Source organism: Nelumbo nucifera, chromosome 4, assembly GCF_055504915.1.
Source record: "Nelumbo nucifera cultivar China Antique chromosome 4, China Antique-T2T, whole genome shotgun sequence".
NCBI lineage: Eukaryota > Viridiplantae > Streptophyta > Magnoliopsida > Proteales > Nelumbonaceae > Nelumbo > Nelumbo nucifera.
Window position 1 is genome coordinate 93,793,472 of NC_142652.1, and position 72,089 is coordinate 93,865,560.

The following is a 72,089-nucleotide window of genomic DNA, read 5'->3' on the forward strand; positions in this document are numbered from 1 at the left end:
CCATGAATTTTGATGAATACTAGCTTATCAATTACTACTTGTACTATATAGGTAGATTGGTTAAGTTTCAAGTAAAATGCCTTTTTTTTATATTATTATTGGATTCTTTTATCATTAAAATAAACTAAGGGTTTATTTAGTTCATATGAATAGGGGTTTAGAATTGGAATCAGAATGGATAACGCTATTTGGTTAGGCAAAACCAAAGTTTGATTCCCATTCTAGTTAGAATGGCATTCCTCCATTTGAGGGAATGGGAATCCCATTCTAGCTAACTAAAAAAAGATAAGTGGCACCCCCAAATCCTATTGTTCTTTAATCTGATTCCAAACTTCCTTCTATCTTTATCAATGGGAATAATCCATTTGGGTTTTATTTTCCATTTAAACCAAACAAATGAGGGAATAGGCAATTGTAAATGAAGAGTGGAGGAGGAAGAATATAAAGGGAGAAAAAAAATATTACTTTTAACATAATAATGAAAAAAAGTACATGTATGCCCATAAATGAGCACCCAAATACAAATAAAAGGGAAGGACAATAATGCCCTTATCCACAATACAAATCTTGGTACTCCCCTTTAAGTTGAGCATAGATATCCATCATGCCTAACTTTCTTAGGTTTTATCAAGCTCCGGGTTGTAAAGACGCTTGGACAATCAACAATTTAATCTTTTGACTTGACAAAAGGCACACATATTTCTCCACTAGTTATCATTTCTTCAATGAAGTGTTTGTTGAGCTCAATGTATTTTGTGCAATCATGTTGGATTGGATTATGGGCAATGTTTATAGCATCTTGATTATCACAATATAGTCTCATTAAAATTTCATCTTCGATTCCAATATCATATAACAAGGTCTTCAGCCATAGTAATTCTGATACACTATGAGCCATAACTCTATATTCTCTTTCTTCATTAGATCGAGCTACAATTGATTGCTTTTTACTTTTCGAATATACAACATTACCTCCCACCAAATGCACAATAATCAAAAGTAGATTTCTTATCATCCATAAAACTTACCCAATCAGCAACAGTATAAGCCTTAACCTTGAAATGCCCATGGTTGGAATACAATATTTCTTAGCCTAAGCACCCCTTTAAGTAGGCAAGGATCATATTGACTATCTTAATATATGAAGTTTCGGGATTATGCATATAATGACTCATCACACTTACGGCATAGGATATATTAGGCTTAATCAGGCACAAGTAGAGAAGCTAACAAACTAATCTCTAATAAACACCTTTGTTTGGAAAAATGTCTCCATCATCAACACTTAGTTTATGATTGGAGTTAATGAGAGTTTCAACTGGCTTGCACCCCAACTTGCAAACCTCATGAAGGAGGTCAAACACATACTTTCGTTATGAGATGAAGATCCCTTCGTTTAATCTTGCCACTTCAATTCCAAAAAAGTATATGAGACTTTTGAGATTTTTTATCTCAAATTTAAAAGCAATAAATGACTTTAGTTAGACAATTCTAGAGTTATCATCTTTAGTAACAATATCATCAACATATACTATCAGTAGAGCCACTAGGCCATTAACCGTATGAAAAGAATATGATATGCTTGTGATTAAGTGAACCCACTTTTAAGAACATGAATCTATTAAACCAAGCTTTAGGAGATTGCTTAAGTCGATAAAGAGATTTTCTTTAGACAACAAACCTTCCTCTAATTGTTAGAGAGTCTTACTCTTAGGAAAAGATCCATGTATAGCTTTTCTTGAAGATCCCCATTGAGGAAGCCATTCTCCACATCCTTTGGTATAGAGGTCATGAATGGTAAGCAACAAGAGACATAACCATTCGGGTAGAGTTCATTTTGGCTACAAGTGCAAAGATTTCGTAATAATAAATCCCATACTTTGGGTGTACTTGGGGGTGAGCATTATTCGGTTAAAATTGAATACCGAACTGAAAATTTTGATTTTGGTTTTTTCGATTTTTAGGTAATTCGGTTAACCAAAAAAACCGAATTAGCTAAAATTCATTATATAATATATAATATGCTATATATTTTTATATTAATATATTATATATAATGTAATATAATGAAATTAAATTTCATAATATATATTATAGGTTATAATATATAATAACTAAATTCGGTTTTTAACCGAAAATCGAGCCGAAAATTTCGGTTTGATTATTTTGGTTTTATTGAAAATTGGTTTCGGTTTCCATTTTCATTTTATTATTTCGGTTTTAAAAGTTTTGATTTATTCGATTACTGAATAAACCGAATGCTCACCCCTAGGTGTACCTTTTTGCTACCAACCTAGCTTTATATCTTTTAATTGATCCATTAATCCAATGTTTAACTGTATAAACCCACTTGCAACCTTTTGGGACCTTACCCTTAGGAAGAGAAACAATATCTCAGATTTAGTTCTTTATGAGAGCTTTCATCTTTTGGTTCATAGCATCATTTCACTAAGGTAACTGCGCAACATCTGTAATATTATAGGAAATAGAAACAAAGAAAATGGCAAGAATATAGGCATAGTAGGAAGGTGAAAGGGAATCATAAAAAACATAGTTAATGATGGGATAGGTAGTGTATTTTCTTTTTCCTTTTCGAATTGCAATGAAAAGATCAATGTTAGACTATAAGATATAAGGCTAAGTATAAGTAGAAAAAAGAAGCTTAGAATCAACAAGAGTTTCAGGTTCAAGATTGCTTTTAAAATTGCCTAGAACTGAGTGATCAAGTTGTTGTAAACATTTAAACCTCACAAGTAACATTCCTTTTGTGTCTTATTAACCACTACTACCAAGGCTACTACTATGAAATAGGAGGAGGAGAAGGAGCAAGAAGACTATCACTAAAAGTGGGAAAAGAGGAAGATGAACCAAGAATACCAATAGAGAAAGAACAAGGAGACAAAGAGGAATCCAATCTTCACTAACACTCTCCCCTAAAGAGGATAAGGTAATTGAAAAAAAAAGTAGTAGACTTAAGAAAAATAACATTCTTAAAAACATACTATTGGTTGAAATGGGGATCAAAGCAATTACATTCTTTTTGGATAGGAGAATAATAAAAAAAAAACATGTTTAATGAACTTATGACAAGTTTAAGGTGAAAATGGCTCAAATAATGAACAAAGCAGTTACAGACAAAGACTTTAAGAGGAAGACAAATAGGATCATCAGAAAAAAAAAGTTGATGAGGAGATTAAAGGGTCCATGAAGAAAGTCTATTAATGAGATATATCACTGCTTCAACTGCATTTATCCCCACGAAGAAAGTTTGAAAAGTAGCCCCTAACAACTTTAACCACATGTCTATTTTTCTTCTTTGCTATACCATTCTGTTGTGGAGTATGGAGACAAGAACACTAATGAATTGCCCTTTTTGTTCAAGGAAGAATTGTATATTCTTTTCAAAATACTCCTTAGCATTGTCAGACCTTATTATCTTTATGTTCTTCTCAAATTGAATTCCACCATTCTAAAGAAGTTTTACATAATGGAGGGAACTTATCTATACTCTTCATTAGATATAGTATCAAGAATAATCATTAATGAATAAGATAAAATATTTATAGCTCCCTTATTTGTTGTTTTAAACTTCTTAGACTTCAAATATGGATTCAGCTTCCAACATCAATCCTTAGTGTGTTTTGGCTTCTTGTAGCATTCACATACCTCCCCATTAGTCTTCTCATTAACACTCTATCTATTTAGACTTTGCTTAAGTTTGGAGGACATGTAAACCGAATGTTCAACTATTGAAGTTTAGATGCAGCCCTCTACTCTCTTCTCTTTGTACCAAGGAGTATGTAGTGGTAATGGAAAGAATATTTGCACTCAAGATGTGTTGCTAGGTAAAATCATACTTGGCATTCAAACCCACTAAGAAATCAAACATTTGGTCCTCAACATATTTTCAATATTGTTCACAATCCTCTAAATTTTCCATTACAAGGCTTATAAATGGTCCATCTATCAATAGAAAGATTGTATGGAAGAGAAGTGCATAGCTACAATCCTTTCCCCATGATGCATATACAAGCTTCCCTTTGTGGTTGGTAGATATGACATGTATTTTTAACCTAGGAGCACGTGGCAATATGTGGTTGCATCGAGCAGACTGACCATATGGCATAACCAATGAATTATCCTGTTCTCATTTGGTAAACTTGGGGTCATCAAATTTTGGTAAACACTTTGCTCGTAATCCTATGATATTTCTTCCTTCGATGGTAAGCTTGCCTTATTGAGACTACTTTAGAAAAATTGTTTCATCAAGTTTTATAATGGTTGTCATAACATAACTCAGGAGCACTTTAGAAATGGTTTGTACTTCTTTAAGCAATTCCATCTCGGTAGCTCTACATTACTCCAACAACCAACCAACACACAATAAACCCACTAGAATCGAGCAGGTCAACACCCGATTGAGGGCCAAAAGGAGGCTAAAACAAGGTTGACAGTAATATAGGAAGAGAATAAAAGCCTCCAAAAAGATAGCTAGGGTTCAGAAAAATGTGAAATCACTTCCCGTATCTCCATAAAAGCAAAATGACTTAAAAAAAAAAACATGTCTCAAAGAAGAACCAACCTTAGATTGAGAGAGAAAATCCCAAGTATCAAACCTATAATTTTCTATAATTTTTTTTGAAAATATGATAAAAGCATGGAAGCATCAAATAAAGATGAGACCCATACCAAAACCTTTTTAAAATTCAGGTTTGCACTAATTTGAATTAGATTCAAGGGTTACCATCAGCACATGTATAAACTGTTGACGACATTTGGTAGTAGTTTGACATCGGTAGGTCTTCTTGGGTTCAAGGGTTAGTAGAGAAAACTCTTTTAATGTCTTCCTAGGCTTTGATACCAAGTTGTAAATGAAGAATGGAGGAAGAGTAGAAAGGAAGAAGACGAAGAAGAAGCAGAAGAAGAAGAATAGCCATTTCGAGAGAATATGATGTGATACTATTCACCTAACAATATTACTTTATTAATAATAAAAAATTACATGTATGCCCCTAAATGAGCACCCAAATACAAATAAAAGAGAAGGGCAATAATGTCCCTATCCACTATACATAATCTCAACATAAGTCATTCCAACTCCAACCATGAACCAAACGGACCCTAACTTATTTTTTCTTTTCGAAACAAAAAATACATTTCAATAACATGTTTTATTTTCTTGCTAATGTAGGAATTTCAAAAACAAAAGAAACTAAAAACATTCATATTGGAAAACATCCCCTTAGAAAAAGGTAGGGAAACTTGTACAAACCTTGTGTAGGTTTCCATTTCCCTACCTTTCCCTTCTCCTAGTTTTTCTTTCAAACCGAACACATAATTAGTGCTTTGGAACTTCTCTTTTTGTTTTCTTCATTAGAATCAAAATACGCCAATCAACTGAATTAGGCAAGTTCAAACGAAAATGGTCCTTAGACCAATCAAGAGTGAATATTGCCAAAATTGAGTTTGGATTTCCTCCTAACAAAATTAGTCCTCACACCTACCTCATAGCCCTTGTATCCATACATCAAGAACATCTCTATATTTGTATGTTTTCAGTCATGGGGAGATGTTCCCAATGTACGATTATAAGGGTTATGAGGACCGATTTTGTGAGGAGGAAATTTGATTTCATAAAGAATGGATTGATTGAATTTGATGGCTATATTATGGGATGTGGAACCAATAATAGCATTGTGTCCCATGCACATCTATGACCGGCTTGGGGGTGTCAACATGTTATTATTTACCCCATAGCCCACAAAAATAGTCATCAAGTTCAGTTAATCCGCTTTTAAAAATGTCAATTTAACGTAAATGGTATGTGTATAGGTCCGTGTGCATGAAACACACCTAACATTAACACCGTACGCCTATGTATTAACTTATCATGTTGTAGATTTGGTAGGTATTTGGTATTACTGCCATTTATTTTTATAAATGCACGACATTAGTGCCATATAGTCATGATTGTTTCAACTTTTTTTTTTTTTTTTTTGAGAAAAGGTAAAGGTCTTGTGTACATCAAGAACACCTCAATATATCGTCAATGGGAAAAACTCGTGGATACGTCCCACGCGTCCAGGGTTTATTTTTGATCCTATGTTTCAAGGAGCAGGGGTTAGAGGCTGTGTGATTTAAGACAAACTATAGATACATAAAGATACACCTTCGGTTTTTATCTTTGAAATTCTTACAAATGCATTTCGGTTGTATGATCTAAAATATTAATTAATTTACTTAATTTTTTTATTTTTATAAAGTTTTAATGCTTTTATCAATAAAATAATATTTTTAAATATTTAAAATATATTTTTAAATTTTTAATTATTCTACTATTGTTTTATGAAAAAATAATATTTATTATTTTATCGGTTAATATTAATTCATTGATACATTTTTTAAAATATTTATCATATAAAATGCAAAAATTAGATATTTATGATTAACTGTGTACATCATTCATATAATGTATATGAGATACATGAAATAAAAAAAGTATGGTGCAGATTGGTCCACACCACGCTACAGAATGCCACTGTGGGTGTGAACTGGTTCAGTCCACATAATTTGTCCACATTTCAGAATAGTTGTGGACTTTGGTGTCATGTGGATTGGTCCTTGTCATAGGGTGTGGTGTGGATCAGTCCACACCCACCAATTTCTCATTCACACTAGAAAACACCCCCAAGTTAAAAGAAAAATCTGAAGTTACCATTGTGAAAGTTATAAAAAAAAGTTACCATTAAAGTCTTGTAATGGTGCCAACATTTTTTTTTTTACTTTTTTGATTTATATAGTATCTAATGACACCTAATTGGTTTAAATAATAATAAAAAATATGCATAGAATTTTTAAGACAAATATATTTATTACATGAAAAAACAACTATGGTGCCAATTACCAAACATGCCCTAGGTTTTTCAATTTTAACCTTATTTATTTTTATTTGTAAGAAGGAAGTGACTACACAAATGCAAAGAGCAAGGGCTAAGATATCTTGGTAACATAAAAGTAATACAAGGACCAAGCTTATCGCTCTACATGTCAGTACGCTAAGATATCTTGTTAACATAAAAGTAATACAAGGACCAAGCTTATCGCTCTGCATGTCAGTACGCCTACCTCATACTTCGCTGTTCTTCTCTTTTTGTTCTTTTCCACATTTAAATCACTTTAAGTAATTATTTTGCACGGGGCACAACCTCAGCCGTCCAACGGAAGACGCCCTTGAGAGAGATTTCCTCTCCAACATGGATAGATGACTCCCTCGACTCTTGTACTTGAGGTAATGCATTTAGCCACGTCAGATCACTGGTGACTCACTGGCGGGTGATCCAATCATTGATCTTCTTTTGGTAAGTCAATATTATCCCAACCCTACCCTATTTACTATTTTTCTTTTATTTTCTGCGTCTTCAAAATGATAAAGAAAAATTCTTGCAGTCACAACTGTACATGTGGACCTCATGGATCCACTTAAAATCTCTCTCAACCAACATCTACTCAATAAGCTTCTCTCATCCTCTAGCCGACAACTGACACGGTTTTGCTTCCCCTGTTAAGAAACACATTTAACTACAAAACTCATTTAGAATCTACTGAATTCTGACTGGCCTATTTAACATCTTCTGGATTCTTTCAAGGATTCTCTAAATTCTCTCTGCTTTTATTAGTTATTTGAGTGTTGGTCTTTTGGGTGTTTCGTATATTTGAATATTAGTATGTTATTGAACTGGGTTTTGATTGAGAAGTGGGGTGTTCTTCTTTAGAAAGTTTTTTTAGTGTTTCTGGGTTCTGGGTGTTGCTGAGAATGGTATCCTTGACATGCCGGAACTTCGATGTCGGCCGGTCAAGGTTGGATTTGGTAACTACTTGTGGGTGCAATTCCAATCGGTGTGGGATGTCACTTAACGGATTTCCCGTCAGGAACTATGCAAGGGGAATAGCAACTGGTACCCGGAAATTGATCTGGGGTCGGCCGGACATTGCTCGGTTCAGAGTTTCTTCCGTTCAGAGAGATCGGCCAGTGCTGAATGGTATTGTTTGTTTCTTTTTCCCAGACAAGTTTCAACAGCTGTAGAGACAACTTCTTTTCCTTATGAATCCAATTACTTTTTTTCTAGTGGTTGCTCAAGAATCTGCGTCAACATTGGATGTCAGTTCAAAGCCTAGAGGCCCTGTTTCAGTATCGAATTTATTGGAAGTGGTTGCTGATGACCTCCAAACTTTGAACAAAAATCTCAAATCGGTGAGCACCCACCTGAAAATTCCGAAATTTGGCTACTGTTTCGCAAATTACCCACTGTATGCTTACTTTACCTCCATCTTTCGGTATTTCTTTTTACTGGAGATATGAAATATGACGTTGAAATTATGGTTCTTATCGTATTTAGTGTATAGCAATTCTCGGATTCTTCGCTGCCTATTCAGGTTGTCAATATTGTCAACATCTATATCTATTCAATTTGTTGGGTTGATCTACCAGTCCTTTTGTGGTGTCAAGTTATGTGATTCGGTCAATTTGTTGCCAATGGCTAAAGATGCTAAAGCTTTACACTTCACCTAAAGCACGATGATTAGCTTTCCTGGATCCAGCTTTTTCGTGGATGAATAAATACATTGGATTAAGCAGCTATTTTTTCGGTTGTTTGTTCTATTTGCCTTTGTTTTATCTTTGGCCAACCAGTGTTAACTTTTACTAACAATAGTTGGATTTCAAAACCACAATCTCTCTCTGGATTTTCTTATTGTGCTCAAAGATATGTGAGATGTACATGAGACATATTCCTTTGTTTTGGGCTCAGTTGTAATTTTCTCTCATTGCTTATTAGAGGTTGCACCTTGCACCCCTCTGTGGTTCCTTGTAATCTTCTTAATTTTCATTAATAAAACCTTTCTCTTTATCTATATAAAAAAGACACCACTCCTTGAGCTTGGGGTTCCAAAAAAAGGCATATGCCTCATACGGGGTGCTTGCTTCATTCTTGAAATTATGCCTGTTTCACCTTTTGTCAGCAAATCGTACCTATACCTGTCTTACAGAACTTTTGGCTAAGCCTCACATACCTCAATTTATATGACTGAGGCACCTTAACAAAACCTTGTTCTGAATTATCCAAATTGAATGTCCGGATTTCTATTAACATTGCTTTAACTTCTTTACTTTTGTGTGTGTTTGGGAGGTAGATATTCCATATGCTTGATGCCATGATAACTTGAACACTGGCTTTCTAGTTCTTATGGTTTTCTGAAAGATGTAAAGATGCAATTTCATCATCTACATCCAACCCTGGTCCCAAAAATATGGGGTTGACAACATAAATCCTGTTTTTCCATTCACTTCTGTTTGGTGCTAAATCCTTCAACTCATGTCCTTGGTCTGCCCCTAGCTCTCCTAGTCCCTTCAACTTGTAATAGATCATTTCTTCTTACAGGTGTTGTAGATGGTCTTCTCTACACATGACTAACCTATCTCAGAGTCCTTTCCTCATTTTTTTACCTATTGGAGTTACTCCTAGGTTCCTACGAGTGAGTTCTCTTCTGACTGTCTTTTTTGGTTTTTCCACTCATCCATCTCAACACAATGAAGCAATTTGATGGGACAAAATCTTAGAAAATTTTCATTGTGAAAGTTTATCAAGATCAATTTGAATATAGTAGAATGGGCTATGCTTTTATAAGACCTATTAGGAATCTATGCTTCAAAAAAGATCTATGTTTCAAGCAATTGTTAGCATAAGGACTCTCCAAACCTGTTAAAATTAATAAACTATGCTATTCAAGAAAGAAAATGTACACGGGCAGCATTGGTGTGGGCTGCTTGGGAGGAAAGGAATGCTAGGTTGTTTGAAGATAAGGAGAGAATAAAGAGGCAATTATTGAATGTATTTCACTGAGGGTGGTTCTTTGGGTGAAGACTTTAGAGTTATTCTCATCTTTACCCTTCAATGATATCATGAGGAAGTGGGCAGCAGTAGCAGCCTAGCAGGATCCTCATCTATGAAGGAAAAGGTGGTGAAATTTTGGCCAACACTGTAAAGGGGTTTTATAAAGATGAACTTCAATGCAAGCAGCTTTTGGAATCCTGGACCATTGGGAATAGGAGGAGCATTTAAATATGAAAAAGGTAATATAATTGCAATTTACTCGGGGCGAATTGGGTAGGGGACTCAACTAGAGCCGAAATATTGGCTGCAAGTTCAGAATAGAGAAAGCAGTGGTAATGAATGCAAAGAAATTCATGGTTGAAGGAAATTCAAAGAGTGTGATAAGTTGGTTGCAGGATGAGAGGAAGGTCCCATGGAGTTACAGATATGAGATAAAGAAATTCAAATGGCTGTCAAAAGACATGCAACTAAAGATTTTATGGGTTCAAAGGTCTGCAAATAGTCTGGGTGATTTGCTTGCAAGACAAGGGTTAAATAGAAATCAAATGTTTTGGGCTTAGTCGTAAATTGACACAAGTGGGGAGAGATAGCTAGGGTTATGCTCTCGGTGTTTCTTTGTATTTGTAGGGGTGTAACCATACTCGTAAACTTCTATTTATAAGTTCTCAATAAATTTTTTCTGTTTCTTATCAAAAACAAAATGATCTGTTTTACTGATCACTGTTTAACAGCGTAATAAACACCATTAAGAGAATAAAGGTGTATATTGCATGCTGTACACTTTTGGATGATTAGAAACATTAGAACCAAGTGGGATGTTTACCTTGTAAATGTATATTCTCCTTCTTTTCTTTCTTTCTTTATTTTCTTTTTTAAAAAAATGATGTCGTTATAAATTCTAATATAATGCTGATCTTCAAGGGTCTTTCATTCCTGTATCTTGATTTAAAATATGTTTTATATGATTGATGCACTCATACACATATAGACAATCCCTTGAACTATTCAGAATCTCAGATTTTAAAAGCGTTTAGGCAACCGGTTCATTTGAAAAGTCTATTGATGTGGTATTTCGTCACTGACTGTCTGAAGGACTCTGACCTTTTAGCTTGAGTACCCACCAAGATATGGCCTGGGCTGTGTGGTATCTATAATCATTGCTTCTCAGCCTTGGGTTGTATATTTGTCCTTGACTTTGAGGCAGTGTTGCATGGACTCTCCTAAATGGATGATGTATCCATTGTCAAACATGCATTGGACTCCAACCATGGATTCTTAAAAAGACACTTCTATGTGGCAGTCGTCTTTTTTTTCTCTACTTATTTACATAAACAAACAGCTAATGCACACAATGAATGCTGTTTTTCATATAAAATGTTATTAAATAACAAAGATAATCTTCTAAACATTTTCTTATAGTCTTTAAAATGTTAGTATTCAACAAAATTTGACCTATTTTAATAGTTTTTACTTTCCATAGATGTGTCCACAAATACTTGTTTCTTCATGTTGCCTAGTCAGACTCCCAGACACAGATTGAACTCTGGTTCTTGTGTTTGTGTCCATGTAAGACAGCTTTAAGGCCTGCGGGCCTACAACATAATATCATCCATGTATGGTATGTCATTTTTGGTTGTCTCTAGCTCCAGTTCCATATGTTCCTTCTTCCTTCCTAGTTTCAATGCTATGATTTACCTTATTTTATCTATCTATCTATCTATCTAATATATGTATATATATATATATATACACACACACACACACACACACACACAAAATTGTGAGTAAATTTCACTTTGGGAAACCCCTCAGTATTGGTCAATATCTAGGTTAGCTGAACAGAAGAAACCCTTTATTGGCCCAAATCTGTCCATCTTAGTGAGTTCAGATTTTGTATGGTTCATGTATTTTGCAATTTACTTTTTTTTTTCTAGTGCTTATTAATTCCAATTTCTAAACCCATACAAGTTGCTCTTAGTCATACTATCTTGTGACTAGGAGTATTTTCTACAAAAATTCAGAATACATTGTGCGCCCTATCTTCCATTCCCAAATAATTTAGATTAAGGCCGAGTTTGGTTGAGTGGAGATTGTGTATTTTATTTCCCCTGTTTATTGGAAAGTGACTTAGTTCAGCGGGTGTTCACATGAGGAACACATTAGCAACAAGTCATCTGAGGTCGTTACAGACCTGGATCCGATCAGTTATAATGACAGCTATGTGAATTCATGCCTCTTACATGAGAGAGCTCCTATATATTTGGCTTGTCTCATCCTTGAGAATAACAAGTGAATTAGCCTAATTTCCTTCTTCCCTCTTTTCTTCTCATGAGGTTGAGCTTCCCTTGAAGAAGCTCCTGAGTTGGGCAGTATCCCAACAGAGATCTTATAATCATTAGTGTACAAGTGAGATCATATCTTTAATGACTTGGAAGTGGTGTGTGGTGCCCTTTTTCCATTTTACTTGTTTCCTATTATCATCTTCAGGTGTCCATATATTTTTGTCTATGTGAATATAACACATTTAGGGTTATACAAAAATGGGCTATCTGACTTGAAAACCATGAACAATTGATTGCACTTGGGAACACGAGTCTTCTTTCTTCTTCTTCATGATAAGAAATTCAGCAAATCAATGTCTATGGTGGAATTTTGACGTTTTATTCTATTTCTATTGTGCAATGTCAACCTTTGTAAATTTACATGTAACGTTGTAACAATCCTTTTAGCATCATCCCATTTTTTTATCTGATTAAGATGTTATGCTAGATTGTTGGTGCAGAAAACCCAGTTTTAGTGTCTGCAGCAGAGCAGATTTTCGGTGCTGGTGGGAAGAGACTCAGACCAGCTTTAGTATTCCTTGTGTCAAGAGCTACAACAGAAATAGCAGGCATAAAGTATGCTTTCTCCAGTTTCTCAAGCATTGGCTATCTGTGCTGCCAAAATAATTGAAAATTTCCTGCTGAAATAGTCCAAATTTCCATTTATTTATTTATTATTTTAATCCAGGGAACTTACCCCACAACATCGGCGCTTGGCAGAGATAATTGAGATGATTCATACTGCAAGCTTGATACATGATGATGTGTTAGATGACAGTAACATACGAAGAGGTACATCTTAATATCTTTCCACAAAATTTTTTTCTACAATTTTCTCTGTATGTGTTTTATCCTATCAAATACCTCTGAAAAAGGCACTTATTGCCATATTTTAAATGCAATGAGACTACTAGAGTATGTATTTTAGATAAGACGCAGTTGATATTGATCTTCAGAGTAATGTATTTCAGAACTCTTCTTAAGGCTAATTTTCTTCCACATTATGAATTACTTGTTTTATGCTGTTGTAAAAGGAGTAGTTCATTGGCACCGGGTTTATTTAGTTAGATAAATAGTTTTGACCCCTCCCAAGACCTCAAATAGTTGGGACTAGCAAAGTGTGTATCTCTAGGAGCATGCATATACTGACCAATAACACTCATAGTATCAGATATGTGAGGATATTTCATGCAAGTACAATAGCCTTCCTACCAAACGCCGAAACACTTCTGTCTTTAAGTTCTCTGTCTGATTTTATGATGAGAGACCAAAAAAAAAAAAAACAAACTCATGATTTGACTGAGCTACTTCAGTTCGTAAGAAATATAGAACCTCTCTAAGATCTTTAGGCTCAGTTTGGAAAGAGTACAAATACAAATATGTACAGTAAAAATACATACAAAACAGTACAAAATAGAAGATTTACACAATACATATTTGTATTTATACTCCTTCCAAACTGAGCCTTAGTTTCAAATTCAACTTTGAGAAACTGTTTGAGTTTCCCTATCTCTGGAAGATCATTTCCAATGACTACTATATTATCAACATATACAATGAGAACTATAAGGAAAGGTGCCTTTCCTTCTAGTAAATAAGGTGTGATTGGTTAAGCTTGTACAAACCTAACTCTTAGAAGAGATCCTTTGAATCAACCAACCGAACCCATACCCTAGGAGACTATTTAAGTCCATGCTTTCCCTTTTACCTTAATATCATAAAAACCAAGCAAGAGAACCATGTAAACTTTTTCACAGAGATAACCAAGAATGGGAAACTGCAAGAGATAGAAGAACTCTAACTAAGTTTTGCCACCGATGCAAAGGTCTATAAATAATCCACCCCATACATTAGAGTGTAACCTTTAGCACAACCTTGCCTTACATCTCATAATAGATCCATCTACTATGTACTTTATTGTGTAGACTCTTTCATAGGCAATTGGTTCTTTCCCTTTAGGCAACTCGACAATGTCCAACATCTCATTTTTCAGTAGCGGTACATCCATCTTTGCTTTCCTAGCATCCTTCCATTCAAGTTTAGTTGGTGCTTCTAAAACATTCCTAGGAACAAACTTAGACTGAACAGATGCAAGGAAGGATTTGGAGGAAGGTGAAGTAGAAATCACTGTTTGTAAATCATGATGAATTCCTTGTGAAGAGAAAGAAGAAGAAGATGAAGAGTTTCAGCAGTAGAGAAGAAAAGAGAAAGGATGAATTCCTAACTTAACAACTTAAAATAAGAACAAAAACAACTGGGCCCAATAACTAGAAATCGTCTCAACTCAACACTCCCCCTCAAGTTGGGAGTAAATGTCACACATTCCCAACTTGCGTAGATCATGCTCCAGCTTGTTCCTTGCAACACTTTTTGTGAGAACATCAGCAAGATGTAGATCAGAAGCAATGTATGGGAGACAAACTTCCCCAGAAGTCACCCTTTCTCTGATGAAATGTCTATCCACTTCAATGTGCTTAGTTCGGTCATGCTGAACTGGGTTATGGGAAAATGTTAATTGCTGCCTGGTTATCACAGTACAACATCATAGGTTCTTTTGCCTCTACACCAATCACTCCCAATAGGGAACGGATCCAGAGAAGTTTTGAAACTCCATGTGCCATGGCCTTGTATTCAGCTTTAGCACTTGATCTTGCCACCACTGTTTGTTTCTTATTCTTCCACGAGACAAGGTTACCCCCAACAAGGGTGCATACTCCTAAAGTAGATCTCCTGTCATCAAGGCATCCTACCCAATCTGCATCTGTATAAGCCTCTAGTTTCAACTGTTCATGATCAGCAAACAATATGCCTCTGCCTGGGTGTCCATTCAGATAAGTAAGAATCCTGTCAACAGCCTCCTAATGCTGGACTCGTGGAGCATGCATGTATTGACTTACCACACTTACTGCATAGGAAATGTCTGGTCTTGTCATACACAAGTATAGCAGGCGACCCACAAGTCTCTGATATCTCCCAATGTCCTTTACTGGCTCACCTTCTGATGCATTAATTCTGTGATTCTGATCAATAGGAGTACTGATTGCCTTTGTTCCAAGTTTCCCTATTCTTGAAGAAGATCTAAGACATACTTCCTCTGAGAGATAAAAATTTCATGTTTTGATCTTGCAACTTCAATGCCTAAGAAGTATCTAAGTTCTCCAAGATCCTTAATTTCAAATTCTTTGTGTAGATTCTTCTTCAGACAATCAATCTCACTTAGGTCATTCCCTGTGACAACAATATCATCCACATAAACAATTAGGACTGACACCAAGGATCCAAATGTAAATCAGTCCTCAGATATTAGGTGTAAATTTGAAGATTATAAGAAAAAGGAAGAAGAAAAGTAAGAGCAGCAACACAAGAGAAGAAGATGACGAAAAGAGGAGGAAGAAGAAGAAGAATCGAATTATCTTCCCTTTCTCTTTTAATCCTTTTTTTATTAAGAATTAAAGTTAGAGTAATGACAAGTATGCCCTTAAGTGGGCGGCCAACTAGGCAGTAACATAAAGAGATTAAACAAAAAGAAATAACAGGCCCATTAGCCAACAATAAAAGAAAAGATATTACAAGAGAAGATACTAGGACCCATTCGGCCCAGTCTCTTTACACTCCCCCACAAGCTGAGCATAGATGTCAATCATGCCCAGCTTGCTTATATAGTGTGTCATTTTCCCTCTTGGAACTACCTTGGTCAAGATATCAGCCAATTGCTCGTCTGATGTGATGAATGGAAAACAAACTTCTCCCGAGGAAACTCTTTCCCTTATAAAATGTCTATCAACCTCAATGTGCTTAGTTCTATCATGTTGAACAGGATTATGTGCAGTGTTGATAGCTGCTTAGTTGTCATAGTAGAGCATCATTGGCTTCTCGTAGTCAACCCCCAATTCTTCTAGAAGGGATCATAGCCACAGTAATTCTGACACACCATGTGCCATTGCCTTGTATTCTGCTTCAGCTGAGGATCTAGCAACTACAGACTGTTTCTTACTCCTCCATGACACAATGTTCCCAGCGACCAAAGCACAATAACCTGAGGTGGATCTCCTATCATCAATACATCCTACCCAATCAGCATCAGTGAAAGCTTCCAGCTTCATGTGTCCATGTTTAGCAAACAGAATACCTTTCCCTGGAGTACCTTTCAAGTAACACAGAACCCTTTCTACAGCAGCTAAATGAGTATCTCTGGGAGAATGCATAAATTGACTAATAACACTTACTGCATAGGAAATATCTGGCCGAGTCATGCAAAGATATAACAACTTCCCAAGCAGTCTCTGAAACACCCCCTTATCAAATAAAAGCTCACCATCTGTAGCAGAAAGCTTATGGTTAGGATCAATAGGAGTGGAGATTGGTTTAGCTCCAAATTTACCAGTCTCAGCAAGGAGGTCAAGGACATATTTATGCTGAGAAATGAAGATACCATCCTTAGATCTAGCAACTTCAATGCCCAAAAAATACCGAAGATCTCCCAAATCCTTGATCTCAAATTCAGAGTTGAGAAACCTTTTTAGTTTACTGACCTCTTGAGTGTCATTACCCATGACCACAATATCATCAACATAAACTATCAAGAAGGTCACCAGAGAGCCATTTCTCTTCAAGAACAGGGTATGATCAGATTGAGTTTGTGTGTAGCCAAAGGAGACAAGAGCAGCCCTAAACCTCTCAAACCAAGCTCGAGGAGACTATTTGAGACCATAAATAGATTTTTGCAGTTTACACACCTTGCCTTGCATTTCCTTCCCATACACCCCTGGAGGCAAAGACATATAGACCTCTTCATGCAGGTCTCCATTCAAGAAGGCATTTTTAACATCAAACTGGTGTAGGGGCCAGTCAAAAGTAGCGGCTAGAGATAACAAAACCCTGACTGAGGTCATCTTAGCGACAGGAGCAAATGTCTCAAGATAGTCAATGCCATACATTTGAGTGTAGCCCTTAGCAACCAACCTAGCCTTAAACCTCTCAATAGAGCCATCAGAGTGATATTTAATGGTAAACATCCACTTACAACCCACTGGTTCCTTCCCTTCAGGCAAGTCAACAATATCCCAGGTATGGTTCTTATGCAAAGCATCCAGTTCTGCCGTCATAGCATCCCTCCATTCAGGTTGAGATAAGGCTTTCGGTACGGACCTGGGTATCACATGGGAAGAAACAGATGCAAGAAAAGAGTAGTAGGAAGGAGAGAGAAGGTTGTAAGACAGGTGTTTGGAGATACAATGGGCTGTACACTTCCGCTTGCCCTTGCGGAGAGCAACAGGAAGGTCAAGGTCTGGGAAAGCTGTAGATGGGTCAGAAAAAGGCTGACCTGTTACCTCAGTAATGATGGGAGGAGCAAGAGGCTTTTCTGTAGGAGTGGAAACAACCTGCCCATGTCTGAATCTCTGCCTTTGGTACCACCTTTGGAGAACAGGAGGAGGAGGAATTATAGGAGAATGAGGTGGAGGAGGAGGAATAGGAATATCGGAGGTAGGTCCAGTGGGAGAAGTAGACACCTCATGATAGAACTCAAGAGGAATGGGAAGGGGAATAGCTTGAGACATAGCAAAGGGTTCTTCAGATTTCTCCCCCTCAGGAGAAATGCTAAAGAAAGGAGTCAACTCAGCAAAGGTGACATCCCGAGATACAAAGCGGGTGCCATGAACTAGATCAAAACAGCAATATCCCTTTTGTGTGGAAGCATATCCCAGAAAAACACATTTATGAGCCTTAGGTTCAAACTTGTGCCTTTGATGACTGTGAATATGCACATAGCAAGTGCACCCAAAAACACGGAGAGGAAGAGAAAAAAATATCCTCATCTGGGAAGAGAAGGCTAAAGGGGGTTTTGAAGTCAAGGACCCGGGAGGGCATACGATTGATAAAAAAAGTAGCAGTAAGAACAACATCTCCCCAAAATTTTATAGGAACATGGGATGCAAACAAGAGGGATCTGGCAACTTCAACCACATGTCTGTTCTTCCTTTCCACCACCCCGTTTTGTTGTGGAGTGTAGGAACAAGAACTTTGATGAATAACCCCAAAAGTTTCAAATTAGGTGGAGAGGGTTCTCTCAAAATACTCCTTAGCATTATCAGAACGGAATATTTTGATACGAGTGTTAAACTGGGTGAGGATGAGTTCATGAAATTTTTGCACAATAGCTGGTACTTCATTCCTGGATTTCATGAGATAAATCCAAGTTTAACGAGAGTAGTCATCAATAAAAAGGATAAAGTACCTGTAACCCCCCATAGTTGGCAAATGATATGGCCCCCACACGTAGAGTGAACAATATGAAAAGGAGAAAGGGATCTTTTATTGCTTACTGAATGTCTACAATGCTTTGCTAGTTCACACGACTCACAATGAAGACTCGATAAAGACATTCCCTTAAACATATCTGGAAACAAATGACTCAAAGCAGAAAATGACAAATGACCAAACCGAAAGTGACATAACAAGACTTTGTTAACAGACTCTGACAAAACTGACTCTAAGGCAACTCCATGAGGTGGTCCCAAAGCTCGATCCGGTGTGTCCAGCAAGTATATTCCGTTCGCCTCATGGCCACTCCCAATCATCCTCTGAGATTGCAGGTCCTGAAAAACACAATGAGTGGGAAAAAAGGTTATGCTACAATTCATGGATTTAGTTAAGCTGCTAACAGATAAAAGGTTTGTGTTAAGTTTAGGGACATGAAGGACAGAGGATAAATAAAGGGTGTCAGAGGTCTTTATATCTCCTTTACCAGAGATGGGAGCAAGAGACCCACCAACAAGGGATATTTTCTCTTTGCTAGAGAGAAGGTGGTATGAGCAAAAGAGATTAGACAGGCTGGTCATATGGTCTGATGCACCGGAATCAATAATCCAAGGGATTTTATGATTACCTGAAACTGAAGTATGATTTGCAGAAGCACAAATACCTGAGTGAGCAAATGCTGATGAAGATGATGTGTTGTTGCTAGAAGAGTGAGATGAAGAAACAATAGCTTCCAAGTGATTTAGTAGCCTCCCATACTTTTCAAAATCCGCCTTCATTGCTGCCAACTGCTCAATGGTTGATTTCTCTTCACTCTCCTTATTTCCTCCTTCAGGTACTATAGCAACATTAGTTGCCTTAGGCTTTCCTACCTGACTGCCCTTCTTAGAGTTGTTGTTATTCTTAAACCTATCAGGAAGAAGCTCAGGATGAAGATTCCAGTAAGTGTCCTTTGTATGCCTCGGTTTCTTGCAATATTCACATATCTGCTCCTTTTTCTCAGTAGGACCCTTTGGCTTTATTCCAGCATGTGCAAAGTGTTCTGTAGGTGGACCCTGCAACTGAACCTGCCGCCTACTCTCCTCACTGCTTATCATAGCATATGCCTGGGAAAGAGTAACCTCATCTTTGGCCAGGATATTTTGCCTAATGATGTCAAACTCAGGGTTAAGTCCAGTGAGAAATTCAAACACCCTATTTCTCTCCACCAACTTCCTATACATTTCAGCATCATTCTTACTCTCCCATACAACTGTCTCCATAACATCAATTTCTTGCCATAGGGATTTCAGTATAGAGTAGTAGATTGCTACACTCTTCTCCCCCTGTCTTAGGTTTTTCACATCACTTTTCAACTTATAGACTCTGGCTACATTCAACTTCTGTGAATAGGTCTCTGTAACATAGTTCCATATCTCCTTAGCCGAAGACATCCAGAGATAATGCTGACTTATATGAGGTTGCATAGAATTGACCAACCATCCTATGACAGTATAGTTCTCTTGCATCAATTTCTCAAATTTAGGGTCTATCTCTTCGGGTTTCACTTTACTACCTGTGAGATACTCGAGTTTTCCTCTACTACAGACATAAATTCTTATAGACTGTGCCCAAGCAAGATAATTTGTCCCATCTAGCTTGATTGTGGTTACACCAGTCAAAACGGAATCTACTGAGCCAAGGCCTGAAACCGGCACTTGCTTGAACTCACTTCCGTATGGCTCCATTAATCAAACAAAAATCAAAGAACCAGAAATTTTGTCTATATAAACTTACTTGAAGTCAAATCAGAACCCAAATGCTTGAAAACTAGGGTTTTACTCCGTCCAACTGTTGGGGAGGAAGAAAGAAGATGCAGCCGCTCCTACCAGAACTTCCCAATCTCTTCCAAACCTGAACCGCCCTCTTTTAGGAGTCACAAGACACCTCCCAAGCATAAAGCGCCACACCCAAAGCTTCACCTTTACCTGTACCTTTGAAAATCTCTAATCGGCTAGGGTTTTGGGCAGCAACAGAACAACACCGCTTCTTGGCAATATCTAGCCAGATTTAAACTCTCCAAACCCTCTACCAACTAGGCCAAAGATCCTCTGAAATATAGAGAATCTATCTCTCCACACACTCTCTTAATCTAAGGGTGTATGGGAAAAGAAGAAAGAAAAAAAGGAAGAAATAGACCTGCTCTGATACCAAGATGTAAATCAGTCCTCAAATATTAGGTGTAAATTTGAAGATTAGAAGAAAAAGGACGAAGAGAAGTAAGAGCAGCAACACAAGAGAAGAAGATGGCGAAAAGAGAAGGAAGAAGAAGAAGAAGAAGAATTATCTTCCCTTTCTCCTCTAATCCTTTTTTTATTAAGAATTAAAGTTAGCGTAATGACAAGTATGCCCTTTAGTGGGCGGCCAGCTAGGTAGTAACATAAAGAGATTAAACAAAATGAAATAACAGACCCATTAAGAGAGGCCCATTAGCCAACAATAAAAGAAAAGATATTACAAGAGAAGATACTAGGACCCATTCGGCCCAGTCTCTTTACAGATCCCCTTCGCTTCACAAACAAGGTATGATCAGATTAAGTCTGAGTGTAGCCAAAAGCAATCAAGGCCTTCCTGAACCTGTCAAACCATGCTCTGGGAGATTGTTTCAAGTCATAAAGTGACTTCTTAAGCCTGCATACCTTTCCCTTTTTAGCATCACTGTAGAAGCCAGCAGGAAGATCCATATACACTTCCTCTTGCAGATCCCCATTTAGGAAAGCATTTTTCACATCAAGTTGAAACAGGGGCCTAGAGTATGTGGCAGCAAGAGAAAGAAGTATTCAAATAGAGGTCATCTTTGCAATTGGTGCAAAGGTCTCTAAGAGTAGTCGATTTAGACTACAATCAGTCTTGAATTAGAAAGATAAAAGGATGAAAATTGAAGAGAAGAAGAAGAGAAGAGAGGAAGAGAAGAAGTACACGAAGAGAGTTTCAGAAAAGAGAGAGAGAAGGTTACAATTTCTGCCGACCCTCTCTTAGTATTTATATAACTATTGGCTAACTGTAAAAGGGCTGAATTGCCCTTATTGCTTACATGGCAAATAGAATAAGAAATAACTAATAATAAAGCTGAAATAACTAACTGGAATAACTACCAACTAACATTGTCATATCTAACAGAAATATTACTGCCATACGAACACTGTGGGGACCACATCACTGTGGGGACCACATCAGTGTTCTTCCTTGGAACAGCCTTGGTGAGAAGATCTACAAGCTGCATGCTGGAGGTGATATACGGAAGACACTTCCTGAGATGAAACCCTTTCTCTGACAAAATGTCGGTCTACTTCAATATGTTTAGTTCTGTAATGCTATACTAGATTATGAGCTATATTAATAGCAGCTTGATTATCACAATATAGCATTAAGGGCTTCTCATAAGCAATACCCAACTCCTCAAATAGTGATTTCAACCATAGGATTTCAGCCACACCATTAGCCATGGACCTATATTCAGCTTCTGCACTAGAACGAGAAACAACACTTTGCTTCTTACTCCTCCAGGAGACCAGGTTACATCCTACAAAAGCATAATATCTAGATGTAGACCTTCTATCATCAATACTCCCAGTCCAATCAGCATCTGTATAAACCTCTATCTTCATGTGATTATTATTCTTGAATAGTATACCTCTACCTGGGCACCTCTTCAAATGTGCTAATATCCTCTCAACTGCAAGTAAGTAAGTAGTCATAGGAGAGTGCATATACTTACTGACAATGCTGACCGCATAGCTGATCTCCGGTCGTGTGAGACAAAGATAGAGGAGTTTTCCAACTTACCATTGGAACATAGCTTTATCTTCAAGTGGCTCTCCACCCTCTGCACTGATCTTGTGATTTTGTTCAATAGGTGTATTTGCAGGCTTAACACCTAACTTTCCAGTTTCTTCCAACAAATCTAGAACATACTTTCTTTGGGAAACAAAAATCCCATGTTTAGATCTAGCTACCTCAATACCCAAGAAGTAGCTCTCCCAGATCTTTCACCTCAAATTCTTGATGAAGGAGTTGTTTGAGAGACTCAATCTCACCATTATCGTTCTATGTCACTACAATATCATCCACATATACAGCAAGCAAGGTCAAGGAAGAGTCCACTCTCTTAATGAACAATGTATGGTCTGACTGGGCCTATACATAGCTGAACCTTTCAAGGGCTTGTCTAAATCTATCAAACCAAGCTCTGGGGGACTGTTTGAGTCCATACAAAGCTTTATTCAACTGGCAAACTTTCTTTCCTGTGTCTGCATCATAAAATCTAGGAGGCAACTGCATGTAGACTTCTTCTTGCAAGTCTCCATTGAGGAAGGCATTTTTAACATTCATCTGGAACAAGGGCCAAGAGTAACTGGCTACAAGGGGCAATAAAACTCTAATAGTGGTCATCCTTGCTACTGGAGCAAAAGTCTCCAAGTAGTTTATACCATAAGTCTGAGTAATTCCCTTTGCAACTAACCGAGCCTTATACCTTTCAATGGAACCATCAGCATTATGTTTCACAGTAAATACCCATCTACATCCAACCGGTTTCTTCCCTTTAGGCTGGTCAACTAGCTCCCAAGTATTATTCCTCAGAAGAGCATCCATTTCAACCTTCATTGCATCTTTCCACTCAGGAACTGACAAGGCCTCCTGCACTTACGGACTGCAATGGGGAGGTCCTGTAAGAGGGGGACAAGTGATCATAGGACAAGAACTGGGAAATGTAGTGGGTTGTGGATGTGGTGCAGCGCCGTTTGCCTTTACGGACTGCAATGGGGAGGTCAAGGTCATCCAAAGGAGGTAAGGGCTCAACAGTGGAAGGTATCTCAGTAGAACCTGGATCTGATAAAGGAACTGTAGTACCTGGATTTGGATCCGTAGAAGGAATTGGGGCTGGCCTGGATTGTTGATGACCGAAATCAAACTGCCTCTACTGCCTGTGATAGACTCTCAAATCCCGACACCTCTGACACCCCTCCCCATTACATCCCTCATCACTCAATGGAACAAGTAAAGGAACTTCTGATGAGTTAGCCCCACATTCACTACTCTCCCTCTGAGGAGAAACCCTAGGATGATAGGGTACATCCTTGAAGAAAGTAACATCCATAGAGAGAAATCTTTTCCCAGAAGTGGGTTCATAGCAGCAATGTCCCTTTTGTGTTTGTGCATAACTGAGAAAAATACATTTGGAGGCCTTAGGATCAAATTTGGAACGATGAGGTCCAAGAATCTGAACAAAGCAAGTACAACCAAAGGTTTTAAGGGGAACAGGGGCTGCATGAGAAAACAGCTCAAGAAACCTTTGGCCTTGCTTTGATACCAAGTAGAAATCACTGTTTGTAAATCAGGATGAATTCCTTGTGAAGAGAAAGAAGAAGAAGATGAAGAGTTTCAGTAGTAGAGAAGAAAAGAGGGGAAAGAAAGAGTGGGATGATAACCAAAATTGAATTAGTTCTGGCTGCCAACCCCTCATTATATTTTATACTTAACTTAAAAGAATGAAAGATTACAAGAATGCCCTTAGTAGGGCGGCTACTAAAGTAGCTGAACAGTCACAACTTAAAAAACATAAGCTAATGGGCCTAAAGCCCAACAACCTCCTAACTTAACAACTTAAAATAAGAACAAAAACAACTGGGCCCAATAACTAGAAATCGGCCCAACTCAATAGGTGACAAGAGATCATAGGACAAGTACATGGAAATACAACAATAAGTGGATGAATGGTACTTATCTTTCCTCAAAGCAATGGATAAATCGAAGTTAGTGAATTTTTTTATCAATAATCAAAGTTAGTGAAATTGATAATGCTAGACAAGGGCAACCCAAAATCTATCATCTTAGAGGAGAATGGTGGTGGTAAAGGTTGAGTTGCTGAGGTGGAAACAACCTTCTTTCTTCATTTGTGGACCTGCAACTCCTCTTGAGGATTCATTGTTGAATGAATAGGACTAGAATCAAGAAAGTGTTACTTGAGTATAAGGAGAAGTAAGGATGGATCAAGGGCATCATTGTTCTTCTCCTGAGCAGAAGTACGAGAAAAGTATGGGATAAATTCAAGAAAAGAATCTAACATCCATAGACATAAAACAACTTTCATTGATGGGATCAATGCAACAATATCTCTGAGTTCGGGCATAACCAAGAAATATAAGCTTAAAAGCTTACGGGTTCAATTGTAAACTGTGGGAACCTTGAATGTGAACATAAAGGTTCTTTCATGGGGGATAGAAAACAAATCACTATTGGGATACACTAGATTGCATGGGCTTTTGAAGCCAAGAATACAGGAGGGCATATTTTGGTTCTTTCTTTCAGCAACCCCGTTTTTGTAAAGTGTATTAGGCATAGGGACTTTGGTGAATAAGAAGCTAGGTTCTTCTCAAAATATTCTTTGGTATTATCTGATTGCAAGGTTTTGTCATAAGAATCAAATTCTGTAGGATTACTTGATGATTTGACAAATAATTTTTCAGTACTTAATCTAAGGAATGCATCAGATAAAGGCAAGTGTACCAAGAAAAATCTTCTATAAAAATAATAAATATTGGAATCTACCCATATAAGGAAGATGACATGGTCCCTACACATCATAGTACACAATCTTAAAGGCATACTAGATTTTTTTATCACTTGAAGTACAAAAGTTTCTACAATACTTGGCAAGATGACAACTTTTACAATGCCAACTTAACATCTTAATAGACTTAAACAAATATAGAAATAAAAAAAAAAGTGGAGAACTAAAAAGATAAGTGACACAAATGAGTATTCCAGAGCATTACACAATCAACATACTCAAAAGAAATAATTTTAGACACCAAACATTAATTCTGAGGACTCTTTCCAGGAATCTAAGAAGGTATATCCCATTCATATCATGGCCACTTTCAATCATTCTCTTGAATTCTGGATCCTAAAATACAAAACAATTGGGGAAGAAAGTCATTGAATGGTTCAGATTCTTTTTAAGGCTATTGGGAGCAAATTGGTGCTCAATTTATGGACATGAAGACCAAATGGGAGAGTCAAGCCATCAGAAACTCTAACGTTTCCCTTCCTAGAGATAGGAGCCAAGGAACCATAAGCTATAGATGCCTTATCCTACCAGAACATAAATGACACAAGTTAAAAGAAAAAAAAAGGAAGAAACTCTAGTCCTGTGTTTAGCAGCACTTGAATACATAATCTATGGGATACTTTGATTACTTGAAATCAATGTTTTAAAATGCAGAGGCATGACACGAGGCGTTTCACTACTTGGAGGTGTGAGGCGTAGTTCAGAAGGTAAGAGGTGTAAGCCTCCCAAACACAAGGAAGCGTAAACCTCCTTAAGAGGAAGGGGAGGGGGAAGAAGAGGAAGGAGGATCTCTTCTTTCTCTTTTTTCTTTTTAATAAAGATCTCTTGTATTAAGAAGAATGAAGATGCATAACACTATGCTCACTCGCCTTCGCTTCAACAAGACACCGGGGGGGTCCGGTGAGTGAAGCCCCTGGCCCAAACTTTTTTTTTTCCATTTTCTTTCCTTCCCTTCCCTTCCCTTTTCATTTCTTTCTTTGCTATTTTTTTCTTCTCTTTCTTTCTTTCTTTCTTTCTTTCTTTCTTTTCCTTTCCCTTCCTTTTTTCCGTTTTTTTTTTGTCTTTTTGTATGAGGTGTGCATGAGGCACATAGGGCGTAATCATCTAGCATGCCTTATGCAAAAGGCATATGAAGTGTATGCCTTAGAGGCATCACTGCCTCTGGAATACACCTCATGGCATTTTGGGGGCGCCTTGCCTAGAAGTTTGCCTCCAAGGGCACACCTCCCATGCCTTTTAAAACTCTGCTTGAAATGGTAGCATGATTGGTAGTGACATGAGTATCTATATGGACAATTGCTATAGATAAACTAAGGATTTATAGAGGTGCTCCCAATTACGCTCTCCAACCATCTATGCTTGCCAAACTTCTCGAATTGGAGTCATTGCTATCCTTCTTGTTGTTATTTATGAATCTATCAGGTTTAAGATTTGGATATAACTTCAAACAATTGTCCTCTGGATTATTAAATTAGCTAACATGGGTAACATCTTAGGCTTCACACTGACATGAACTGAATACTCTAGCAGGCATTTGTAGCAGTAGACTTCCCCCATATTCTCCTCATTATGGGCTAGTAAGTAGGCCGTGAGACAAAGTAATGTCTCCATGAGTAAGGATATCCTGTCATCTTGTATCATATTCCTATTTCATCCCAGTTAGAAATTCAAAGATTATATTCCTTTCAACAAGGTTCCTACATCATTGTTAAGGTTCTATTATTCTACAGTCACCAAGTGATCAATTTCTTGCCAAAAGACTTCAAGGTGGGGAAGTAAATTGCTAAAGATTTCTCCTCCTTTGTAGATTGTTCACTTCACTTTGCAATTGGTAGGCTGTAGCAAGTAGCGACATCCATGCCCTATGTATATATTATCTCTACTATACTGTCCCATATATCCTTGATTCTCTTCATCCACAAATACTTTTGCTAATATGTAGCTACGTAGAATTCACTTGCTATGACACTACCATATAATTTCCTATGTCCATTGAGCATACATAGGATTTGAATTCTCCAACTCCACCACTATTTTATTAATATAGATAAGTTTTCCACATCCACCTATGAATATGCAAATAGATTAAGTCCATTCTAAATAATTTCCTCCATCAAACTTTGCAATAGTCACTGGTTCATTAGGGTTCTCTCAAGACCCACTTAGAATCATTCCCAACTCCAAACTTTGTTTCAAATCACCATTCATTCCAAACAAACTCCAATAATACATTGAGTAACCAACCAATCTACTATATAGATATTCTTGACCTATAGATCAGAATACCAACCATTTACAGGGCAAAACAACCTTGGTGGCAAGAACATAAGGAGAGAAATAGGGGACTCTCTCTCCAGGCAATGGAGTTCCTAAAATAGGTGGAAATCTCCAAATGGATATAAAAGTGAGTAAAAGGAAGACTGAGTGCTAACTCCAATCACCTTCTAAAATCCTAAACCAAAACAAATTCTTCTATCTCTGCTTTTTCTTGATTTTGGGGTAGAATTCTCTCTTTGGGAACACCATACATGCTGCTGACCCTAGTTATATGGGTGTCATGTGCAAAGAAGAGAAAAAAGAACCTGGCTTTGACACCGACTTGTCTAACACTCTGATGTACAAATAAATGGAATAAATAAATTATTTTGTTTTGAGAGAGGAAGAAGATGAATAGAATGATGAAAGAGAAGAGGCAATCATGGGGTTCTTGTCCATCCCCTTTCTAATTGTAGATTATGCCAAAATAAGTGTACAAAAAGACTATCATACTCTACTTACTATTACATTAAGAAATAACAAATGTAATAGGCCATTCTGCCCACAATAAATGTTGAAAGTCTAAACTTATCAACAATCTTAGTTCTGTGCCATAATGGAATTTTCATTCAAATGTGATCCACTCCCACTATCCAAAATGCAATCGCTACTTGAATTTGTATATAAGAAATTTTCTGTTACCTTTAAAACTTCTCTATTTATGTGGGCAACTTGAAACATGACTTTGTTATGTGCCTTAGGAGAACTCACCCCTTAAAGCTAGCTGTTAGTGGGAGGAAACCCAAGCACATATATACCCCACAACAGCATCCCATACTACCAATTTGGGATATTTCACATTAGCATCCCATACTACCAACATGGGACAAATGGGTCGTAACATTCCACCACGCTCCGCATTCCCGGTGCCCATGCAGGTTCGCTTTGCAGTAGTCCACCTAGTCCCGGCCGAACACTGCAATACCGACGTCACCACCTACGCCACATGATTGCAACTGGGAGGCATAGTGTAGGCTCTGATACCATTTGTTATGTGCCTTAGGAGAACTCACCCTTAAAAGCTAGCTGTTAGAGGGAAGGAACCCAAGCACATATATACCACACAACAGCATCCCATACTACCGATGTGGGATACCGGATACCTCACATTAGCATCCCATACTACCAACATGGGACAAATGGATCGTAACAGACTTCAAGGATTTCACTCTTATTTTCTCTATGAAGATCTTTCACTGAACAATGAAATGTAAAAATTTTATTCAGTCTATTCCTGCAGTTTTGAATTCCACTTTTGTCCATGAATATGGCTTTTTGGGTACTGGCAAAAGTTATTATATGTAGATGTTAGACATAGGCAGTGAGCCTATACTTTTTTGCTTCTGAATAAACTCAGAAAAATACATTTACTTGGGTAGGAACACACAATGAACCTATTTAGTGAAACTTCAATAAATACAATTAGTGAAACCAGTAACTTGATTATCATTTTCAGAACCTGAGAAATTTAAAAAGTTTTAGTTTTTAATTAATTCAGTCAACTTCATTCATCATCATCCAAGCCTTATCCCAACTATATAGGGTCGGCAACATGAATTCTGTTTCACCAATACAAATCAGGATCCATGCCATGAAAGTTTGGCAAGTTTTAATGATGGCTGCCAAGTGCCAATCTGATGCAACTCTCCTCCTTTATGATAATTAAAACTAAAAGGATGAAAAGGCAAACTCACACTGGCGGAGTTAGTTGAAACTTCATTATGATAATTAAAACTAAAATAATGAAAGGACTCCTAGAATTTCTTCATATGAGCAAAGATATCTTCAAGGTTAATGCTTCATATAATCCATGTCTCTTGATAAGTTGTTATGGCATTTTTGTAGCCAACCTTAAATAGTTCAGATAAGGCTTTTTTTTTATGGGTAAATAGTTCAGATAAGGATTTTTTGAGTTCAATTAAGTATGTTGTGCTAACTTCTAAAAAATTCAATATCCTTGTTTGCCCCTTGCTACTTCTCAAAATAATAACTGACAAACAAAGCCAAGTATGGGTAAAGAAAGTCAAAATAAAACTTGACAGTGATGTCTTGGTAACATGATAATGATTAAGAGAGAAAGATGTCAGTAGTTAAAGAATGGAATACTAACATATTGCATGAAGAAAGAGGGTTGTGGGGCTTTTTATATTTTGATAAATGGTGGGATTTCATTATATAATAGAAAATAGGGGAGAAACCCCATGGAAAAACATAGAGCATGCACAGCTAATGAATTAGAACCACATCTAATATTTACAAAAGGACCAACCAGCAATAGGTACATCATTTAAGAGGATTTCTTCCCATTGATATATGAAGTGATCATAGTCACAGATACAATAGTTAAACTCCTTCAGAATGAGGCACCATCAGACTATTGTGTTCTCCATTTTTTGAATTATCTTCTCCTTGGATGCACTTTTCAACTAGAAAATCCTTCTGTTCCTATCACACTATATACCCCAACTTCTACCAAAAGAAAATATATACCCCAACACAAGGCAAAACTAAAGGTAATCGATTCCACAGTATGGTGCCTCTTCTGGAGTATCCTTTCACTTCCCAAGATGGCATAAGCACAAGGAAGTCATGTGGAGTTACCCATGATCTTTTGAACAGTTGAATAAAGTGGCACCATAACACATGCATAAACTGACAATGTGACAGAAAATGAGGGACTTGTTTTAGCTTCTTCTTAACAAAAGCAACATGCATTATTCCAAGTTGAGACCCTTGGATATCAAATGATTAATTGTAAGGATTCTGTCCAGTACCATAGTTCATCCACTAGCTTCTCATTTTCCTCAATCAAGTGGGTCCATTGCTTTGTGGGCCTCTTGTTTCATGGGGTAAGGTGTGAAGTGTTATGTCCAATGTTCAAAGAACCGGACCGGGCATAGAACCGAAGAAGGGAGAGGTTCAACCAGGGTCGAACCGAAGAGAGGTGAGCAACTTTTGGTATGTTGAGCAAGAGCAAGAGAAGAGAGGAGAGGAGAAGAGAGAAGAGAGGTGAGTCGAGAGACTGAAAGCCCTCCAGAACTTAGGGGGCGAATGAAAGAAATTATTATTTATACTAGTCCAGTCGAACAATATAAACAGAAGAGAAATTACAACAGTACCCTTGTGGTACTAAACCTGAATACACAAACAACTGTCAACACTCCCCCTCAAGTTGGAGCATAGATATCAATCATGCCCAACTTGTCACAAAGATCATGATGTCTGGAAAGGTTTAAACCTTTTGTAAAGATGTCTGCAAGCTGGTTCTCAGAAGTGACATAGGGGGTACACACTTCGCCTGTGATAACTCTCTCTGATAAAATGCTTGTCAACTTCGATGTGCTTTGTTCTATCATGTAGCACTGGATTGGTAGCAATGCTTATAGCTGCTTTGTTATCACAAAATAGAGTTATAGGTTTGGCCACTGGGAAACCCAACTCCCCCAACAAATTCTTTATCCACATGCCTTCAGCAACCCCGTGGGCCATAGCACGATATTCAGCTTCAGCACTAGACCTAGCCACCACATTTTGCTTTTTACTCCTCCATGTAACATGGTTCCCTCCTATAAAGGTGCAGTAGCCACTGGTAGACTTTCTGTCACTTTGGGATCCAGCCCAATCTGCATCTGTATAAACTTCAACTTTCAAATCTCCGTGCTTTTGAAATAACAAACCACTACCCGGATACTTCTTTAGATATCGGAGAATTCTCTCTGCTGCTTCAAGATGGGAAGACCTAGGAGCATGCATGAACTGACTGAGGACACCAACAACATATGCAATGTCTGGGCGAGTCATAGAAAGGTATAACAATCTCCCTACAAGCCTCTGAAACTGTCTCACATCCTTGAGAGGTTCACCACAGCTGTCACCTAATTTATGGTTGGGGTCAATGGGAGAGTCAACTGGCTTCACCCCCATCTTCCCAGTGTCCTGAAGTAAATCTAGGACATATTTCCTTTTAGAAATGAAGATACCCTTCTTTGACCGGGCGACTTCAATTCCAAGGAAGTATCTGGCAGGTCCTAGATCCTTCACTTCAAACTGAGTAGCAAGAAAAAATTTCAATCTCTGAATTTCATCCTCCCAGTCACCAGTAACAATTATGTCATCCACATATACAATTAGAACAACAATTTTACCTTCTCCTCTTTTCACAAACAGTGTGTGATCTGATTGACATTGCTTGTATCCTTTCTGCTGAACTGCTACATGGAATCTGCTGAACCAAGCTCTTGGTGATTGTTTCAGCCCGTATAAGGACTTCTTCAACTTGCACACTTTCTGTTCATTGCCTTGAGCTAAAAACCAGGAGATTGAATCATGTACACTTCCTCTTCAAGGTCACCATTCAAGAATGCATTATTGATGTCAAGCTGGTGTAAAACCCAATCTAGATTAGCCGCAAGAGAGAAAAGGACTCTAATGGAATTCATCTTGGCAACGGGGGCAAAAGTTTCTGCATAATCAACTCCATACACTTGAGTAAATCCCTTTGCCACTAAGCGAGCTTTATACCTTTCCACTGTTCCATCAGCCTTATGCTTGACTGTGGACACCCATTTACATCCAACTAGAACCTTTCCCTTAGGAAGATCAAAAAGTTCCCATGTGCCATTTTTGCGAAGGGCATTAATTTCTTCCCTCATGGCATTTGTCCACTCAGGAACTGAAAGAGCTTCTGCCACATTCTTAGGGATAGGGACACTGTCAATAGAGGTAAGGAAAGCACGGAATGAGGGTGAAATGTTCTCATAGGAGACAAAGTTGGAAATGGGATGTTTAGTGGTGCACAATATAACACCCTTCCTGTGAGGAATAGGGTGGTCAAGATCATCAGCAGTAGAGGAATCATTTTCAATAGATTCAAGGACATCATTGGGAGCCAAAATACCTGAGTGAGTATGATCCTCCCCCGAGGAGTCTGGTGGCACTGGAGGAACAGCTTCCGGATTCTCTACAGCTATTGAATTTGGTTGGCCTTTGTGACGACGAGAAAAAACACGAAAAGGCAGAGGGTCAGGGAGAGAGGGAAGTTGAACCAGTTTCTCCTCATGCCTATACTCCCCCTGAGGAGAAACAGGATAGAAAGGCTCATCTTCAAAGAAAGAAACATCCATGGAGACATAGAATTTACGAGAAACAGGATCAGAACAACGATATCCTTTTTGAGTGAAGGAGTAACCAAGAAATATACAAGGGATAGCACGAGAATCCAATTTCCCACGGGTGGGAGACAGATTTTGGACAAAACACTGGCAACCAAAGACACGAGGAGGAATAGAAAGAAGAGGAGCCTTAGGAAAGAGAAGTTGATGTGGAGCTTTGTACTCTAACCGACAAGAGGGCATACGGTTTATAAGGTAAGTGGAACAAAGAACAACTTCAAGCCAAAACCGTTTGGGAACATTCATATGAAGAAGTAAACCCCGAGCCACTTCAAGGAGATGTCGGTTCTTCTGTTCGGCCACACCATTTTGTCGTGGTGTGCGGGAACAAGAGCTACGGTGAAGGGAACAATGCGAAGCAAAAAACTCCGTGAGGTCACTATGAAAAAATTCTTTTACATTGTCTGATTGAAAAATTTGGATTTCACTTTGAAATTGAGTGAAGATCATCCGCTGGAAATCTTGAATGATTTTTGGTACTTCTTCCCTAGTTTGCATCGGGTATACCCAAGTATATCTAGAATAATCATCAAGGAGGGTAATGAAATACTTGTAGCCACTCTCAGATGGTAAAGTAACAGGGCCCCATACATCAGAATGAACAATGTGAAACGGAGATTCAGATTTACTATTTCTTTGAAGAAAATGAGTTCTATAATGCTTACTTAACTGACACGTTTGACAAGAAAAATCAGAAACAGACATTGACTTTGTTAGTAAACCCTAGCAGATTCTAGGTTGAAGTAGAGAAGAAGAAAGAAAAGAGAAAGAAGAAGAAGAAGAAGAAGAAGAAGAAGAAAGAAAGGTTCGGCCAGACTAGAAGAGAGTCAAAATCACCCCCCCTAGCTGACCCACGTATTTATTCAAAAACATAGAGTTACAGGAAAGACCATTTTGTCCCTCATAGAAGATGGGACACATAACTTAAACTCAGATACAATAGACCTTTCACTCTCAAGCAGATAATCCAGAATGACCAAAATACCCCTGACTCGAGCATTCTAACACTCCCCCTCAAGCTGGAGAGTATATATCATATAGTCCCAGCTTGTTACAAATGTAATCTATTCTTCCCCGAGACAGTCCCTTTGTGAGGAGATCTGCCCACTGATTTCTTGAGCTCACATGAGATGTGGTTATCACCCCACTTATCACTTTCTCTCTTACAAAGTGACAATCAACCTCAATATGCTTAGTTCTCTCATGAAAGACGGGATTGGAAGAGATGTGAACAACAACTTGGTTATCACAGTATAGTTTCATGGGTTTGTTAATTGAGAATCCCATCTCTTGAAGCAAGTTCTTCAGCCATACTAGCTCACATGTGGTATGGGCCATAGCCCTGTACTCTGCTTCTACACTACTTCTTGCCACCACTATTTGTTTCTTGCTCTTCCAAGTTACAAGATTGCCACCGAGGAAGGTACAATACCCTGTAGTTGATCTCCTGTCTAATATAGAACCAGCCCAGTCAGCATCTGTGTACCCTACTATCTCAAGAGTTCCTCCACTTTGGTATAACAAACCACGACCTGGAGCACCTTTTAGGTACCTAACAATTCTCAGAACAGCTTCCTAGTGAGGAACCCGAGGATGTTGCATAAACTGGCTCACCACACTCACAGCAAATGATATATCTGGTCGGGTAATGGTCAGGTAGTTCAATTTGCCCACCAACCTTCTGTATCTTCCAGGATCATCAAACTCTTCACCCGCATCAACACTCAGCTTGGGGTAAGAGGAAATGGAGATAAAGTGGGAAACAACACGGAGAAAGGGGATTGACTTCCAAGGATTGACATGGGCATCCGATTGATCAGAAAACAGGATGTGAGAATAGTATCACTCCAAAAATGTTTTGGGACATTCATATTAATCATCAAGGATCGAGCAGTTTTAAGAAGATGTCAATTTTTTCGTTCAACTACACCATTCTGTTGTGGGGTGTAGGCACAAGAAGTTTGATGAATGATCCCATGATGTTCTAGGTATTGCTGAAATGGTGAGGAGTTGTATTCTTTGGCATTATCGGAGCGAAGAATTTTAATATGAACACCAAATTGAGTGCGTATTTCAGCATAAAATTTTTGAAAAATAGGGAACAACTCACTACGATCTTTCATAAGATAAATCCATGTCATCCTTGAAAAGTCATCAACAAAGATTACAAAATACTTATACCCATTGTATGACACCACTTTAATTGGACCCCATACATCGGAATGAACTAAAGAGAAAGGACTTGAGACACGACTATCAACTCTTGGACTAAATGAGACTCTATGATGTTTACCCAATTGACGTGACTCACAATCTAATGATGAAAGATGACTCAAGGAAGGAACCAGTAACTTCAAGGCCTTGAGAGAAGGATGACCAAGTCTGTAGTGCCCTTGAAGAGTTGTAAGAGATGACTGAAAAGCTACTGGAGGACCACCACCATCAAGGTAATATAATCCACCTGCTTCATGCCCTCCACCAATCTTCCTCCCCGTCTTGAGATCCTGAAACACACAAGAAGAAGGGTAGAAGGTTACAGAACAATTAAGAGACTTGGTTAATCTGCTGACAGACATAAGGTTAAAAGGAAACTTAGGAACATATAAAACAGATGATAAAGGCAAGGAGGAGAGATTAACATCACCAACACCACAGATAGGAGATGTAGAACCATTAGCAAGTGTAACTGTTTGAGGTGTGGAGGAGTGGGAAAGGGAAGAAAATACATTATGAGTCCCAGACATATGGTCCGAGGCCCCGGAGTCAATGATCCAGTGTGTCTTTGGAAGCTAAGCAAGCCATACCTGAATGGGCAAGTGTAGCGGTGTTCTGCTGAGATGTTTGAATGAACTGCTCATATACTGCACGTGGTACACTCACCATTTCCTTCTCAGATGCACAAGTAGATGTGGAGGGGATTGGGTCAGTTTGTTGACTTTCAGTAATTGTGTCACTACCCTTAGTCCTAGCATGGTTAGCCCAAGTGTTGGGTGCACCACGCAAATCATAGCAGAAATTAACTGTGTGCCCCTCTAAACCACAATGTGTACACTTTCTATGAGTATTACTCCTTCCTCTTCCCCGACCTCCCCCTGAGTCTCGGCCTCCAGTCCGACCACTAGCCCTGCTAAACATGTGACCGCCACGGTTGCTTGGGAGTCCACTCCTGACACCACCACTTCTATTTCCACGACCACCCCCTTTAGTCACTACCAAACCAGATCTGTCAGAGAGAGAAGAATGTTCTACCGACTCAATGGATGTCCTCTTAAGACGAGCAAAAACTTCTTCAAGTGAGGGAAGAGCAGATCCTCCCAATATTTGTGCTCTGACAGGCTCATACTCAGCCTTCAACCCCACAAGAAACCTTGTCACATCAAGCTGCTCACGTTGCTGTTGTTGGATCTGAACATCTGATGTTAGAGGATGATACACATTGAGCTCATTATGATTGTTCCTCAAACTTGCATAGTACTCTTCTAAGCTTTGACTCCCTTGCTTCAAATTGAAATACTCTTGGTACAACTGATACACCCTAGTTGTATTGTCTTGTCCAGAGTACAACTTCTTAGCATGATCCCATATTTCCTTAGTTGTATCTAGGAACATGAAGTTCACACTAATCTTTGGTTCCATGTTGTTCCAGAGCCATGTCATTATCTATGCATCTACTTGTTCCCAGTCACTAAACCCAGGGGAATCAGAGGGAGGTTTCTCCTCTCTTACATGTTTTACCTTCCTCTTGGCCTTCAAGAACACCTCCACAGATTTTGCCCATGGTACATAATTCTCACCATTCAACTTGATGGATGTCATTTGAACACTTAGATAGTCTGGAGAAAGCATGACACCTGTTTTGTTATCATTCCCATTTTCAAATGAAGCCATCTTAATTATTTCACCTTCAAATATACAACACAACCTCACACTCGTTCACAAGACTTATCTCACTTACAACACCACCAATTCCAGCTTCTTTAAATACACATCACACCACACACTAAGGCTGAAATCACTCAGTCTTCACATCAAACACCTGGGCTGCACACTGCAGAACCATTCACCATTCACCATCAACACACTAAGACTGAAATCACTCAGTCCTCACATCAAACACTTGGGCTGCACACTGCAGAACTGATTACACACAAGGTATAGGAGATCACTTTTAAATATTTTGAAACATAGATACACCAATCACCACGACACAACCACCACCAATCTACTGCTGTTGTGAACTTCAACAGTCGACAACTCTTCTTTCAACATACATACGAAGAGAAATGCAGAGGAACACGACTGAGATGCATATCAGTCACACTGAGCACCACCACAACCAACTTTTGAAACAAAAAGAAACATTCACAGTCCCTTACTTGGACAAACAACAGTAGTGTTCATACCTGTCCACATTTAGCCCTCTTCGATACTGAATAGAGGGTTTAGTATACCACTCCAACGACCACCACAGCAATGACCGGAGGCATAGGAAAGGATAGGTCACCCCCACCCATTCCATTCAGCATTGAGGAAACTCCAGATGTGGCTGAATCTTCACTGCTCATGATATCAGAATAAAAAAAAGAAACAGCAACCAAAAAAGTACAGCCGTACAAGGCTATTGCAGAAATAGGTCCTTCTGACCTCCGGTTTCACTGAGAACAAAAAACAGAACACTGCTGTTGCAGTACTGAAACAGGTCCTTCTGACCTACGGTTTCACTGAAACAAGTTTGAACACTGCTGTTGCAGTACAAGAACAGGTCTGAATGACCTAATTAGTAGGCCTGATAGCTAACCAGTCGAGGAGATCAACAGGGTAGCCGAACAGTCAATCAATAAGATTAATATTGAGCAGACAATCAATCGGCTGAACAGACAATCAACAGTCCACAATACAAATAAAAAAGAAGGTTGAATACAGTTACTGTGTTAAGGAATACAGTCACTTAATAGTAGGGCAGCCGAACAGACAACAGTAGGGCAGTCGAACAGTTCATCAAACAATAGGTAGCCGAACAGACAAGGATGATAGTACCTCTTTTAGTTTCAGATGATAGTCTCCCTGTAAACTAGAACTCCTTCTACGAGCCTCAAACAATAGGCAACCGAATAGAAGATGACCAGTACTTCTTTTTGGTTTCAGATGATAGCCTTTCTGAAGACAGAACACCCTCTACAAGCCTCAAACAATAGTCTCTCTACAGTCGAGCAGACAAGAGGTGCAACTTCTGGGCTGGAAGATGAAAAGACTCTGTAACTTCTGGGTCGAACTGATTTCACCAGATTAGGAGTTCAATTGGAGACAGCACTGGATGCAACAGCAGTTTGCTTGACAACTTCTGAGTCAAACTGATTTCACCCTTTAGGCTTGGACGACTTGCTCTGGTACCATGTTGAGCAAGAGCAAGAGAAGAGAGGAGAGGAGAAGAGAGAAGAGAGGTGAGTCGAGAGACTGAAAGCCCTCCAGAACTTAGGGGGCAAATGAAAGAAATTATTATTTATACTAGTCCAGTCGAACAATATAAACATAAGAGAAATTACAACAGTACCCTTGTGGTACTAAACCTGAATACACAAACAACTGTCAACATGGTATACTTAAATATGGTGTATGGATGGCAAATTCCTTAATTTTTAAGGCAAATAACAAGGGTTCAAGTCTCCTAATTTACATTTTCTTTAAAATACATGTGTAATAAAATAATATGTACAATAAAGAGTTATCAATTAACACAAGTTAAGAGGTGGACTAATGGTAAATATATGAAAATAAGAGGTCATGGGGTCAAATCTTGTTAAACACATTTTGAAACTTCAATTGATTAAAGACCTGGGTGGTTTCATGAAACCGGGACCAATTCACCTGTTTTTTTAGCAAAAGCAATTATTGGGGTAAGATCGAACCGGCCATGGTCCCGGGTCATAGTTCAACTGGTCCGACTGGCCGGTCCAGTCCAGTTTTCTAAACACTAGTTATGTCTTGGGTGAGGAAGAGTAACCTTTTATGACTTGAAATTTTCTATTTCTAGCCTTCTAAGGTTATGATGAGAACTTTGAAGTTGTTATTGGGAAACTAGGCAAAGATTTGGATAGGAAAAGAAAATAGGATGGGAAGTGTATTTTTTTAAAAGGAGAGAAAGGTAAGAGTAAGCTTTCAGTTAACCAAAAAAGATGAATAATTCAAAAAATGGTCAGTTGGTGCATGTGACGAAGGCTTTTTCCCGGCTGAAAGAAGGTGTCCGTGGTGCTGGCCCGTCTAATACATTTAAGAGAGTGTATAAGAGAAAGAAAGGGAAAAAGGTAAAGTGGGGGTGTCTGATGATCCTCAGTCTTCTCAGGTTCAAGATTTTTGTTTGAAGGAGTCTGGAGGTGTTCTTGATAGCCAAGCTGACACTACTTGTCAAGCTTCTAATCAAGAGGAAGAGAAAGATGGCTCTGAAGCTAGGTTGGGGATCACAGAAAATCCTGCTCAGGCCCTTGAAGCGAGAAAATACAGAAGAAAACCTGTTGAAGACCTTGAAGATAGAGAATATTTGGGCTCAAATGTTTTGCTGCAGGAGGAGGAAGAGGAAGAGGAAGAGGAAGTGGAAGTGGACAAAACTTGTGTTGTTCAAAGAAGGGTTGACTGGGAAGAGGTTGCTAACAAGGAGGTGGAGGTGAGTAAAATATTGGGGATTTGTTTCTTAGAGGGTGAGGAGTTTGCAAGAAAATTCTTTAGAGAAGCTGAAGAAAATGGTTATCGATTTTGGAGGAAGAAAGTTTTGGAGGTAGTGGGAGCTGAAGATTTTTTCTTTTGTTCTTCTTTGGGTGAGTAAAGAATTGTAATTGTGTGGAGTAGGTTCTAAGATTCAAAAGCATATGGGGTTTGTGTTTCTGTTTTGTAGGGTTGCTTTCAGGGGTGGCTTTTCTTTCTATTTGGTATGATTTCTTATCACCTCTGTTTGTATTCCTTCTTTTTTTCTGATGAATTTTCTTTTCTACTTATTTTCAATAAAAAACAAAGAGGTTATGATGAGAACTTTGCATGGAGTTTATTCAGTACACTACAGATCAAATATATTTGTCAATGTGACTCTTAGCATATAGTTGGGTTAGTGGAGCAAACCATTTAACTTACCTGCTTTGGCTCCTATCTTAGTGGAAGAAGCTATTCAAAATTCAAATATTATTCTGTTTCCAGACACATTTGTGATGGCTCTAAGAATGAAGCAAAAAAAAAAAAAAAACTTCAAGGTTTATGCAAGGCTTGAAATTGTTTGAACTTTGAAGCCAGAATATGGCATGTGGTGAAGCCAGTTGCATCTTTTAGCTATGGTTATAGGGTTAAGAACAGAAACAGCTTGTGTTGAATGCAATTCTTACTTGAAAGTGGCTGAATTGGTATGTCTCTTATTATTGTGTAAAGGTAGACTGTTTTAAACTGTAAAAAATTTAGCTGTTTGACTTAATTTATTCTTTCACTGCTGAGTTCAATGTTACTGATCAAAAGTAATGGAGTTTAAAATTGCATGAACAGATGAATAGTGATAAGTTTTGGGTGAAGTGGTTAGTGGTGTAGGATGCATAGCCAACATTCCTATGAACACTTGGTGGGTGCCAAAAATAGGGATTGTTATAAAAAGAGAAGAAGATAAGCAGAACTTTGGTAACGATAAGGTTTTAAAGCTACAATTTAGGACTATGAAGATGGGGATAGGGCTAAGGAAGGTTTAAGATGAGGATTGAAGAGACAAAGGATCAGAAAGAGATGGCTTTCTCCATTTCAACCTGGGTGACCAGGGTTCAAATCTTGGAAAGAGCCTCTCTGTGTCTGCATGTTACTATAATTACATAACTGCCACTGCACACCCAGTTAAGAGAAAAAAATGCTATAACTTCAAATAAACCCTAACAGTTACCTAATTAACAACTTAAGATGACCGACCCTACATTGAAAATTAAAATGATGAAATTACTCCCATGACTCAAAATTTAGAAAAAAAAAATGGAAAACTGAAAGTTCCTGAACTTCACTTTACAGCCACTCTGACTATGTATATGGTAAATAGTATATTATATTCACTACTAGTGTCTCTAAAGCTAAAAAGGGTGAACTGAATTTTTTTGTACAATTAAATTTTCTCTCTGCTCCAGAATTCAATCTATATCCTGTTAATCAGTCGTATGTCCTAACCATTTCCTGGATATTTGTCCTTTGGAAGCCAATCACCAACAACTAACAAGGTTCCATGCTCCCACCAATGAACAGACCAGCTTCCATGATTGAGACATACAAACATAGACACAAAAGAAGAAGGTTATTGCCTTCTGATTAATAGGTTTGCAGGAAAACAATAGTTGGTGTTTCCATGTCCCAAAATCATTCCATGATTGTTTTCTACATGGATGGGTTTATTGTTTTAATTGGATGATGACTGAAGAGGAAACATTGAGCAGTGAAATGTTGCTTGAAAGCTTGACCTGTTTCACCAAAAAAAAAAAAAAATCTGGACTGTATACACTACACCTAGATACCTGGTTAGCTAAATGTTTATATTACTATATTAATTATGCAATATGGATTGTTGTTCCATAAAACCTTGAAACCCGTGATCTAAAGAATTCAATGTTGGAGGAGCAGACATGGTCTCTGGCACATAATTGGTTGGGGTATAACTGTATGGATGACTGTTCTTGTCCATTCTTAGGGGAGTGATTGTTAAATGGAACTTGCATAACTGCTATTCCCTTTGCAGGAAAGGAAACCATTCACCAATTATATGGCACAAGAGTGGCAGTACTAGCAGGAGACTTCATGTTTGCACAGTCATCATGGTACCTTGCAAATCTTGAAAACATCGAAGTCATAAAACTTATCAGCCAGGTCTACAAGGAAACTGCTTATTTTATTGATAAAAGAATCTCATCATGGAACATAGTGAAATTTACTACTGCTTATTGTTATTTGTATTATGGCAGGTCATTAAAGATTTTGCAAGTGGTGAAATAAAGCAGGCATCAAGCCTTTATGACTGTGATGTTGAACTTGAGGAATATTTGATCAAGAGCTATTACAAAACAGCTTCTTTAATTGCTGCAAGCACCAAAGGTGCTGCTATTTTTAGTGGGGTGGATAGTAGCATATGTGAAAAAATGTTTGAATATGGAAGGAATCTTGGCCTATCATTCCAGGTAGTTGATGATATATTGGATTTCACTCAATCATCGGAACAGCTGGGAAAGCCAGCTGCTAGTGATCTGGCAAAAGGAAACCTAACTGCACCTGTTATTTTTGCTCTAGAAAATGAGCCAAAACTTAGAGAAATCATTGAATCTGAGTTTGTTGAAGATGGATCCTTAATTGGGGCTATTGAATTGGTTAACAAGTCTGGGGGAATTGAGAGAGCACAAGCTTTAGCAAAGGAGATAGCTGATCAGGCAATCCAGTGCCTCCAATGCCTTCCTACAAGTGACTTCAAATCTGCTCTTGAAGGGATGGTAAAGTACAATCTTGAGCGAATTGATTAGATGCAAAACAACAATACAATCAAAACGAGTAATGGTACTCTTCTCCAAAGTCTTTCTGTCAGTGATGCAATTGCATTCTCTTCTTCATGATGTTGATTACATTTGCTTAAATATTTTCTCTTTGTATACTATTCTCTTCATTTCTTTGATTTATCTGTATTTTATGTGATCTAGTGTTGTTCAATAACAATCTTGAAGCACAGAAGCTAAAGCAACTATTTAATGCCCCACTCCTTGGTGACAAGGGTTAAACTTGCTATCTCTGCTACTATGATAACTATCCTATGAAATAAAAAATCATCATCTTGCACCATGGCAAGTATTTCACAGTATGAAATGGTGAGGTGTTATACTTGATCCCTCTGCGCTTATAAGAAGTCCCCAAGTACAATGAATGGATTTGATATGTTTCACAGATGCATAAAGAGATTCATCTATGAAATCATGGTGTAATGAATGCAGGTCTAAAGTAGAATTGTAATGTGTTCATCTACACCTTATCCAAGATATGCTAAAACACATAATAATGATTCTGTATGTATGCTTATACCCTGTTTGGATTCTCCATGAACTGAAATTATTCCATTGTAGTTTTCTTTTCATTTCAGAGGTGAGGGGACATGTTTTCCATGATTCTTGATAAAATGTTGCAATGAGGTCATAAGGTTTTCAAGAAAATGAAGCAAGTCAATAAAGCTGGAAGTCTAAAACAAAATGATCCCTTTCCACAAAGCATTCCCTATTATTGACTTCAAGCCATTATTTGCCAAGTCGTTGTTCCCAAGACTTCTAATTGACCATCAAATGAACTTTTCATCCCACTGATATTCTATCAAAATATAAACTATCTGGTTTTAGATTGAAATGCCATTAGGGTTTCACTTTAGTAATATTTTATTTTGTACTTTGAATTTGGGATGCTTTTGGAGGCAACTTTTTTTTATAAAATTAATAAATTCTCTAGAAATTCATTGTGTTAATAGTTAAGTTTCAAATGACTCATATGCGCTTAGAAGCATTAATTGTTTGGAGTTATTTCTTAAATAGGGAAGTTCCTTTTAATGGATGACTAAGGGGCCCTTTGATACTGAACTGAAAAGCTTATTGCTTTGTCTTTTAGTGAATAAGTTTTTAAAGAGGTTGTGGGCTCCACGGCTGAAACTGAAGTTGGGTATATCATTATACATTAGAAAATTTTACTATTTAATTATTTTATCAACCAAAAGAAAAGCAACAAGTCTTTCGCTTCAGCAACTTCAGCCATTATCAACGACCCTTTAGAATTTAGTTTCAGAAGTTTTCTTCCTGACGTAGACAATAATGATGTTTTATTAAGATCTGAATGGAATTTAGATTATTTTGTGATAGAGGTCAGGTTTCTTGTTGTTAGGTATTGTGAGCAACTGTCGGTCCTGCTTACTGTTAATACTGAATATGGCTCAAGGAGGCTGTGCTCGTGGTTAGAATCACTTTGAGGTTTTGACATTTTAACCGTAAGAAGGGTATTAACAATTGATAAAACCCTTTCTTCCTACGCTCCATTTGGAAGGAGTATAAATACAAATACGTAGAGTGTAAAACTTTATATTTTGTATTATTTGTCCTGTATATATTTGTATTTGTGTTCTTTCTAAATTGAACCTAAATCGCTATATTAGATGTATCCAAAGGTTCAAAAACCGATACATTTTTTTTTACCTCAAACTTTACTCCATGTGGAGGTGGAGGGGCAGTCATCTTGCAAATTTGTTAATCATTATCCAAGGGAGAACAAAAAGAAAGCAAAACACTCCCCATTACTATCTCAGGCATACAAAAAGAAAACAAAACAAGCAACTCAACTATTACAACAAAACCTAATTCTAGCTGAAGGGAGACCACATTGATCTTCATAAATTAGGACTCTTATATTGAAAGTTAGTTCAGTGATGGAATAATACCATTAGAAATACCTCTATTCGCTAGACCACCATTAGAAACCACATTGAATGGTGCAACCCATTAGTCAAAGTCTTGAATCTTGATCTTGTTGTAGATGTAGTAAACGACCAAGGGATGAGACTCTTACCTGTCATGATGTTAATCATAGTGCTATTGTCACTCTCGATCTCAATGTTCAAGTAACTTAAACCGATACATCTTTGAATACCATCCAAAACAGCTAGAAATTTAGTTTGCAAGGATTTAGAGTCATCATATGAGTTAGAAAAACCAATAAGAAAAATTCCATTGCTTTCCCTTATCACTCTTCCACCTCCCCCTGGACCAGGATTTTCCCTTCAAGAGCCATTAGTATTGAATTTTACATATCCTTCTTGGGGATGTTTCCAACAAATCCACTTAGTTTTACACTCTATTGAGTTTTACATATCCTTCTTGGGGACTTTAAACAACTAATAACCATCTACCATTAGTGGCCTTACTCTCATAGGTTTGTCTACATCTTTCAACACACACTTCCCAAAGAATTAGAAAGGGGATGATGGTCAAGACCTGACTTCGTTGGTCTTGGCCAACGATCTCTAATGTATTGTGTTTGAAAAGTAAAAATTTCAAACACCCCACTAAAGTAGTTCTAACACTTCATTGGCAATGTACCATACTAAATAGCTAATCTAGATATTCATAACCAAATTGACTGCAACATCTACACCTAGAAGCTAGATAGACACCTTTGGGTTTAATCCATTCATCCACAACAATAGAGTTGTATATGAACCTCCACATAAAGATTGAGATTTTTCAGGGTAAGCCAAGTTTCTAAATAAACTTGTTCCAGTTAACCTTTTCATAGTTCCATATAATTAATTACCTCCCAAGCTGAAGATATTGAAAATTCACCATTAGTATTACCTTTCCACATTAGATTGTCATCAGTACTTAGAATTTTGAAACCTATTCAATTACCAAATCCCAAACCTCTTCACTTAATGGAAACTCCACAAAGAAATTCCAATCCCCTTACAATTCAGAACTCCGTTTGGTTTAAAGTCAACATAATCTTGTAGTTGAAAAAAAAAAAAAAAAGGAGAGCCACTATGATACTTTTAACCTTATTATTGAATGACTTCTAAGAATCAGGATCTTGTCTCTTGGTCTTTGAGTTTGGATAAAGAAGATTAAGGCCATGTTTGGTTCATTGCTCTGTGCCTCATTCTCTTAATTCTTGCTTATTATAGGCAAGAATAGGTAAGAATGAATAACATTCAAGTGTTTGGTTACAAAGTTTTTGCCATGGGCTACATTCTTTTTAGAATGAAAAATCAGCCCCACAACACAAAAATTACTAGCCTGTAGCATGAAAAATAATCATGCTCCATCTTGCTTATTTCATTCTTTGAAGAAACTCCACCTATAAAACTGTTGCCATAGATATTTACTTTTGCAAAAGCACTTTTACAAAAGTACTTTTACGAAAGCACTTTTACGGAAGTACTTTTATAAAAACACTTTTATAAAAGCACTTTTACAAAAGTATTTTTATGTATAAAAGCACTTTTATGGAAGTACTTTTACGAAAGCACTTACAAAAGCACTTTTATAAAAGAACTTTTACGAAAGTACTTTTATGGAAGTACTCTTACAAAAGTACTTTTATGAAAGTACTTTTATAAAACACATTTACAAAAGTACTTTTACAAAAGAACTTTTACAAAAGCACTTTTACGAAACTGCTTTCATGAAAATACTTTTACAAAAGTACTTTTATAGAAGTACTTTAGCACTTTTACAAAAGCACTTTTACGAAAGTACTTTTATAAAAACACTTTTGTGAAAGTACTTTTACAAAACATCTATGCCAATTGATAAACATTAACAATTGGAGACCTAGGCTGGCGGTTTGTTAATACCGGCACAATTTTTTTTTTTAAGAATGAAAATGAGCAACATAGGATACTTGTCGGTCTGAAAAGAATTCATTTTTAGGAAAAAAGTGTTTGGTTCATAGCAATATTTTCTCATTTTGCCTATTTTTACCTATTCTTTTCTATTTTAGAATTTCATTTTAGGTAAGAATGAGAATTGAACCAAACATAGCCTAAAACTTTTCAAATTTCCCATTCTATTCCAAAATAGTCAACTCCAAATCCAAAACAAGGAAAGAATAAACTACAGTGTAAAACCTTTTAGTTAAGGCCTAGGTGGATTGCGTAGGTTATGGAATGTATTACAACGGTATCTTATAAAATTCTTGTCAATGGGACTCTGGGGACTATAATAAAACCTGACAAGAGGCTAAGGTAGGGTGATCCCCTATCACCCTACGTATTCCTTTTTGTCTCTCTAGCCTTATCTACAAAGTAAAATAATCTCGTTGCAAAAAACCAAATGGGATAAAGCTAAATAGAAACTGCCCTATCATCTCGCACTAAATTTTTTTTTTTTTTTTTTTTTTTTGCAAATGATGGTTACCTATTCGTTAGAGCTGATCCTAAGGAAGGGCATGTCACCTTGGAGGCTATCCACAATTATGAGAGGGCTTCTGGACAGTAGGTAAATTTGACAAAATTTGAGATTTTTTTTCAACATAAATATGCATCCTAGGCTCCAAAAAATGATGGCAAAATTGCTAGGAATTAAAAAAGTTGATCACTCAATTTATTTGGGGTTACCTACTAAAATTGGAAGATCAAAAAAACATCTCTTTAATTTCATTGTGGAGAGAGCTGGAAAAAGAACCCAAAGCTGGAGAACTTTGCTACTGTCCTCAGCTAGAAAAGAGGCTATTAAAGTCGGTCATAACAACAATCCCATCATACACCATGTCTTGCTTCCTCCTACCCATGTCAATGTGTGAACACCTGAAAAAAAAAGTCCTTAGAAAATTCTGGTGTAATGCGAAGAATTCAAAAGGTAAAATCCACTGATTGAACTAGAAGAAAATCTGTAAAAATAAATTAAATGGAGAACTAGGCTTTAGAGATCCTCATTGCTTTAACCTAGTCCTTCTTGCAAAGCAATTTTGATGTTTATGCACAGAGGAAAACAGCTTGTGGGCCAAGATCATGAAGGCCAAATATTTGAAAAATAAAAGTTTTTTTTTTTTTTTTTATTCGAGTTTGCTAAAGAAAGGGTCTTAGGAGTAGAAGAGCTTATTGGCCACTAAGGGAATTCTCCAACAAGGATGCTGTTGAAATACAAACTCAGGTCACAAGGTCAAAATCTGGGATGATCCTTAGATCGCCTCGATTTCGGGCTTCAGAATTCAAGGTCCAAGGCCTCCAAACCAAACTGACTTAGTTGTTAAAGATTTAATGTTGGAGGAAAGAAGGGGCTGGGATGAACAAAAAATTAAGGACCTGTTCACTAACTTCTTTGCTGAAAAAATTATTAACATACCCCTAGCTGTAGGGAGTTGGGAGGATAGGATACAGAGAATGATAAATTCTTTGTGAAATCTGCTTATGGGGTGGCTTTGAACAGTATTAAGAGAATGGGCTGTAGAATTGGGAGTGAACCAAGAGGGATGGGAAAAGGCCAATGGAGTTGGATCTGTAGATCTCAAAATTAAATCTTTTATCTGAAAATACCATTGAGAAGTTATAGATGTTAAAGAAAATTTAACAAAAAGGAAGATGGCAGATTCAAGTGTTTGTTGAGCCTGAATCAATTATCCATGCTTTATTTCTCTGTCACCATGCAAAAGCGACGTGATTTGTAAGCCTCTTATTATAACCTTATTTCAGCTCGTGGCTTATTTTCTGGTTTGAAGAGTAGTGTAACAGGTGGGGGAGAGGAGGGATATGAAATCCTCTCCATTTCAACTATTTTGCTCTCGCTAATATGGAAAAACAGGAATTATTTTGTGTTTAATAATGTGATTTCTAATCCAATTTGGATCTGTCTCTGTAGCTGTGGCTAGTACTTAGTAGGAAGATGAAGGATATGAGCCAGATTTTTCAACAAGACTAGCGGTTTTCTTCCCCAACAACTTATCAAAGAAAATTGAATGCTTTTTGGTCTCCCTTGGTTTTGGTGTGTTGAAAGTTAATACAGACCATATTGGTGTGCTAGTGGCTGTTTGTTTGAAAGTTAATACATCATTGCCATGTCGAAAAAACGGTGCTCCAGGAAATATCAATTTGTTTGAAATCGTTTTTCCATAAAAAATGGTGTTTCAAACTATGCCTTAAAATCGAGAAAGCGTGGTTTGAAGTAACGCTAATTTAATGTTCTCTTGTATTGCATCTCATTGCTGCCAATAAGAACATAATGTGGCAATGACATGGACTTCCTATAATAGGTATCAATGCTAAAAACAAAAGTATTGTTGTTGCTCCAAAAAAAGTCATACATGATAACAATATTTTCAATTAAAAAAAAGACACCATTTTCTCAAAAACGAAATTTCCACTCACATGATACGCATCGTTTTTTCAAAAAATTGTATTGTATACGCAGCATCGATATCGATGCCAAAAATAAAAATAAAAATAAAACCTTTGAACCCGATTCAGTGACATAAAATTGGCCACTTGATAAAACAAGTTGTGGATCCAACGGCTCCAGAACTCTATTGAAACATTGAAGGAGTCCCCACTCCGATATCCTGCCGTAGATGTGAGCCACGTATACCCAATAGTTAGGAAGGACAGATTTGTATGGTCCTACTCCTATCTATGTAAACCTCATTTTGTCTTCCGGCCAGTAATCTCTCACCCCAGTGGCCCTAGCAATCAAGCCTAGATGAAGGTCATCGCCGCGTACCTGCTCGCCGTCCTCGGCGGAAACCTCCAGCCCTCCGCCGATGACCTTAAGAGCATCCTCGGATCAGGTAGAGAAATCTAAGTTTTTTTTTTTTTTCTTCTGATATGGGGTTAGAGTTTTCTTTCTTTATTTGTATTCTAAATCTTGTTTTATATTTATTTTTCAGTTGGGGCTGAAGCAGAAGATGACAGATTAGAGCTCCTTCTTAGTGAAATAAAGGGGAAGGACATCACGGAGCTAATTGCCTCTGGTAGGGAGAAACTGGCTTCGGTTCCTTCCGGCGGTGGTGTTTCTGTCGCTATTTCTGCTGCCGGTACTGGAGATGCCGCTGCTGCACCTGCTGCGGCCGAGTCGAAGAAGGAAGAGAAAGTTGAAGAGAAGGAAGAGTCTGATGAGGTATTTCTTCGAATGAGTCAACTACAACGCACTCTTATTTTCATGCTTTGGGATTTGCATATGTTTGTTGGCTGCTTGAATAATGCCTTCTGGTTGTTTTTTTTTCGGTTTTCTGTTATTTGCAGGACATGGGCTTCAGTTTGTTCGATTGAGGAATTAGGGCTGTTAAATTTCTGTTTATTGGTAGGTATTAGAGTTCCAATCACGCCTAATTGTTTCTTTCCAGTTTGAACATTTTTGAGAAGATATTAATTGTTGATTGGTCAACTTTTGAATAATTTTGTTTTCATGTCAACACAATTTTGATCGTTCTGTTTACATTCCACCCTGTGAAAGTGAAACTGAGATTAATTCCATTGGGTTAAGATGATATTAAAATCAATGAAGCTTTCTGCAAATCATGAATACATTGGTCACAGTTGTACTACAAATTAGAGTGCTCTACCATGAAAATTTCCATGTGAAAAAACCTATATTAGTGGGTGCATGCAACATAGCTAGATTATACTGTCTATCCATTAGTGCAATTCTGTGCTGTCTACCAATGAAGATGGGTCGTCATTTGATTGTTTAGTACTTAAATAGTCCCACTTATCAATAACTTTATCAGAGAAAAAAAGACGATAAATGATAGTAATTGTATGAAGTAAGCTTCTCACTGGTCATTCTTCCACATCTAGTGTATATGTTGTTATTTGGTTGAAATTAAGACATTGCATTTGTGGAATCATCTATTTGGGATGAAATTATAATACAATTGAGTTCCAGAAGTCTACAGCATTAGAGGTAAATGTAATATCACTGGAATAACTTGATATAACCTGTGGAATTTGGAATTTGGCATAGGACTTATCTGCCTATATATTCAGTGAGAGAAAATATCAAGTTTGCCATTGCTTAGTAGTTAATATATCTGACTGGAGGGTTCTGGAGCAATAGGAGATTGGATATAGATGTTTTGGTCTTATTTTTTTTTCCAATATTGGTGGTTGTCATCTGTGTGAAACATGATATGAATCCTGAAGAATGTTGAGTTATTGTTTATGTAAGTAGGTCTTTCAAAAAAAAAGTTTATGTAAGTAGGAAACAAGTGTTGAAACTTGAGATGTGTCTTCTCTTGCTAGTGAGTGAATTTATACCCATTTTAGAGAGTTTGAATCTGCTGCACTTGCTGTGTAGCCTGTGTATTCCAATTTCTGATGGACAAGTGAGCCCTTGGTAAACAAGTCTGGACGCCCATCCATCACTGAATGAGGGCCTGTTTTGAAGGGTTGAAGCTTTAATTGACCTGCTTTAACTGAGCCGCTTTGAAGAAGCTACTAAAAACAGCCAATGTTTTGGTTGAATGACAATGTATTTGGGCTTTCTGAGTTTTTCACCAAATATAGCTTTTATAGGCTGTCCATGTGGAGTCCACCTCACAAAGCCAGAATCCGTTGCATGAAAGCAGCCCAAAGCAGACCCCCCCTTCCCCCCAACGATGAAACGAAGGTTTGAATGTCTTGGCCTGTAACTGTGTAATTAATTTTCTGTTTCAAAACCATTGTTTAAGTTTCCCTCAAATACAGTTTCCGGTTGCGTCTGATCAATATGGAAAATCAAATTGTTAATCTAGTAATGTATTATTCTGGCAACTGTCATTGTTTGGCCTTAGCAAAGGGTATGAAACTCCCTTTGCTTCTGGTTCAAAGTAGGTTGTTTACCCATATGGTCTTTATTAGGGGTGAGTAAATGGGTAGGTTCTGCGTGGAATTGAATGGAATTGACTGGATTGGCCTTGATCAGACCTTACTGAATCTGCTACCAGGTAGGGTCTGGTTCCAAATTCTTGGAACTGAACCCCCACCCAAGCTGGTTCTAGGGTCTATAGGTTTATTTTACCTGAATCAACCTAAAGAGCTTAGGGAACTGGCTTTGGTGGAACCGGCCTTGGGAACTAAACTTGCCTGAAATAAATCCCAAAAAAACTTCAAGGATGTGAAGATTTGAACTCAAGCCCTCATGGTTATATAGATTAAAGATCTCAACTTAATCAATAAAAGGTAATGTAAATTTTGAACTATATTAATAATTTAATATAAGTTTCAAAACTTATTTTGAAATCAAGTTTTTAAAGAATAGGTTCCAATGTTCCATGGTCTAACCCATGGGGCCAATCCAACTGCGGGCCTATTTTTCTAAACCGAACAGGTAGCATTAGTTTTTCAAAAACCATGAACCGAAATCAATTGGTTAACCAATTGATCGGTTTATATATATATACCAGTTGGTTTGGTTGACCAAAATATAGGGTTTGGTTTCATTGGTTCAGTTCTTTTTTTTTTTTTTTATGAGCACCCTTACTGAAAGCCCTCCCAAACTTAAATGGGCACTAATTTATTGTGATTGTTGCTCGACCTAATTTTTTCCTTTCTCGTTGGTTGGTAGTAATGACAGTGACAGATGGTTAGGGGAAAGAGTGAATAAAAGTTAATGAATATTTTGAAATTTCTAGTGAAAATCCCACTGAAAAATTCCCACTAATCTAAAAAATTGGATTGACTATTTAAGGTGTGAATCCATTTAGACAATGTGATTATCAATTCTAAATTGTAAGGTGATGGGATTCCCCGTAAGCAAAATCTCTACTTATGCAAGCAAAGGAATTCTATTGCACATTGGGAACATTTTCCCATGAATTTAATGGGAGATATTCCCGATGTGCAGTTAGATGCTATATGCATAGATATTTAGGGGTTGACAAATTTTGGGGGTTAAGTTTTTTTAAAAGGTTTTAAGAATTAATCTTGGGATATAAAGTAATTTTGGAAGCTTCATTCTTCGAATCTTGCTTTCAAAATGGGGAATAATGGTTGAGAACAAAGGTTAAAACAGCTGACCTAATTCATGCTTAATGAGTAGCTTCCTAAGCCATTAAGCAAGGGGCTAACGGAAGACAATGAATTTATATATATAAGTGCATTAACCTGTTTGATCTATCATAAACCCGAGTCAAACCAAACCGGTTTAGACCAATTATCCACTTAATCAAAGCTATTTGCATTAATTAAGTGCTAAAACATTCTAGAATAATAGTTAATGGCCAAAATGAAGAAAAACAAAATAAAGGCTCAGTTTGGAAGGAGTACAAATACAAATACGTAGAGTGCAAAACCTTATATTTTGTATTATTTTCTATGTTGGCATTGTACATATTTGCATTTGTACTCTTTCCAAACTGAGTCAAAGGAAAATTTTAGAATTCAGGAAGCCCAAAATATTGTAAATAGGGGCTCCGTACCCATATGGGGACTCACTAATAACACATCTATTATACTCATTAGGGGGAGACTACCCATATTTTCTTTCTCCACCTTTTCCCTTCCTTCCTCTTTCTCCCTCCCTTTCTTTCTCTCTTTTTTTTTTTTTTTTTTGGCAATCACCGACAAGCTTCCATAGCCATTTCTCCTTAGACTTTCGAGTTTCGAAGTTCGACTACAGGTGCCAAATCCACCACCTTACAGCAATACAAGGAGGGGGGGGGGGGGGGGTTGCGTTATAGGTTGAGCCATTTGATCCAGACAATTAAACTGTTAATCCAAAAATCGCAGCAAAAATGGTTCCATTTCCAGGTCTTTTAAAAACATGATTTAACATTATCTTCTTAGGGAAACAGAAATGGTTGGATGTGTGATTTACTGAGTTACAAACTATTTTTGCATCTTTTAAATTACTCTTTTGCTTGGTGTAAGTCGATGGGATGAGATGGACTATAAGTCTTGAAGTTGGGAGATTAACATGCCTAAAGTGAAAAGAGCTAAGGATAGAAAACTGGAAAAAGGCTAAGTTGCTGAAAAGATTAGGGCAAAAATGACTAAGCAAAGGATCCCTTCTTTAGGGCCCTGGTTCCCTATTTATAGAATCGGGGAGCTAAGGCTACATGCATGGATGTTGATATTTCAAAATATTCTCCTACTTTAACGAATATGCAAGAAACAAATCCCGCCTCTCTCCCTTCTGAACGCATGTACCGAAGACCATAAGGTCATTAGACCATGTTCATGGGTAGATATTCTTAATGCATGGCTGCAAGTGCCGTGAGGTGAGGTGGGTGGAGGTGGGTGTGAGAAGAATCCTGTGAGGAAATCTGGACAGGTCAAGTTCAGTATGGGTTTGCCTCCACCCTAACGCAACCCAGCTTAATGATATGTAGTACTCAAACCTGTCCCAACTCTATTGGGTTTAACCCAATATCGACCTGACCCAATTTACAATCTTTAAATTGCATGAGAACACATCTCTGCCCCACAAGGAGCTGCCCTACAATGCTTCACAGCACATCTCCGCTGTGTATTGGGAACATCTCCCAATGATAACATCATCGGAACTGGTACTATCATTGAAAGATGTTCCCAATACATGGCGGGGATGTGCTGTGGAGCGTTGTGGGGCGGAGATGTGAACTCAAATTGCATTCTTTATATCATATTTTGAATACTTAAAAGCCATTAATTTAAGTTGGAATTTGATTTATCCGTATAGCACTTCAAAGGAAAACATTAAAAATATCCTTAAACTTTAAAAGCAATGGAATTATAAGGCATAGCAAATTATAAGAATACACTATATACAGTAGGGGTATCATGACCCAGCATAGTAGGTAGAGATGCTCATAAAAATTTGAAAAATCGAACCGTACCAAGAAAATTGAACCAAAAAAAAATCTGGTTAATCGAATTGATCAATTTGGTTTTGGTTTGATATTTTGAAAAATCAAAGGACTGGTTTGACTTTCGGTTAACCTGAAAAAACAGTCGTTAATCAGATCGACTGATATATATTTACATGTATATTATATATTTTTAATATATAACATATATTATCTATGTATTATATATTATATTTATAATTATCTATTTATAATATATAATATATTATATATTTATACATTTATACATTTATTTATAAAACATATATCATAAAATATAAAAAACTAAGAAATTGAATAACCAAACCGGTCAAAAACCAAAACTAGTCAACTGCTTTAACTAGTTGATTCTGTTTGGTTTTGATTTGGGAATTTTCAAAAAACGGTAGTATTTCTTCAGTTTCAAAAAAAGAAAAAAAATACCCCCGCCAAACTGTGGGCACCCCTATTGGCAGGTCAGTGAAACCTGAACCCGACTCGGGTTCAAGGTTCAAAATATTGATACGCCGAATACATCAGTAGAGGCGTATCAGGCAATACCGGGAGTTTTTTTTTTCAAATCTGATTCAGAGGAACCGGTTTAAGGTCTGTCCACCCTTTGAACTAGTCAAAACTCTGATACACTCTCTGTAGGGGCATATCGAGAAGCTCCCGATACGATACTCATCGGTGGATACATATTGATACTTTGAACCTTGCTCGGGTTAAAGAATCAAAACAGTGACCTTGACTTTATAGTCTTACACCCGACCCTAATCCAACCTATAAGATCGGGTGAAAGGCGGGTTTAGTTGGACTTCCTTTAACCTGTCAAGATGTCGAGGGTGTTTGGTTCAGTTTACGTTTATTGAGAGTGCTAAATAGACACCACTTCAGCATTTTCTATCTCTTGCTCTTATGCATGCATCGAAAATGAAAAAACTCAACTTTGGTTTATGTGCATGCCAGTCGTTTGCATAAGTTATTTTTTAAGGGGATGTTTGGAACCATGGTCGTTTTTCAAAAAAATGGTGCCACATCGGATCCACATAGGCATTTCAACAAACGTCCATGTATCTCATTGTTTGGTTTAGCCGATTATTAAAAAATCGGGCATGCCTCGAAAATTGGGACTCCACCAATGCCTGAAACGCCAAATTTCATGCATCGATGAATCCTTTCCCCCAACGGTTGATTGATATGTATCCTATGTGGTGCTTACCCGTCAGCACATACATGAAAAATGGTGATGAAAATCACCTTACCAAATAGCATAGTGTTGCTCACTGCCTATGTGGTAGAAGCGTTTTTTTGTAAAAAACGAGTCTTGAAAGTATGAGTGTTTTTTCTTGAAAATCAGTCCTAAAAAACGTCCACGCTTCCAAACACCATGTAAAGCTTCCACAAACGGCTTTTACTCTTACTGATGTGAACTGGTTATCATAAATGATTTTACCAACAAATAAAATGCAAACATTTATTCAATAAACATAAACGGAACAAAACACATACGTCGTTTGATGTAACGGTTGAATGGCTGAACTGAACCCGAGTCGAGTCCACTTGTGGCCGTTACCACCATCAGAGAGAGAGAGATGATGGGAGTCAGAACTATACTAGGCCAATGGAGGAGTACAGCGAAGGAAGTATGGGATCGAACGCTGATAGTTGCCAAGTTCCTCTGCGTCCTCCATGTCACCAACACCTACATCTGCACTCCCACTCTCGTATTTTCTTGTTTCTTCCATCATTTTTCCATTCATTTTAGGTTTTTATTTGCTGAAGAATGGAAAATTTACTGCAATGTGGTCTGAGATTTCAGGTTTACGGTCCCAGTATGCTACCGACCTTGAATCTGACCGGCGACGTTATTCTGGCGGAGAGGATATCTACTCGGCTCGGGAAGGTGGGGCCTGGCGACATTGTTCTCGTTCGATCTCCTGAAAACCCTAGGAAGACTGTTTCCAAGCGTGTGATGGGCATGGAAGGCGACCGGGTGACCTTCCTTGTCGACCCCAAGAAGAGCGACCGCTGCCGGACAATTGTCGTAAGTTCAATTTTTCATTCCGTGGTTGCTCAGGTGTGATTTGAATTTTCATGATTCTGGATCCTCATTGTAGGTGCCAAAAGGGCATATTTGGATTCAGGGGGATAACGTATATGCTTCCAGAGATTCAAGACATTTTGGACCAGTTCCTTGTGGTCTAATTCAGGCCAAAGTGTTCTTCAGGGTGAGCTTCCATTCTTGAATTGGGCTATTTCTGAAGTTCGAATTTTTTTTTTTTCTGAAATTGTGCCATTAGTTACACATCACCATGTGGAGAATTTTGTGGGACGCGACACTATCACTCAACCCCGGGGCAGCACTTGTGTTTTCTGTGTTGTTGTTACCACGTCATGGTTATTACTGGTCCAGATGATGAGCTTTCCAATTAACTGATTACTGTTTTTAGAAATTAAAGCATCCTTTGAATTGGCATCTCCAGATATGGCCACCTGAAGGTTTTGGATCATTGAGACAAGGAGAGTAAAAGTTACTGCATCTCAAAGGTACATTTAATCTATTTTTTTCTACCTTAAATGTAGTAGCCTGGCTCATATTCATCAATGTTTTAGAAGTATAAGGAATGGAAATTTTGCTTACTTTGGGAAATTTAAAGCTGAAAGATTCCTAGATTTGATTGGGAGAAAAGATTTTTAGTGATTGGTGCCAGCATTTACAATTTTTTAGATGGTCATATGGCTATAACTGCTTATGTTATTGCACTTGTGCAAGTTCTAGCAACTAGATGAATCATAATGGAATCTGTAGATATCAATGTTAAGTACACGCCTGGGATTTTTTTCCTGGGAAAAATAGATCTTGATTTTTTTTATGGTTCTGTTTGAGTTACTAGATGCTAGGCACTCCTCAACTCTGTCTTAGTTGACTTACCTGGAAATGTGCAGCACTGGTTTCTACCCTTTCTAACTCAAAACCTCCATTCACTACTTTCAGAGGGGCCTTAAAGATTTACTCCAGTTAGATTTAACGAAAGTGATTCTAGCCCCCAAAGATTTTTTTTGATCAATACACTACCCACCAAGGATATGTGATTCCTTTTCCATGCTGCTAGTTTTTTGGAGAATCTTTCCACTATAGTTATCCCAAAATGATCCCTCAGGATACCTCCTAGTAGGAGGCAGCAAAATCACATTAGTACTGATAAAAAATTAAATAAAAATCAATTAGACGACCATGTATCTACCATTACCTTCTCTGTTAAGTTATTTTTCTTAAGCACTTCTCAGATCTAGTAACAGAATACCCTTCAGGTTTGGTCAAATAACTTCTACTCAAATTATTTGCTGGTGATTACGAAAAGTGAGTAAGAATTATAATGTTTTCCCTTTTGCACTAGTTTTAAGTGTAAAGACCAAGACACACTTAATTACATGAAAAGTTTGGAATAAACTGTTGGACAGAGGCCAACAAGTTTTGATTGTATATTACAAGGAGATTTAGAAAGATATTTTTTCTAATTTGGGTCAAACCCATTCACCAGAAACTGGGTACAAGTTTTGATTGTAGTCAGTTTTCAAGTCAAGGAACACTTTTTTTGATAACTAGGAGCACAATTGTCCATCATAAAATAATAAGGTTTCACTTAGTTGATACCAATAACAATTTCCTGTGCTTTCTGAATGTACAAACAATCCTTACTTTTGTTCATCTAGCCTCCTACTCATTCTTTGGTTTAACACTTCCACTACTGTCATAGTTCTAATGTCCACCAGTTAAAAATGCACAAATGATCTTTACTAGTACTGACCTCTGGTTTTCCACAGGAGCAAAGATAATAGTTAATCAAGGTTTATGAGACTTTAGACTAAAGTGATGGAGTCTTGCTAAATGTGCTAGGGAGATATTCATCTCTCTTCTTATTGTATCAGTGTAGGGTTTCGTTCTAATTTTGCCTATTCTTTTGCTAGATGTTATTTATACTTTCTGTTTCATTTTAAGTGTAATTGGCCAAAGGAGTTTGACTTCTTACTTCAGGATGTGTTTTTTGTGTAAGAATCTATGTTAAGTTTAAGGTGGTCAAGAGATCTTGTAACCAAACTGTTCATGAGTTAGCATATAGAGGTTATGTTGTGTCTGGGGAATGTTTTGGTTTGCCTCCCAATTGGTTGAAGTTGGTCCTAATGGAAGACAATGCTGGTTGTTCATCCATGGGGAGCAGGGTTGGGGTTAGTTGATAAGTGTCTGTTTGTATGGGTCTTTTAGTTGTTTTGTTTGTGTTTCTTTGTCTTGGTCTTAGTCCTGTTTGTTGAACTCTCTTTTAGCTTGTTAATGGATCTATTTTATACCAAAAAAGAAAAAAGTAATTGTAAACACCTCTTTGAAATCCAGGTCCAAAGAATCCACTGTTATAGATCAGCTAATAATGGTGTTCACAAGGATTTGCAGATTCAAATTCAATGGGTACAAAGATTAGCTAATAGCTTGGCAAAGCATGGAGTTAATAGACATCTTTTTTGTTCTGTGATGTAAAATATAGTAGTGGGTAGGACAGATGGGGGCCCGAGGCTCTATCTTAATTCTCCTGACTTAACCACAACCTCTTGTTGTACCTTTTATTTAATTAATGAATGAAATCCTCATTCGTGTTAAAAAGAATCTGCATGCTATAACTCAAGAAATGAAAGAATCTTTAGAATGAAGAATATTAATTGCTTTCCTAATCTTCAATCAAGGAGGGCAGATGTTACGATCCATTTGTCCCATGTTGGTAGTATGGGATGCTAATGTGAAGTATCCCACATTGGTAGTATGGGATACTGTTGTAGGGTATATATGTGCTTGGGTTCCCTCCCTCTAACAGCTAGCTTTTAGGGGTGAGTTCTCCTAAAGCAAATAACAAATGATATCAGAACCTACACTATGCCTCCCAGTTGCAATCGTGCAGCGCAGGTGGTAACGTCGGTATTGCAGTGTTCAGATGGGACTAGGTGGACTAGTGCAAAGCCAGCCTGCGTGGGGTGCCAGGACTGCGGAGCATGGTGGAATGTTACGATTCATTTGTCCAATGTTGGTAGTATGGGATGTTAATGTGAAGTATCCCACATCAGTAGTATGTGATGCTATTGTGGGGTATATATGTGCTTGGGTTCCCTCCTCCTAACAACTAGCTTTTAGGGGTGAGTTCTCCTAAGGCACATAACAACAGAAGAATAGCTGAAGCCTAGAGCAAGACCAATTTCTTGGAGGGAGTTTTAGGAGCTTTTTTTTTCCTCTCTACTCTCCTAGACCCCTCTAAATTTTCTGCATTTTTTGAATTTTTAAAGGATGTAACCAGAAGGTATTAGTAATTCAATTGTCATTAATTGTAAGAGACTTTAGAAATTCAATTGTCATTAATTGGAACTCTTCATTTAATTTAGTATTAACTCAGTGCTATTCATTATGTTAGGAATTTTATTTAATATAGGAAAAATTAAATACAAATGTTAATATAAGGTTAGATGTCTTAAAACATTAAAATTAAATAAATCAATTAATTTGGCTGGTTCATTCCTAACCAAAATATTCTATATTAGTATTAATTTTCCCAATTTTAATTTTATAATTAGTTTAAGCCTCTATGACGGTATTCGTGGATATGTCCATAAAAAATGTAACTTATTGAGATAGTCCATATTTCTCGAATTCTAATTATATATAGACTAAAATAATTTATTCAACGAATAGTTAGCATAGCATTCATCTATATAACTATATTGCATAAAAAAAGGATTACATCCATGTTAACAATTCAACCATCTTGGCCTGTGGTGGATCAACAGTTCAGCCATCTGGGCATCATTGTAATAAAGATATAAAAATAACACACAAAAACAAAAATTGTCCATGTCTTTATTGTTGTAAACTTGTAATTAGGTAGAAGCGTAGAAGTCCAATCAAATCCAGCCGCATCAAAGTCCAATACAATGAAATTTCAATCCAAATCTCATCAAGGTTCAAAGTATTATACACTACCCACTGATGGGTGGGTGGATCAGTTGGTATGTTTCTCGCCTCGTTCCGGCAGAGATGGGATTCGAACCCCGCAAAAAGTATCCATACGCTTGATAATGAGTGAAAGTCTCGATGCTATTTGATTTCCACCCCATAAACTTTAGTATAATTGGAACAGTGACTCAGGGAATGAATCAAAATTCAAGAGAGACGTTGAATCATCTACGGAGGTATTGGTATTTGATACATAAAAACCGAAAAGTTAATAAAAATTCCAGAGTGAATTGAACTCTTAATTTCTCTTGTTTTTTTATTTATTTTGGGATAAATTGCTGAAACCGGTTTAAAATATCGACATAGGGCTCCGATTAGGGGTGTCAATGGTATTCGAAAATCCGATGTTGAATTCGAGATTCGATATAATTGAATCGAATTTGGATAATTCAAATATCTAATCGGTCAAAATCGGATTTTGACCGATTATTTAAATTTTATATATAATATATAAAATTTTTAAATGTTTTAATAGAATTTATATATATAATAATTAAATTATATAAATGTTTTTTTCATATATTTATTAATTATCTAAAATAATTAATTAGTTAAATTCAAATAGAATATTCGAATATTTAATTGGATTCAAATTCAAATATTAATTTTCAATATCTGTCGGATATCAAATCGAATTCGGATATCAAATTTTTTAATTGGATTCGAATTCGGATATTGCCTGATCCGATTTGAATTCGATCTGTTTACACCCCTAGCTCCAATACAATACATATTGGCTGATACGTATAGATACTTTGAACCTTGAACATACCCTGAAGTTTGGTAATTGCAATCATTTCTCCTGAACTTTATGGTACTTCTGGAAGTAGACCCCCTTTGCTACAAGCCTAAACTCTAACAAGAGGCATGAAATAGTCCAAAATATTCATGTTATTTTGACCAAAATGTTTATTTTCCAAATTTTCTTGTCATATCAATTGCTACCCCAAACCCTTCCAATCTCTTTTTGAAAATTGATTTATTTTTCAAATTTATCTGTCATATAAATCACTCAAAGGTAAAACTGCAACTTTAAACTCTCATTTTTTTGGTGGTTGTTCATAAAGTTTGTATTGTTTTTACCATAGAAACCAACCTCAACAGTAACTACATGGGTATTTTGGATATTGTAAAATGATTTTAACAAAGGGATCTACTTGCAACTATGTCAGAAAGTTTAGGGGAGGTAATTGCAATTACCAAACTTAAAGGGTGGTTTCAACAATGGTGATAAAACTTCATGGAAGGCTTCGTCAATTTTCGATTTTGATAACTTTTATTGGTATTTGGTGCTACGCACCACTAATAACCCCCTCCCTTTAATAATGAATTAGTTGATATAGATATTAATTATTAAAAATTATAAATGTCCAAACTCCTTAAAAATAGAGTATTGATCATCCTGAAAATTGGTATGCATGGTACAATAGACATTCATATGTTTGGATATTTTGAACCTTGATCTAATCTGAAATCTGATATATGAAGCTTGGATCAGATTTGGGTTGGGCTTTTGTCAAATCTGAAGGTCTAAGCCCAAAGAGTTATTGGACTTAGATGTGGCTGGATTTTTTTTTATGGAAACCGAAATGTGCAACACAAGCTGGGGGTAGCACGTCCCCACGAGTTAAGTGAGTTAAAAGATCTGTCGCTTGATTTGCCTCTCGGAAGACATGGTGGTAAGAAATCCTCAGGTTGAAAGCATCCACGATCTCCTTATAGCTAGAAATTATGCTCCTTAAATGCCATGAGGGGAAGTGGATCGCTAAAGACAAGAGATGACCAGCATTGAGTTGCCTTCCATGATGATGGGGGTGTCTTTGAAGTTAAGAGCAAGATTATGAGCTTCCCATGCAGCACAAGGGCCAAACCTCAGCAACGTTAATGGTGGTGCAACCCAATTTATAACCTTTAATGTCAAGAACATTTCTGGAGAAGTCTCTAGCAATGCTTGCAATAGAACAACTTCCATCCACACAGGAGGTGTCGAAATTAATTTTAATGGATCCCATCTTGGGGCTCTTCCAAATGACTTGCTTCCATGATTTGGTAGGTTTATCAACTTGCTTAGAATGAATACTACTCCAGAAGTCATTTAAATGATCAAGAGCCCTCTTAATGACCAAAGAGGGAGGAGTTGAAATATTAGAGAAAGTTTTCTGATTTTTGGATGTAGCTGGATTTGATTTGAATCTTATTGAAGCTTCAACTCGGATCAGACTTAGATACTCCAACTGAAACAAGCAAAGAATTATTACTCTCAACGTCAACATAGCTTCAACAAAGATTCAAGCCATCTTAGGTTTCTCCAACTTTCATTGTTTAAATTCAGTTTAAATGCATAGTCTCTTGGATGGTTCCACACATGTAAAGAGCAAGTAAATCTCTTTCTTAATAAGAGCTTTTTGTATATAATTTTTTAAGACCCCTAAATTTACTCCAGGTAGAGGAGCGACCACCTTAATTTTTATTAATTAACCGTTATCAAAAGAGAGAAAAATAGAACTATGGGAGGATGTAGCCCACTTTGCCCCAAAACCAAAATTCAAAGCACTCAATTTCACCATCTAAAATGAAAAACAATACATCATAATGAAACTAAAAACAAGTGACCAATTACCCTATATGAAGAACAAGAAGCCTTTTGTAATCTTCTTTATGTAGCTTCACAAGATCACACGGAATGTTTTGTGTTGAATAGTACAAGAAACTTTTCTGATCAATACCTTTATTGGCCAAGAAGTTTGTACACCAGTTCCCTCTCTAAGAACATGAGAGAATTTTATTTGCATGGTGGAGCTCACTCTCTTAAATAAATATTTATTTAATTATTAATTAATTAATAATATTTAATTATTATTTTTAATTAAATAATTATTTGATTATCATTACTTATTTAAGTAGTTAGATAATCATTTAATTCAATAACAAAATCATTATTTAATCCACACTATTTATTTTTTAATCAATTAGCAATTATTTATATTTATACCATATTTAATTATTTAATTAAGTCATTATTTATTTAATTAAAATTATTTACTTAATATGATTAGTTATGTAATCAATACTTTGTTATTTATTTAACTAAATAATGTTATTTGATTAATTATGTGGCTATGATAAAATTAATTTAACACAATTATAAAACTAGTTATTTAATTATTTCGTTAAATAATAAACAATGATTTAATCAAATAATTAAATATTTTGATTCAATTAATTCAGTTGTAATTAAATAACAATGTTTACTAATTTTTTAATGATTTATTGAATATTATTGAATACTTTTTTAATTATTAATTTAATAATTTAATGATTTGAATATTCATTATTTAATTATTTTGTTATTTATTCAATTACAAAATCATTTACTTATTTAGGGTTCGTTTGGTTCATGATTGGAATCGGAATCAGAATGAGAATGGGAATCCCTTGGAATTAGAATTGGAATGGTCTATTCCCCTTACCTGTTTGGTTCAAACAGTAATCAAAATTGGATTCCCATTGATGCTGTTTGGTTCATCTGGAATCGGAATCAGCCATGATTTTCAATTTTGCCCCTAATGAAAATAAAAAGCACAAAATGCATGAAAATACCAAAAAAAACAAAAATTGCAGAAATTATGATACAATATTTTTGCAAAAAATTCAGAAATTCTAATGGTCTCAGTTTGAACTTTGAATGAACCGAGCAAAAAATTAGGATACAATCGAAACAAAAGAAGTAGCTAAATGGTAATAGATGCAGAAATAAACAAGGAAATTTCCTCCATTGGCCTTCCTTTTCACAATTTTTGTAGAGGCCGGCCATGACTTTTTTCTTCAAGTCGGACACAGAGAGGCATTTGAATAATCTGTAAAGTTTGACGAGTTGTCAGACGAGAGGAGCTTAACTCGCTCCCTTGAGAGCTGCTGAGAAGAGTTATCGGAGGAGAGGGACGATTCCTCGTAGATCATCTTGTAACTTGGAATGTACTCTTGGAGCATGTCGGCGACCTCCTTGAAGCGCCGGAGGTAGAGGAGGGATCGAGCTTTGAGCTCCAGAGACGACTCAAGCCGCGGAGAGAGGGCAAGAGCGGCATCGAGGAGGTTGAGGGCCGAGGCGATCTCCGACTGCTCCTGGGTTGCGATGAGTAGTTGAACATCTTTTACATATTTGTTTACGATCTGAGAAGCAAATGCAGGTCAATTAAGATGGAGTCAAGAAAACCCAGGGCAATCCGAAAAACCCACCTTCATGGATTACCTTTCTGTGCCAGGAGCCACTTGTAGATCCACAGAGATATCAAGATTACCTTCATGGATTACAGATCGACAGAAAGGCAGTCCGAAAAACCCAAAATGAAACATCAGCAGAAAGCTTAATAAAACAGGGGAGGGAAGGCGATAAATCGAATCCCACAGTAGATCATCGGTAAGAAAAAACAAATAACGAAGCAGAGAAAGTGAAACCCACCTTTCTGTTGCGAAGCCACCAATGCTTAGGACGGGTTTTTGGTTCAAAAAGAAAAAAAAAAAAGGAAACTATAGCGGAATGGGAATCACATTCCGGGGGTGGGGGTCGGAAATGGCATTCCGCCTACTCATTCCCATTCCGGTTGACCAAACATCCGGAATCAAAATGACCCATTTCGATTCCGATTTCAGGATCCTATTCCCTCAAACCAAACAGACCTTTAATTGTTTAGTCATTGAATTATATTATTTGATACTTATTTAATAATATTCAATTACTATCCCTGGAAACATTTAGTTGGTAAGTGCCTAAATCGTTGAAAAAACCCTAACGGCCTAAAACCCTTACTTCAGCATTTCGATTCACGCTAGTCTATATAAACTCTAGTTCGACTTTGTTAGTGGGAATAACCTAAAACCCTTACTCCAGTCTACTTGTCTTCTTTGATATCATCTCTCTTTCCATCTCCATCCGCAAGTTCTCATCACTGAACCCGCTGCCGCTGGAACCTGGTAGGTTCTCTCTCTTTCTCTCTTCGCGGGCCAGGTCGTAATCCTACCTCATTTTCTTCTTTTAAACTCTGTTTTATGTTTTAGATTGGGAGAAGACTTAGAAACGGGTGTCGAACGTCGCTGCCGATGGTCGAACACCCAAATAGAGGAAGATCTTCATTTTGAACATTGAAGCCCCATTGAATGATGGAAACAAGATCGAGTACCCTCTTAAGGAATCGGTCTTACCAATGCCTATTTTTTTTTTCTCCACAAAAGATTCTCTTGACTTCACTTTCGGTCGAATTATTATTATTTTTTTTCTGCCATTTTTTTCCTCCAAAAAAGATTCGTGTTTTTCCATGTTCAATAAAAATGTAGAACAAGTTGCTTGACTAGTTTGAATACAATTTGATGCTTCCACAGCTCTGATTCGAATGTCGGATATCTGATTAGTGATAACGGTAACGAATCGAATTCGAATCTGATTAAAAAAATCGAATCTAAATGTGAAAAATCTGCTGGATTCTGATCGAGTCGGATGTACTCGATCCGATCTATTTGCAGCCCTACCTACTGGAAAGTGACGTTGCTTCACAAGCATGAGGGTTTCGTCTCTTCAAGGCTCGCCGCTGCAAGAGCTGCTAGTCTAGTCTCCCTTTTTCTCTTTGTGCTCATTTCTTTTGTTATTCTCATTACGTTTTCTTCTCCGGCGGTCTTACCAGTTTCTTTTGGACGGATTGAAACCAGTCCGGCAATCAGGAGAGCCCCCAGCTAGACGGCAGCTATTTACAGTGGTGTGAGCACTTGGGTTGGTATCTGAGTGTTAAATGGCTCAGTTGCAGGCCGTGTTGTCATGTCCATCCAGCAACTTTGTATTCCATGCCTCCAAGAGATCAGGTGGGGTTCGTGTTTCAGTTTGATTCCCTTGTTTTTGTCATGCCGGAGAAAGTTTCATTTTTTCGTTTTGTTTCTTTAATGGTTTTGTGTTGTTATTGTTATAGATTCGTTTCGGGACAAACTATGCTGCCTAGGGAAGTCATCTTCATTCCAAGAGGTAGCAGATCGTTTACTCCATTTCATTTCCTTTTAAGCTGTAATTACTTGAATCATGGATGTTACAGCTTCATTATCTGTCATACTGTTTTTTACAAAATGATGTTTGGTTCCACCTTTTTTGAGGAAGGTTGTGTATACTGTTAACCCATGGCTTTCAGTGTGCAGGGTAGGGAGTTTAGGGATTTATCTTTCTATAAATTCTGTTTAGCACAAACTATGATGCTCTGAAGTTTAAAAACTTCTGTTTTTGTATATTGAAAGGATCTCATTTCATCCTTATTATGCAGACACACAGTATCTAAGTGGCTTTATCCTGTTTTGTCTCTTGAGTGTTTTCTCTCCTAGTAATGAGTTTTATCTTTTCTCAAAAAAAAAAAAGTTAGGGGTAAGGTCCAGTGGACTTCATGGGAGTGCGCTTGTTCATCACAGGGGAAATCTTGCTCAAGCTTCTACTGGACGAGGTATTGATATCAGTTATTATTTATTGACATTATTGTTAAAGGGGGTAATTGTAATTTCATGGAAGAGTAATTGTTCTACCCAATTTCATCAAAATGGAAATTAAGAGTAATGTTGTTTATTTGCATGGTCATTTATTTTTAATCAATTTGCTCACATGAATGGAAACATCATCATCATCTAAGCCTTATTCCTACTTATGGATTTGGCTATATGAATCTTGTTTCATCATTCTGTTAGTGCCATATATCCATTGTTAAAAATATGAGTGCTTAAATCAAATTGTTACTAAATTTGACCCATGTGCTTGGTCTGCCCCTAGCCCTTCTAGCACCTTCAACTTGTAAGAGTTGCTTCTTCCTACAGATATTGCAGGTGGTCTTCTATGCATTTAACAAAACCATTTTTAGTCTACTTTCACTCATTTTATCATCTATTGGAGCTACTCCTATGTTCTTTCGGCATACTTTATTTCTGATCCTATCTTTCTAGCTTTTCAACTCATCCATCTCAGCATTTAATTTTTGCCACACTTAATGTGTATGGTGTTTCAATATAGTGCCTACTGTTTGAATTTCTTACTAACTTGGGAAAATGACATTTATTGCATATGTTGTTGAGGCACTGTATTTCCTTGTGAGAGGTTTTGGTTTGAGTCATCTCCTTGATATATTAGTTGCCTACAAAGCATAAATGCATAAGTCGTGTTCTATCTATGTTACATAAAGTGGACATGGAAAGAGTGATGTGAGGGAGGTTCAAGTCGGTAAAATATTGGGTTTATTCTTTTTGGGTGGGAGGAGTGAAAAAGAAGAAAGGACAGTGACAAAGATGATGACAATGGTATTCTTGATGATGAATTATCAAAAAAAGGATGTGGAGTTATCAGTAAAGCTGGATAGCTGGTTGGTTGGGGAAAAAGCAGCATCTGGTAGCCTACTGGGAAAAACCAGCATCCCAGCCATTACCTGCATCTCCATGAATACTTCCTACAACTTTGTGCCAATGTCTTTCCTTTTCCAAAGGCCATTTGATCTGGAAAAGGCCATCAAAGGTTGGTCCTAGCTATTTTGTAACACTTTTAAATGTGTCACATGATAATATCCAATGGACGATTCTTGCCATGATGAATTCTATGAACTGGTTTATGTTTAACTCCTTGTTCTCAAATACTCTTGCTGTGATGCCCTGTTTGCTCCATAAGATTGCATTTCTTGTGCAAGACCGCATTAGTTTTTGCCCTTTCGTGTGACAAGGAAATGAGTGAGATGAAAATCCGTTATTTGAGATTCTCTGAAACCCCTTCGTGCAAGACTACATTAGAAGACCTTTTTTAGGTCTTCTAAAAGGTCCAATGCTTCAATAATTTGACATTCTTTCAAACCCCTCATCAATCATAGACATCAAGCTGGTCCACTCATTGACAAGGAAACAATGTTGTCATGGTTTTCTTTTTGTTAGTGGACAAAGCAAGATTTTTAGGGTAAGTTTGCCTCCTCACCAAGGGTCTTCCCAAAATTTCACCATAGGCCCGACGATAATGTCATACTTGATATGCAAGGAGAAGGTAGGAAGTAAAGACAATGGCTTTTCAGAGGCACCACAAAATGGCATCTCTAGTATCTCCAAAATTCTATCTATTAGCTTGAACGCCATATTTGCTTCTGACCACGGAATGCCATAGTGTTCTCTCCCTATGGAATCTCTACAACCATTTCCCTAGCAAGCAATATTTTTGTCCCTTAATGTGCTCAGGTCCTCCCTCTTTATTTTTTTCTGAGAAAAGGTAATGTAATTTTATTAGATTTCAGAAATAGAAATACAATAGAACCCCCATGCGGAGCCCCTTGGGCAGGAACCCTTGCCCTCAACAAAGCCCCTAAGCCCTCTTTAATTTGCAAACCTTATATCCCATTTTGTTGTTAGGTAGTATGTTTTCTATTGTCTTGGTTCCCATAGGGAGTTCCTAATAATTTTGTGAATGCTTTTAATGACTGCCAGATGATAGACAAAAGGTTGAAAAGCAACTTTTCTTGGATTTCCTCCCAATGGAAAACCTAAATATTTGATTGACCTGGCCTTTACCTCATAACCCAAGATTCTAGCACATTCACCTGACCAGTGATTTAAAGGCATGCCTCAGGTGTGCCTAGGCGCACAAGCGAGGCACGTTTTAGGGTATGCATCTTGCCTAGGTCCTAGACACATGCTTGGTGTGCCTATGCGTGTGCCTGATGCACCTTGCGCCTTAGCCCAAGCGTGTGCTTTTTGAGAATTTCACACTTTTTTTGCTTTTTTTGAACTTAGCGGCTGGGTTGGGGGCTCTGCCCTTGGATCCCTGTACCACTCCCCTCAAGGCAAGCCCAAACAAATCCAAGATTATTTGCTAATGTTGTTCATTCATTCATCCTAATAAAATATCTTCTTAAAAAGAAGTTAAAATTATAAAATCATTATTTTTGTGTGAGAACTAAGAATTTAAGACCCTAACATGGATTTGTTTGGGTTTGTCTCGAGGGTGTGGCACAAAGGCTGCTCGTAGAATCAGGAATGTAATATGTTTTACATCACATTAGCTACTTGAAGTAATGCTGTTTGATTTTATTTTTAAATTTTCATTTGAATATGCTTTACATGTTATGTTTATGTATTTTAATTTTAGATAATAGATTTTTTAAAACATTTATTTTAAAATTTAAGTTTATATCTTTTATTAATATTATGTTTAATATTTTTTGCATTTTTTTTATTCTTGGCATTTGTTTGAATTTTCTGACATTTTTTTGTTTTTTAGTTTTTTTGGTATTTTTGCGCATTGCTTCAAAAAGGCGCTCACCTGCCTTGTGCCTTGGGTGCAAATTGGTCCCTGGTTCTTTCTTGCACCTTACACTTTTAAAACACTGCTTCTGACTCACTTTGTTCTAAATGAAATCCCATTATGCTGCAACTGGATCAATTGCTTTTCAATCCTATAACTATTTCCACCATCTCCACAATTGCTTGCAATGCTCTTACCTCTTGGGTACTCCTGAATTCCCCCATGATTATTGTATCATCAGAAGATTGCGATTGCGATTGCGATACCATTTTATCATGTCTCCCCACTCTAAAACCCTTAATTAAGCCTCTTTCATCAGTCTATCCGAACAATTTGCTTATAATCTTCACAACCAAATAGAATCATATTATGGTGTAGTATGTTGTGTTATATAAGGTTGAGAATAAATCTTCTTTTTTGGTTTGCTTGCCATTCTGATGGTAAAAAATTCTTCATTGCAGCCATTCAAGCAGTTTTGTCCAGCGAAAAAGAAACAGATGTTTCCACATCTCCAAAGGGTGGACTGCGTGGAAGATTGAATAAAGTGGTTTTGGCCTATAGTGGTGGTTTGGATACCTCAGTTATTGTCCCATGGCTAAGGTATATGTCCATGATTTATGGCATAGTTGGGTTTGATATTCATATGGCTTTCATATTCATATTTACTGCTGGATTGCCATGTTTTAATTCTGTGTTTATGCCTCCTATGTTTTATTTCCCCTTATAAAAGAGAATAAATAAAGACGTTTTTCCCCCTCAAAATGTAAAACTTTCTTATTCTCATCTTCATTTATTACATTGAATGTTGCAGGGAGAATTATGGCTGTGAAGTTGTTTGTTTCACTGCAGATGTTGGTCAAGTACGTTTTATGTGTGATTAAATTCAAAATTGGGTTTTATCTTTTGAAGTTTGCATTGCAAAGCTATGACCAATAGAATGTACTCTAAGCTTGTATTGGCTTATTTATTTATTCTATTTTTTGAAGAAATGTAAGGTAAGAATTTTATTAATCAAATAGGAGTACAAAAACCTCCAAGGATAAAGACCCTGGCTGGGAAAAAGAACTACAATACAACATTACACTTTCCAATGACTCCTAGAATTAAGCAGCCACACATAGATTTCTGATGGAACACTCTTCTATTTCTTTCAGCGCACACAATGCTAATTACAGCCACTGGAATAGAATCCCTGACACAGGAAGCTAACATTGAAAGGCCTTGCAGATTCCAACCCCATAGCAGATCCAGAACAGAGCTGGGAAATGGGAATGACCCAGGCAACACCCATGGCATTTAGATGGTACCACCTAGGGGTGGCAACGAGCTGAGCTTTTCACGAGTTGCTCGAGCTCGGCTCGGATTCAGCTGAGCTTGAGCTCGAGCTCGAGTCCAATTCAGTGGCTTGATTATTAAACGAGCCGAGCTCGAGCCTACTAGAGCTCAACTCGAATATATATATATTTGATATTTAATATATAATATATATATAATAAAATTATAGAAAATAATATATACATAATGAAAATATTATAATTTTTATTTTTATAAAATATTTTTTCTAAATCATTATATAATAAAATATTTATAAAATAATAATAAAATATTTTTATAAAATATAAAACGAGCCGAGCTCGAGCTTATGAATTCTTGACTCGAGCTGAGCTCGAGCTCAAGGTTCTGGCTCGAACCGAGCTCGAGCTCGAGCTCGAGCCTTGTAGAATAATCTTGAGCCGAGCTCGATCCTGGTACCATTCAGCTTGGCTCGAATCCACCCCTAGTGCCACCAGAAGCGGGAAACAAAACTGCAGCGGAGAAAGGGGTGTTCAGTATCTTCAACTTCCTGACCACACAAACAACAGCTCTGATCTTGATTCTGGACACCCCTTCTGATCAGATTTGCCTTAGTAAGACACTTATTTAAAGCTGCTGCCCACAATAGAGCATTAACTTTTGAGGGGTAGAGTGGGTTCCAATTTCAGAATCCTCGAAGCAGGAACTGAGCCAAAGCTGCAAACCGTCAACCTATGAGCAAAGGATTTAACAGTAAAGAGGCTATATAGACCGGATCCAGGTCTAACCATCCTCCAAGCTGGTGTCCACCTCCTGACCCAAACAGCAGGAGTAATTTAGCAAAGCTTTCAAACACCCGGTTCTGAAAGTTGCTCTGAAAGGTAGGACTCCAGACTGCCACATTCCTCAGGAACTCACAACATTTAGCCACCATTGCGTCCTGATCAAAGGACGGTTAGTACACTAGGGGTCCTTCCAGAAAGCCACTCTGCCATCGTTTCCCAAAATTGGCTTGAGACCCCTGCTAAAGTTTTGGAAGCAGATCCATAATTTTCCAAATTGAACAATCAAGGAAGGGGAGGAAGTGGTTATCCAATTTCCTCTATCCACCATACTCAGCAAGGGGAGGAAGTGGTTATCCAAACGTGTATTGGTTTATGCAAGGATGAACTTTTCGTAATGTATCAGTTTGTATCGCCCGATACATATTGTATGGGTGGCCCACTGATACGTGAAGTACAGGGAGTTTCAGGGAAGACCTGTTTAAGGGGGTAGCTAGACCTTATACAGATCACTCTGGACATGTTTTAAAAAAAACTAAAAAGAAGAATAAAAGTGTGCGCTTTTAAAGTCTGATACACCCTATCCGACATATTGGACTGTGTTTATGTAACGCTAATTTTTGTAGGGCATCAAGGAACTAGAGGGTTTAGAAGCAAAGGCCAAAGCTAGTGGAGCTTGTCAATTAGTTGTTAAGGATCTGAAAGAGGAATTTGTGAGAGATTACATATTTCCTTGTTTGCGAGCTGGAGCAATTTATGAAAGAAAGTACTTGCTTGGAACTTCCATGGCTCGACCTGTTATTGCTAAGGTAAGCTCTTTATGCCTGCTTC

General features: G+C 37.3%; 4 protein-coding genes across 10 annotated transcripts in view; all 4 read left to right on the plus strand.

The window, feature by feature from the left end:
- Positions 1-7,510: 7,510 nt before the first annotated feature.
- On the plus strand, positions 7,511-42,332 carry LOC104610500 (solanesyl-diphosphate synthase 2, chloroplastic-like). The gene is made up of 6 exons (XM_010277150.3): positions 7,511-8,039; positions 8,127-8,251; positions 12,660-12,787; positions 12,900-13,003; positions 41,304-41,431; positions 41,527-42,332. Exons 1-6 carry the CDS (start codon positions 7,814-7,816, stop codon positions 42,073-42,075), a joined length of 1,260 nt encoding a protein of 419 aa, XP_010275452.1. The 5' UTR covers positions 7,511-7,813; the 3' UTR covers positions 42,076-42,332.
- Positions 42,333-48,692: 6,360 nt separating this feature from the next.
- LOC104610493 (large ribosomal subunit protein P2B-like) lies at positions 48,693-49,577 on the plus strand. Its single transcript, XM_010277136.3, has 3 exons — positions 48,693-48,850; positions 48,950-49,179; positions 49,305-49,577. The coding sequence occupies exons 1-3, from the start codon at positions 48,763-48,765 to the stop codon at positions 49,329-49,331; spliced, it is 345 nt and encodes a 114-aa protein (XP_010275438.1). The 5' UTR covers positions 48,693-48,762; the 3' UTR covers positions 49,332-49,577.
- A 5,777-nt stretch (positions 49,578-55,354) lies between these two features.
- Positions 55,355-58,505, plus strand: LOC104610480 (mitochondrial ATP-independent inner membrane protease subunit 1a-like). Of its 2 annotated transcripts, none has more exons than XM_010277123.3 (5): positions 55,355-55,572; positions 55,668-55,892; positions 55,966-56,076; positions 56,332-56,395; positions 58,239-58,505. In XM_010277123.3, the coding sequence occupies exons 1-4, from the start codon at positions 55,441-55,443 to the stop codon at positions 56,374-56,376; spliced, it is 513 nt and encodes a 170-aa protein (XP_010275425.1). In that variant the 5' UTR covers positions 55,355-55,440; the 3' UTR covers positions 56,377-56,395; positions 58,239-58,505. The 2 variants fall into 2 exon arrangements, with proteins under 2 accessions (XP_010275425.1, XP_010275415.1); XM_010277113.3 differs by lacking the exon at positions 58,239-58,505 and adding an exon at positions 57,674-57,984 and having other exon boundaries at positions 55,356-55,572.
- A 5,550-nt stretch (positions 58,506-64,055) lies between these two features.
- The window catches only part of LOC104610467 (arginosuccinate synthase family), an 11,470-nt gene continuing 3,436 nt past the window's right edge, over positions 64,056-72,089 (plus strand). The window contains exons 1-7 of one of the 6 annotated variants that reach the window (XM_088903696.1): positions 64,056-64,314; positions 65,573-65,747; positions 65,852-65,904; positions 66,286-66,367; positions 69,645-69,783; positions 69,995-70,043; positions 71,885-72,067. In XM_088903696.1, coding sequence (XP_088759822.1) covers positions 65,678-65,747; positions 65,852-65,904; positions 66,286-66,367; positions 69,645-69,783; positions 69,995-70,043; positions 71,885-72,067 — 576 coding nt within the window. In that variant the 5' untranslated portion in view covers positions 64,056-64,314; positions 65,573-65,677. Of the gene's footprint in view, positions 64,315-64,428; positions 64,903-65,572; positions 65,748-65,851; positions 65,905-66,285; positions 66,368-69,644; positions 69,784-69,994; positions 70,044-71,884; positions 72,068-72,089 lie in introns of those variants that run through there. The other 5 variants (XM_088903697.1, XM_010277093.3, XM_010277102.3 and 2 more) reach the window with 5 other exon arrangements.

What these genes read in the sequence shown, in the direction of transcription:
- LOC104610500 (XM_010277150.3), top strand. Translation starts at nt 7,814, where the DNA reads ATGGTATCCTTGACATGCCGGAACTTCGATGTCGGCCGGTCAAGGTTG. An exon ending in AGATCGGCCAGTGCTGAATG is followed by an intron (nt 8,040 to 8,126) that starts GTATTGTTTGTT and finishes CTTTTTTTCTAG; the next exon opens with TGGTTGCTCAAGAATCTGCG. An exon ending in ACAGAAATAGCAGGCATAAA is followed by an intron (nt 12,788 to 12,899) that starts GTATGCTTTCTC and finishes ATTTTAATCCAG; the next exon opens with GGAACTTACCCCACAACATC.
- LOC104610493 (XM_010277136.3), top strand. Translation starts at nt 48,763, where the DNA reads ATGAAGGTCATCGCCGCGTACCTGCTCGCCGTCCTCGGCGGAAACCTC. An exon ending in TAAGAGCATCCTCGGATCAG is followed by an intron (nt 48,851 to 48,949) that starts GTAGAGAAATCT and finishes TTTATTTTTCAG; the next exon opens with TTGGGGCTGAAGCAGAAGAT. An exon ending in AGAAGGAAGAGTCTGATGAG is followed by an intron (nt 49,180 to 49,304) that starts GTATTTCTTCGA and finishes TGTTATTTGCAG; the next exon opens with GACATGGGCTTCAGTTTGTT.
- LOC104610480 (XM_010277123.3), top strand. Translation starts at nt 55,441, where the DNA reads ATGATGGGAGTCAGAACTATACTAGGCCAATGGAGGAGTACAGCGAAG. An exon ending in ACATCTGCACTCCCACTCTC is followed by an intron (nt 55,573 to 55,667) that starts GTATTTTCTTGT and finishes CTGAGATTTCAG; the next exon opens with GTTTACGGTCCCAGTATGCT. An exon ending in AGGCCAAAGTGTTCTTCAGG is followed by an intron (nt 56,077 to 56,331) that starts GTGAGCTTCCAT and finishes TGGCATCTCCAG; the next exon opens with ATATGGCCACCTGAAGGTTT.